The following is a 72,089-nucleotide window of genomic DNA, read 5'->3' as shown; positions in this document are numbered from 1 at the left end:
AATGCATAGTTTTCAGATCAAATACTTACCTCTCTCGTATTATTCATGACTTCACCTCATTCAAAGAAGTGACTAAAAAAATTTATATGAATTTTCTTTTACTGTTTTCCTAATCACTTTTTTTTTTCATTTTTCTTTTTTCTCTTTCCCCTTTTATTCTCTACTGAAAGATGTTGTAACTAGGGGTGTTCGTCGGTCGGTACGGTACGGTATTTAGACATTTCGATTCGGTATTTTCGGTATTCGGTTTCGTAAAATGTTATACCAATACCGAACCTAATTAAATTCGGCATGGTTCGGTTTTTCTCCTTTCGATTTCGGTTTATTCGGCTCGGTAACTTCGGTTTGAATACGAACTAGTGCATAAAGTCATAGACGGTAATATTCTTAATTAAAGTACTCAAAAGTACAAAACAAAAAATGTTTGTTGACAAAAGTTTTGTCCAAAACAAGCATATACCAACCTAGAGAGAGAAAATTTAGAGAAATGTCTTGTTACTTGCTTAGAGTTAATTGATGAACTTAGAGAATAAAAGAAAGTAAAATTTTAGATTTCTTATACTTATGTTATAATTAATAAAATGTATATTGTATAATATAATATATATTTCGGTACGGTATCGATATTTTGATATTTCATTTTAAAATTTCAAATACCATACCTAATACCAATTTTTTTAAAAAACTTAAACCAAATACCATATCAAATACCAAAATATCGAATGCCGAATATCAAAATTTTCGGTTTCGGTACGGTAATTCGATATTTACCGAATTATCCACGGCCCTAGTTGTAACTTGTACGTGATTTTCATTTTCTCAACTTATAGATCTCCTTTGCCATGCATGGAGTATTTTCACTCTTTTTCCTCGACGAACCAGACAATATTAACTATTTAAAAAATACTATCCCGTCTTCTTAGAGAAAAAATGGAATTACCATTTACAAAAGGATTTCAGATGCGATTATTATGCACTTTCTTTATGGGGGTTTATAGCTACGAAAAATAAAGCCATTTAATAGTATTTGAGGTACCGATGGCAATAAACAGAGGTCAAATTACTTCATTGACCTTGATGATCTCAAGTTCTCAATTCTCATCTTCAAAATTATTTAATATACAAAATAATTCCGTTTTCTTTAATTAGGAAATCACTTTTTCAGCATGTTGGATTATTTTGCTACTCAAGCTGCTACCTATTGATATATAGGTAAAATGCAAGAGGTTTCGGAGGAGGGGCAGCAGGAGTGGAGCTAAAATGTTAGCTTCGGGTTTGGACTAATCTAATAGCATCACTACAAAAAATTACGGAATTTGCAACAATATTTTTTGTTGCTATATGTTGTCATTAGAAAAAATACTTTTCGCAACAAAAAATAAGTTGTCAAACTCCGATGCAAGAAATCTATGCAGCAAGAACCGATGGTGTTGCCAACAAGCTAAATTGACTCAACAAATCTTGGTATTGCAATAAATTTTATTTTGTTATTACAATAAATTAGCTTAGACCCTGCAATTGTATTAAATCTTTTATTAAATATGTATAAAATTTTAAAATGAGATATAAATTAGAGGGCAAGTCCAGAATCCATAAACTGATATTGGCTATGTCTCAGGGGAGCGCTGCTCATGCCGTAGCCTGTAGGGACTCTCAACTAAGATGAAAATGTCCGGAGAGAATTAATGGGTAGGGTTGGTTTTACTATGAATACCCACAATCATGGAGGAACTTTAAACCATAATTTAGGGAAATATTGTATTGGTTCACTTATGATAGGCTATATGTACCTTGTTATGTTTTGATGATTTAACAAACTTAATGACAAGAACCAGATAAGGAACCTGATACACACCCTCAAGTACGTGGAAATAACAAGTCTCAAGCTGGAGATGTAAATCAACTCATCAGACGACAAAGAAACAACAAGGGGAACAGATGGACATCAGTTCCCCTGGTGACCGTACCCAGTCAACTCTCCAACAACTGTAAAGTTGCTGTCTGCACACGCAATAGTGCAACAGTCAACTTCATTGGGAATGCTCCTGTACCAAACATGCTTGCATCATTCAAGTGATATTACCAATGTTATATTAACATTAAACTAAAGGCAAAACATGACTTGAACATTGAAGAATCCATCAAGCACTCTCTCAAGTGACCAATCAATCTGGCAAGCGATTCTCAAGAGCATCAAGAACAAAGAACAACATAACAATGGATCAGTTCCCTGTATTGAGTTATTACATGTCCTTAGTTGTGTTGCACATTTGTTAAAGTTCTTTACTTGTAATTTCTACTTAGCTTAGTTAGAAGCATTGTATAGGAAATCTTTGTAAATCATAAACTCTTGTGTTTGTGTCTTGGCTAGAGTTAGTCGAGTTGTAAATCTTTGTAATAGAGTTATTACAAAGTGGCTTGTAATAGAGTTGTTACAAATTAGTGAGGGATTAAGAGGTTAATTCCTAGGTTACAATAGGTTATAATCTAAAGTTTGCTCAGTAGTGAAGTTGAAATCCTACAAGGGTAGGTCGTGATTTTTAATCCCGTGAGCTGGGAGTTTTCCACGTAAAACTTCTTTGTGTCATTTACCTACTGCAGTGTGTGTGTGTTATGCGGGAACTAATAGAGAATTTGGTTCTCTATACAGTTTGGTGGACCCTTAAATTCTATCAATTGATATCATAGCGGGTTCTTTCTATCAGGTAACACCTAGAAAGGATCCTTATGGCCGCTCCACCAAAATTTGAAGAAGGTAAATCTACCTACAAGCCACCAAGATTCAATGGCCAATACTATGGATGGTGGAAGACAAGGATGCACGACTTCATTATGGCTGAAGACTCAGAGATCTGGGACTTCATCTGCGATGGACCCTTCGTCCCTACAAAAACCAGTGGTGACCTGGCAGTAACAGTTCCCAAAACAAGAAAAGAATTCAATGATGTTGATCGCAAGGCCATAGAGAAGAACTTTTGAGCAAGGAAAATTCTTGTCTGTGGTATTAGTCCTGATGTATACAACAGGATTTCAGCATGCCAATCTGCTAAGGAGATCTAGGAAGCTCTCCAAACAGCTCATGAAGGGACAACCCAAGTTAAGCAATCAAAGATTGACATGCTTACCATAGAATACGAGCTTTTCAGGATGAAAGACGATGAGTCCATCCAGTACATGCATACTCGGTTCACTTCCATCATTAATGAGCTTCATTCTCTAGGAGAAATCATTCCAAGGAACAAATTTGTCATGAAAATACTCAGTGTTTTACCCAGTTCCTGGGAAAGCAAAGTGAATGCTATCACAGAGGCAAAGGATTTACAGAAGCTAACCATTGATGAACTTGTTGGTAATCTGAAAATTTATGAAATGAAGAAAAAAAGGATAATGAGAGAAGAGAAACCAAAAGGGAGAAGAACTTGGTCCTCAAGACGGACAACAATGATTCAGGTGGTGAGGATGCTGATATGGCTTACATGATAAAAAGATTCCAGAAAATGGTTCGCAGAAATGGAGGCATTCCAAAAAGGGGCAGCTCCAGCAAGCCAAAAGGTTACGACCTATGTCATAAGTATGGTAAGCCAGGATATTTCATCAAGGATTGTCCTCTTCTCAAGCAAGATCAATACAAACACAACACAGACAAAGTAGCTGAGAGGAACCCGGTTCTTGACAAATATTTCAAGAGGAAAAATATCGCTGACAATATTGTGAAGCAAGCTCTTGCTGCATGGGGAGACTCTTCCAGCGAATCTGAAGAAGATGATGATCAAGGTGACAGCTCCATGATAGCAGTGGAAAGTGAAGCAGTTGAGTATGACTTTATCTTTGCCTTGATGGCACAGTCTGATAATGATAAAGATGACGACGATGATGATGAGGTAAACTTTCTAGATGTTCAAAGAAATCTAAAGTCTTATTCTCCTAAAAAACTCATATCCCTGGCAAATGTTTTAATTGATACTTATTACAGTCTTATAAATGATAAAAATGCATTAATTGTGGAACTAGGAGACATAGAACATGAGAGAGATGACCTATTAGTAGTAGTTGTAAATCTGAAGGATGCAATTGAGGAACTAAAAGGAGAAGGTAGGCATGAGATTCTTCAAAAGGGAAAGAAAGTTGCGGATGAAACATATCTTAGGCTTAAAGATGAGATAAAATCAGTGAAATCTAGTTTGTATGTTGAATTCGAGAAAAACAAACAACTTCAAGAAGAACTAGATAGAGTCAAAAGTGATCTTGAAAAATCACTCAAGTGGACCTGGTCCTCTGAAGCTATCACTGCCATGTACACAAACAATGGGGGAAACAAGAAAGGAATCAGGTTTCAAAGGGAAAAAACTCCCTACAACCCTCATAGCAAGTACGTTACTGTACCTGACAACTGGCTCTGCACTCACTGTGGTAACATTGGGCACTTTAAGGAAACCTGTAAGATAAAGTTTCAGTTTCAATAGAAAAATAAAGTTTTTGCTAAAAAGGTAATTACTGTTAGAGAACACGATCCCTCATATAAAAGACGCATGATGCCTGCTTGGACCAAAAGAACCATCATTCATCCCTTTTCCTCATTACAAGGGACCCAAACTTGTTTGGATTCCTAAGTCTAACCCTTAATTTCCTTGTGCAGGGAATAGTGAAGGGGAGCAGCCAACAATGGTACATAGATAGTGGTTGCTCAAAGTACATGACTGGAAGTACAAATGATTTCCTTTCACTGAAGGCCCTGCAAGGAGGGAGTGTATCCTTCGGAAATGGCAAGAAGGGATATATTCTGGGAGTTATAAGGATTGGGAAGTCTCTCTCTCACTCTATTGAAAATGTGTACTATGTGAACGGATTGAAGTACAGCTTACTGAGTATTTCCCAAATCTGTGACAAGGGAAACAAAGTGAAATTTGTGTCAAAGATATGCACAATCACTAATCTTGTGACTGGTGAAGTGGTGTTAGTGGCCAAAATATACAAAAACATCTATGTTGCTGGCTTTGAATCTCTGCAAAATAGAGATCTCAGTTGTCTGAGTGCTATGGATGATGATGCTGAACTATGGCACCGAAGATTGGGTCATGCAACAAGCTTTATGCTGCTGAACAAGTTGGTCAAGAAGGACCTGGTTCGTGGCCTGCCCAACTCAAACTTCAAGAATCACAAAGTGTGTGATGCATGTGTAAAAGGAAAGCAAGTCAGATCTTCGTTCAAGCCCAAAAAGGAAGTCAACACCTCAAGGCCACTTGATCTCCTTCATATGGATCTATGTGGACCTATGAGAGTGCCAAGTAGAGGAGGAAAGAAGTACATCTTTGTTATTGTGGATGACTATTCCAGATTCATCTGGACTCTATTTCTCAGATCCAAGGATGAAACATTTGAAGTATTTGTTGCATTTGTAAAAAATATCCAAGTGAAGATGAGCCATAATGTTGTGAGTATAAGATGTGATCATGGTACAAAATTTTACAATGCAATGTTCGACGAGTTCTATGGTGAAAATAATATAAGTCACAACTTTTCAGCTCCAAGAACACCTCAACAAAACGGTGTCGTGGAGAGGAAAAATAGGACTCTTGAGGACATGGCTAGGACAATGCTGATTGATAATGGTGTTGCAAAAGGTTTCTGGCTAGAGGCAGTCAACACTGCATGCTACTTGGTAAACAGGTGCATGATCAGGTCCCTCCTGAATAAAACCCTGTATGAACTGTTGAATGGGAGAAAACCTAAGCTAACACACTTGAGGACATTTGGTTGCAAATGCTTTATTCTCAACAATGGTAAGGAAGCTTTGGGAAAGTTTGATGCCAAGAGTGATGAAGGAATATTTCTTGGATAATCATCACAAAGCAGAGCCTACAAGGTATACAACAAAAGAACTCAATGTGTTGAGGAAAACATACATGTGATCTTTGACGAAGCACAATAACCTATTAGAAAAGCTGCACATGATAAGGCTGATCAAGATGGAGAGTTATCAAATGTCCCTGATGAAGTTATTGACAAGGAAAATGGAAAGGCCGATATGATGAGTCAGGTCAAGGATTTAAATGACAATGGCACATCTGAATCTCCAGTTGACATAGAGGAACTCAGTTCCACAATCACAACAACTGAAGCTAAAAATAGAGTTGCTGATGCAGTTCAAGGGACCCCACATGCAGAGAGAGAATCACATTCAGAAATACCTGGACCATCCCACAACAAGGTTCAGGTGTCTAACTGGAAACACAAAAGTTCACATCCTCTGGATAATGTGATCACTCTCTTGATTCAGGAATTCAAACCGAATCAAAGGCAAGAAACGTGCTTGCCTTCTCAGTTTTTCTCTCTCAAATTAAGCCCAAGAATATCAAGGAAGCATTAAAAGATGTTGATTGGATTACAACTATGCAAGAAGAACTCCATCAACTTGAGAGAAACAGTGTATGGAACCTGGTTCCATGACTTGCTGACAGAACAGTTATAGGAACCAAGTGGGTATTCAGAAACAAACTTTATGAGTTTAGAACACAACCAGAAACAAGGCAAGGTTGGTAGTTCAAGGTTACAATCAGGAAGAAGGGGTTGACTATGATGAAACATTTGCTCCAGTTGCTCGAATGGAGGCAATCGGAATCCTCATTGCTTTTGCGTCTCATATGGAATTCAAATTGTTCCAAATAGATGTCAAAAGTGCATTTCTGAATGGCTTTCTAAAAGAAGAAGTCTTTTCCAAGCAACCTCATGGATTTGAGAATCGTGAACATCCTGAGCATGTTTTCAAACTTGACAAGGCACTATATGGGCTAAAGCAGGCTCCTCGTTCTTGGTATGAAAGGTTGTCCAGATTTCTTCTAGAAAATGGCTTTACAAGAGGTAAAATTGACAACACATTATTTCTGAAGAAACGAGGGAGGAACCTGCTCATTGTGCAAGTCTATGTTAATGACATCATCTTCAGAGCAACAAACGATTCATTATGTGAGGAATTTGCAAAACTCATGGGAAGTGAGTTCAAGATGAGCATGATGGGAGAACTAAATTTCTTCTTGGGTCTTAAAGTCAAGTAAACTCCTCAGGGAACAATGATAAGTCAGCAAAAGTACATCAATGAGCTTCTGAAGAGATTTGAGATGGAGAGTTCAAAAATCATAGATACACCTATTGTCACTCGCCTTGATATGGATGAACCTGGTTCTCCTGCAAACGAGACTATGTATAGAGGCATTACTGAGTCACTTCTGTATCTCACAGCAAGTAGACCAGACATTGTTTTCAGTGTGGCACTTTATGCCAGGTTTCAATCCAATCCAAAGGAGTCTCATCTGAAGGCTGCAAAGAGAATTCTGAGGTATCTCAAAGGAACGCAAGACCTGCTTCTCTGCTATCCCTCAAGAGATAATTTTGACTTGATAGGTTATGCTGATGCTGACTATGCTGGTTATCTGGTGGATAGGAAAAGCACTTATGGTATGGCACATTTTCTGGGTTCGTGTCTAATCTCATGGGGCACAAGAAAACAAAACTCAGTGGCCCTTTCAACTGCTGAAGCTGAGTATGTGACAGTTGCCTCTTGTTGTGCCCAACTGTTGTGGATCAAGCAGCAGCTAGAAGATTTCGGTGTATTTTCTGATTGTGTGCCCTTACTGTGTGACAATACCAGTGCACTCAACATGGCCAAGAATCCATTTCAACATAAAAGAACAAAGCACATCGATGTGCAGTACCATTTTCTCAGAGACAATGTTGAAAAAGGGCTCATCTGTATGAAATTTTGCAACACAGAAAATCAAATTGTAGACATATTCACCAAAGCACTGAGCAAAGAATACTTTGAAAGGAATCGCTTGGCGCTGGGGTTGATAAAACCAAGTTAAGGACCTGGTCCCTCGATGATTGGCTATGAAAGAAATGTACAGGTAAATTAGCTAAAAAGTGTTTTCTGGCAAAGTCTAACTCATTTCTATACAGTTACAAGTAGACACGCATGATGATTATAGAGCAAACAAGCAGTTAATGCATTGCACGTTGGTCAAAGGATGAGGCTTACATTTGCAAAATCTGTCAGGGAACCTGGTTCCTCCGACACAGGTCAGTAGTTTCTCTGTACTCTCATGCACAACTTTTTAAATGGTTGAAACGGTGCCACGTCATTACACTGTCAGTTTCTTTTCTTTCCCGATTTGTGAATCCAAACGTCTCGCCCGTTATGAAGCGACCCGACTACCCAAATTGCCACCTATTCCTAACCGGTCCCTCACCCCTCTTAAATACATCCATTCACACTCACTTTCACTACTGTTCACATCAAAAAATCCAAAATTCCTCTTTTTCTTTCTTAAAAGCAAACTTTCTATTCTTCAACTCACTGCACTCTACCATGTCTGAACACCAGGAAATACAAGATGTTCCAAGTATCGTCCCCACTGTGTCCTTACCTGTTGAAACGTCAGTGATAGAACCCACACTTTCCACTCCGACCAGTCCAAACCCTAAGAGAGAGTCACAACCACCCTCTGCTTCCTGTCACACCTCCTTTTTCCCGCGGGGGTAGGGGATAAGGGAGTTTTTTTAATTTAAGTGACATAATTTAAAATGGGATTATTTATTTATTCAGAGTCGCCACTTGGAATAATTTATGGTATACCAAGTCACCGGTTTGTTTTAAAATCCTAGATCGAGGAAATTGACTCTATTTTTATGGTCTGCGAACACAGAAGACCGGGTAAGGAATTCTGTTAAAACGGGAGAAGGTGTGAGGCACTCCCGAGTTTCGTGGTTTTAGCACAGTCGCTTAATAATTACACTTAGCTCGATTATCTGATTATTACATATTTTGAACCTATGTGCATTTTATTCCTTTTGCCACTTTTAATGTTTATGGAATTTATTTGAACAAGTCGCAATGTCGCGCACTCGTTTGTTTTTTTGTACACATTGAGAATCGTGCCACGTGAAACGCACCCGCGATTTATAACATGTTTGTTTTTATTATTATTTGAAGTTCTGGTCGAGTCACATGAAACGCACACTCGAATTGGGATTTACGTATCGCGACCATGCCACGAGAACCGTACCCATAATCACGATGATTTATTATTAATCGCGCCTAAAGCAAACTACGATATTCATGAGTTATTCATTTGCTAAAATTTAAGACTATTTGGGAATGTCCAAGAATTATAGAATCCTTTATGCACATGATTACTGGCGAAATGACTTATCTAACGAACTCTCTTTTATTTTTTTATTATTGATTAATAATTAATAGAAGAGCAGAGATGTTATTAATTGAATAAAAATCAAGCAACTAAATATAAAAAACAGAAGGCTGTCCATTCGAGACCCAAAGCAAGTTCACAGAAAAGTCATATGGCCATTAGCAATTAATTCTAAACTTAATCAAACCGAACATAACACTTATTAGTTGCATAATTTAATTCCAACTCTCCAAACATCAAAATATGCAAATCAAAAGACCATGGACACAAATAAAGCATTTAACAAAGAATACACGATATCACTAGTAATGTTGAAGCAATAAGGAAAAAGAAAACAAACCTTTTATTAGCTTTCAAAGTATACAAAGAAAGGCACGTTGAAGAAGCTAACAACGAACAGACCCGCTAACGATAGACCACGTCGGAACCTCGAAACTCGCGGGGAAAAGATCGTCGGAAAATTCAACTCGAACCCGACCAAAACGTTGTTGTTTTGTGAGGAAAGAGGGTTGTTTTCTAGCTGTTTTTCAGCTGAATTTGGAGCTTCATTGGACTGGTTTTACTAGTGGTCTGAGGCTGGTTTCTATGGTTAAAACAGTGAGGGTTAGGACGAGAGGGAAACAGTGGAGTGACGAAGGAAAATGCTCATCGGCAAACTGGTGGTCAGCTCCAGCAGCGGCGATGGCAGCTAAAAGCGAGAAGTGTGCGAGAAAAAAAAAACAAAAGGAAAGAGCAGTGGGAGGAGGGGTGAGCAGCGGGGCTGGCCATAGTTGCCGGTATTTTTCGGCTACTCGTCGGCGATGGAGATCAAGAAGGGTGGTCGGCTTTTCCTTTTTCTCTGTTTCCTAAAATCGACCCTCCTATATCTCTCGTGCTCTCTCTATCTTCTCCTTTTCTTAGCCCCCAACTCTTTTTATTTCTCTATCTATCCACACTCTATTTTTGTTTGTTTCCCCACCCCTGCTTTCCCCGTTCTTTTTTTTCTATGCGGTCAATGTCTATTTTTTATAATGTGGGGTGAATATATGGGGATAAAATAAAGGAATGTGGATAGAATATTCTTTCAAAAAATTGAAATGGCCAAAACGCGAGTCTGCCCATGTGATGTCATGAGAATTTTGGATAAAAAGGAATCAAACTTTGTTATAAAACTTTGTCATTTTGTGCTGAGATGGCATAATCTCATTTGCTCACTTTTTGTTTTTTTGGCTGATTTTCTTTTCTTGATAATAACTAAAAGAAAAACAAAACATGCTCCTACTAAACTAAAAATAGCAAGGTAAAATTACTACATACTCAATATCTTATTTATTAAAGCATCTAACTTAGAAATTAAATGAATATAGACGTAAAACATAATAATTTTTTTTAAAACCTTTTTTTTTCTTTGCAAATGAAGATAAAACCTATACTAAAAATGTGACTCTCTTTTTTTTTATTTTATTATTGTTTTCAATTTTCTTAAGTAATATATATAAAAGGAGAAATAAGAGTTAAAATATGTAGATTAAACTTAAAATATATTTACGTACTAAAAAGTGATGAAAAACTCAAATATAGTCAAAAATTAGGTACTCACAGCTGTCCCTCTTTTGCTTGAAAACATGAAGAGTTTTCAGGAAAAGACAAAGTGAGCCGTGTGACTAATTTTTGACCATAACGTTATTCAAAAGAGGAAGAAAATAAAAGAAAAAGGTGCAACCGAGTCCTGGTTTTGGACAGCTTACATATTCCGGGTTATAAGGGAATCAGGTCGCGTGTAGTTCAAGAGGTGAATGAAGTGATGGAGTGTGTGGAGAGGATGAGAGAGTCGAGTTAGTTATCGTTCCGTCGAGGTTCCGGTCCGCAGTCCTGTTATTACATCAAAATCAAAAATGAAAAAGACTAACTAAGCCTGTCAGCTATGAGTTACAAGATTCCCATCTATAAGTCTTCTGAAGCTTGATCTTGAGTCTTGAATTGTTCTTCATGTAGACTTTTGATTTGAACCTTGATGCTTGCTAGCTGCAGGTGCAGATTCATCTTCTTCAGCTTCTTCGGATTAAGACCGGACATGCAGTGCTCGTGACTTCAGCCATATCTTGAGCAGTTCACATCTTTCATCAGCTTCTGCATTTTGGATTCACTTATCTTCTTTTCTTTTCTTTTATTCTGGATTGAGACTTCTTCCTTTGGTCATCTCGGACTGTTGACTCGCATTCTTGAGGCGAGCTTCTGCTACTTCTAACTTGAATTGAATTCTGAAATGACTTCCCTCGTTCTTCAGGTGGGCGCCTGCAACTGACTTAAAACTGAAATAAATTCCCTCGTTCTCCAGGTGGGCGCCTGATACTGACTTGAACTTGAAATGAATTCCCTCGTTCTCCAGGTGGGCGCCTGCGACTGACTTGAACTTAAAATAAATTCCCCCATTCTCCAGGTGGGCGCCTGCGACTGACTTTAACTTGAAATGAATTCCCTCGTTCTCCAGGTGGGTGCCCGCTGCCTTAAACCTTGAAATAAATTCCCTCCTTCTCCAGGTGGGCACCTGATGACTTAAAACTTGAAATAAATTCCCTCGTTCTCCAGGTGGGCGCCTGATGACTTAAAACTTGATATAAATTCCCTTGTTCTCCAGGTGGGCGCCTGATGACTTAAAACTTGAAATGAATTCTCTCGTTCTCCAGGTGGGCGTCTGGTGACTTAAAACTTGCCTGGTGACTTAAAACTTGAAATGAATTCCCTCGTTCTCCAGGTGGGTGCCTGATGACTTAAAACTTGAAATGAATTCCCTCGTTCTCCAGGTGGGCGCCTGATGACTTAAAACTTGAAATAAATTCCCTCATTCTCCAAGTGGGCGCCTGCGACTGACTTTAACTTGAAATGAATTTCCTCGTTCTCCAGGTGGGTGCCTGCTGCCTTAAAACTTGAAATAAATTCCCTCGTTCTCCAGGTGGGCGCCTGATAACTTAAAACTTAAAATAAATTCCCTCGTTCTCCAGGTGGGCGCCTGATGACTTAAAACATGAAATGAATTCCCTCGTTCTTTAGGTGGGCGCCTTATAACTTAAAACTTGAAATGAATTCCCTCGTTCTCCAGGTGGGCGCCTGATGACTTAAAACTTGAAATGAATTCCCTCGTTCTCCAGGTGAGCGCCTGATGACTTAAAATGTGAAATAAATTCCCTCGTTCTCCAGGTGGGCGCCTGCTGACTTAAAAACTTAAAATAAATTCCCTCATTTTCCAGGTGGGTGCCTGATGTTGACTTAACACTTGAAATGAATTTTCTCATTCTCCAGGTGGGCGCCTGCCTCTACAGCAAAATGGAAACAATAAAAGAAACTTTTTTCTGCCCCAGTTTACATTAGGAAGATTTGTGAGTTATTAGCAGAACTATAAATCACCTATGCTATTAATGAAGGTTGCAATGATGAGAGTAAAATTAAAGACTCGACTAGGATGTGCATCTCCTGTGAGTAAAACCAAGAAAATTTCGACTAGCAAATACGTCTGCTAACAAAAAAACCTGGATGACCCAGACTAGGAAGTGCATTTCCTAGGGGTGAAACTTGAATGAACCAAATTAGGAAGTGCGTCTCCTAAAAGTATATCCTGAAAGACCTAGACTAGGAAGTACGTCTCCTAGGGGTGAAACCTTTAATCTAAAATTAGGAAGTGCGTCTCCTAAAGAAATAAAAATCTGAAAAACCCAAACTAGGAAGTGTCTCCTAGATTTGAGATTGAGCTTGCTGAAAACTATAAACTAAGCTCAACTAAACTAAAAACTGACCCTATTCTCCAGGTGGGACCCCTGATTTTAAGAAAACTAAAGATCGATAACTTAAGAAAACTGAAAATTGACCTCTTTTTTTTTTTTTTATAAATCCATACTTCCCTTTTTTTTAAAAAACTTATTATCCTAGGAGAAAATTCATCAGACTAGGTTTTAATCTTAGGAGAAAGATTCATCAGACTAAGATTTGTATCTTAGGAGAAAGTTCATCAGACTAGGTTTTCTATCTTAGGAGAAAGATTCATCAGACTAAGACGTTTATCCTAGGAAAAAATTTATCAAACTAGGTTTTCTATCTTAGGAGAAAGATTCATCAGACTAAGATTTTGATCCTATGAGAAAGTTCATCAGACTAGGTCCTTTTTTGTTATCTTAGGAGAAAGATTCATCAGACTAAGACGTTTATCCTAGGAGAAAATTCATTGGACTAGGTTTTCTATCTTAGGAGAAAGATTCATCAGACTAAGGCATTTATCCTAGGAGAAAAATTCATCAGACCAGGTTTTCTTATCTTAGGAGAAAAAATTCATCAGACTAAGATTTTTTTTGGGAGAAAATCCATCAGACTAGGACCTTTTATCCTAGGAGGAAAAAGTGAAGAGAAATGGCTACATTTTATGCACACTAGCAAGACAGATAAAGGCAAAGATTTGAGAAATTTACCTTTGTCGGCTCTTCTCTTCTTTTTTCTTTTTCTTTCTTTTCTTCTCTTTTTTTTTGAAACCCAAATTCCTTGCACTGCTTTGTTCCTGTTTCAAACAAAGAAAATTTTGTCAGTTTTAAAAGTGGTGGTCGATTTGCGGCCTTGAGTCTTGGGCAGCTTAGCTTTTGCTCAATCAGCTTGAGTCAGTTTCAAGAGACTTTTTGCTTTACATCAACCCTGATCGTTTCACACCCAATACCATTTGTATTTGTGGCTCAATCAGCCTTATCCCAACTGGAGATCTTTGCTTAGGTGACATTTTCTATGTCTTGAATGTCTTTCTGCTTTTTGAGCAATTTGTCTGTCAGAGAGAATCACCAGTTATCTTTGCTTGCGCCCAGTAGGTTGACAAGAGTCTTTGGGGGGGGGGGAAGCCTTTGCATGAATCCTCAATGCATGTTGACTGTAAAAACTGAGTGTGCTGGCCAAATTTACTTTGTGCAACTGAAAAGCTGGTAGCAGATTTTGAAATCATTTCTTGCTTGTTTTGACAAGGACTGACTCAGAGTGAATGACACAATTATGCAAAGAAACAAGTTTTAACAAGAAATGCCCATGTAGGAAGGACAGAAGGAAGAGTTTTTTTCTTCTTCTTTTTCTTTTTATTTTGCGGTAACTAGCCTTAATGATCATGACATGCATTTTGGACTTGACGGTCTGATCTATCAAACTGACGAAATCTTCCCTTTTACCACTCTTATGACTTTGAAGTCGGGCTTGTTCGTGCCAATCCTTTGCATTAGCTTCACGACTCACTTTCGACTAGTGGTTCCCCGAGGGATTTTCACCAACAAGCCTCTCTCATTTATTTATCTCTTCTTACCGTCGCCTTACAGTGCCCGTGAGGGTTTTCACTAGTAAGACTCTCTCATTTTTCTTCTCTTTTTCTTTTTCTTTTGCTTTCTTGTGTGAGCAACTTGACAGTGTTCTATGTCGCGTGACAACCGTTGCTCATTGCATGCTTCTCTTGCTATCCTTGAAGGCATATCGGGAGGTCTTTATTTGGAAGGATTTTGGATAGGGTTGGAAATGAGGGACGTCATGAAGGCTCAAAGTAGACTCAAAATAAGGGGTTGTAGACTTACAACTCTTGAAATCGACTCTTTCAAAAGTGAAATAAAATCTTTGCCCCAGTTTCAGATATTGGGAATTTTTGGATTTTTTTTTTCTAAATTCTTATTTGGTTGGACTGAACCGTGTAAGGCAACCTACGTATCTTTTTTTTTTTTAAAGGAATCAGGTCTAACGTAGTTCAAACCTCTAACCTAACTTTTTTTTATCTCTATCTTTTTTTTCATTTCTTTTTTTTTCTTTTTTTCTTTTTTTTTTCAAAACAAGTTGCCCCAACTTTTATTTTCTGGGGAATGAGCTTTTGACTGTTCTTTCTTCTTTTTTTTTATTTTTTATTATTTGAACTTTATAAGAGTTGTCCCAGTTTGTACTTTTAGGACATGGACTTTTCTTTTCATTCATTTTTTCATTTTATTTTCTTTATTTTTTGGACTTTTAACTCTAAACTTGATTTCAAAAGAGGGTGGTCAAAGAAAATAACACAGGCTCCAAAGGGATAGAGAGGGGTATAAAGTGTTTAGGTAGCAGAAAAAGGGCCTCCCAGCCTCGAGAACACCAAACATAGCATCCTTTCGTGATCACCGCATTGATGAACATGTTGCTTTTTGGGTCTTTTTCAGTGTAAAGCTGTATGAGCAATACTTTCCTCGCAGTTAATGACCCTTGTCAATTTGGGTGACTTTTTTCGATTTTGTCTTGATGTAGAAGATGCATTTTGCCAATAAACTGATCCATTTCAAGTTGACTGGGATACACCTTCTTTTGAAAAATACTTTCTATCTCTTAGTGCTAAACAAACTTCAACCCGTCCGATTATCCTTAAGCCTGATCTTCTCAATGATTCAAAAGGTAGAGATTCTTAACTATTATGAGCATGACTGCTTTTGTTCCATGTAAACTTGGCTCATGCTTATTTTTCAAATATTTCATGTCTCTATTCATCTTCAAAAGTGTCTCTTTCTCAGTTATCCAATTCAAGACTAAATCAATTTTCTAAGATCTGACCAAAAATTCCGCATGCATGTCATGTCACTAGAACTAGCGTGAAAAGAACTATGCACAAAAATGGACACAAAATGACTGACTGCTTTTTATTTAATAAAGAATATCAGAGTCTGATAACACAAAAAGAAGAAGAAAAGAAGACAAAATAAGCTACCATGGCTAAAAAAAAGAAGGGACTTTCCAGTTGCTAAGCGACATCTTATCCACACATTCACATATCAGCATTACTACGGCATTTAACCGTTTTGATTGCTTTGGATTCAACACTCAAATTTTGACAATCATCCCGAGCAGGCCATGTCCTATTGCTCAAATCTGGTAAAGTCAACCTCACATTTATCGCCATTTATTTTATTTTTCACCGCCAACTTGCCTATTTGCCTTTCCGTGACCTTGGATCAACAACAGTTGTGTTTGTTCCATTGGTTGAGAAGATGCTTTTATTTCCGAAGGATCCTGGACTCGCCATTGCAAACTAACAAACCGACCACCTTTAACTAGCTTTTTATTTCAAAACAACAAGCATGTTAGAATAAACACTCTTTATTTTTTCCTTTTCTCCCTTTTCTCTTTTTTTTTTGTTTCTTTCCTTTCTCTTTTTTTTTTCATTCGATCGAACCTGATGTGGGTTGCCTACGTATCATGTGGGAACATGAATCAGATCTTGCGTAGTACGGAAAGATCAAGAATAAAGGAAATAAACTAACTCTCTTTTTTGTTTCTATTTTCCGAAAGAAAGACTTATAAAGAAGAAACAAAACATTTTTGGATTTCGATTTGTTTGTGTTTTTTTTAAAAGAATTTTTGAAAAGAAAGACTTCTAAAGAAGAAAGAAAATATTATTATTATTTTTTGAATTTTGACTTTTTTTTTCTGGAATTTCGAAAGAAAAAATTTCTAAAGAAGAAAGGAAATATTTTTCGATTTTTGGACTTTTATTTTGAATTTATGAAAGAAATACTTCTAAAGAAAAAAGAAAATATTTTTGAATCTTGAATTTTCTTTTCAATTTTCGAAAGAAGAATGAAAATATTTTTGGATTTTGAGAAGAAATTAAAAGAAAAATGTTTTTGTATTTTTTGTTTTTTTAAAAAAATCTTAGGTCTAAAAGAAAGACTTTCTAAAGAAGGAAGTAAAGGAAAATATTTTTGAATTTTTTTTTTTTTTGAAAATTGTGGGCCGGAACCGATGAGGTTTGCCTACGTATCTCAAATCCGGTGAGAATCAGATCCGCGTAGTTCTGCCAGTTTTGACGGAACAGGAAAAACATGAATTTTGATAACATTGGCTTATTTTCTATCTTTTTTTTCAATCTTTAGGCAGAGTTTCGAAATGTTTCAAATACCTACCTCACTCTTATTTTTTTTCTTGATTTTCTTTCCCTATTCTAGAAGTCGGTCAACATATAACCCGAAGCAAATGAATACACAAGTAGCACGTAATGCATCAGGATGGTCTTTTAATTTGGGTACACCTGTGCTGGACGGACCCAACCCATGTGTTGAGTCCCAAAGTTAAATGTACGTGATGCAAACAAACGTTCCTACTAGGGATCCGGCATGAGGCTATGTTATTCTAAGTTTAAATCCTGGGTGTATTGTTCTAGACCTGGCTTACCCGAGCGGACAACTCGAGCCGGAAGGGGGGCAGCGTACCGGGAATACAGAAGCTTCACCGGCTTTGCAACTTGTCCGAACCTCGTTCTAAAATTAGGATAGGACTCTAACAGAAAAGAAGCCATGCGAAGCGCACGCTTCCCAGAAGATTTAGAAGACTCAGAGAGAAGAAGGGTTTCGTAGTAGTTTATATACAATTCACACAATATCAAAGCGGTAAAAAAAAAGAGCGGCATTTAGCACATTAGGCTCAAACACGTAAAAATTAGACAATCATGAAAGCCAATCATAACAGCTATTCTAAGCTCGAATTCTGAACCCTGAACCAGAGATTCTGGGTTTTTATCCCCAGCAGAGTCGCCAGAGCTGTCACACCTCCTTTTTCTCGTGGGGGGTAGGGGATAAGGGAGTTTTTCCAATTTAAGTGACATAATTCGAAATGGGATTATATATTTATTCAGAGTCGCCACTTGGAATAATTTATGGTATCCCAAGCCACCGGTTTGTTTTAAAATCCCAAATCGAGGAAATTGACTCTATTTTTATGGTCTGCGAACACAGAAGACCGGGGTAAGGAATTCTGTTAACACGGGAGAAGGTGTGAGGAACTCCCGAGTTCCGTGGTTTTAGCACGGTCGCTTAACAATTACACTTAGCTCAATTATCTGATTATTACATATTTTGAACCTATGTGCATTTTATTCCTTTTGCCACATTTAGTGTTTATGGAATTTATTTGAACAAGTCGCAATGTCGCGCACTCGTTTATTTTTTTGTACACATTGTGAATCGCGCCACGTGAAACGCACCCGCGATTTACAACATATTTGTTTTTATTATTATTTGAAGTTTTAGTCGAGTCACGTGAAAAACAGAAGGTTGTCCATTCGAGACCCAAAGCAAATTCACAGACAAGTCATATGGCCATTAGCAATTAATTCTAAACTTAATCAAACTGAACATAATACTTATTAGTTGCATAATTTAATTCCAACCCTCCAAACATCAAAATATGCAAATCAAAAGATCATGGACACAAATAAAGCATTTAACAAAGAATACATGATATCACTAGTAATGTTGAAGTAATAAGGAAAAAGAAAACAAACCTTTTATTAGCTTTCAAAGTATACAAAGAAAGGCACGTTGAAGAAGCTAACAACGAACAGACCCGCTAACGATAGACCACGTCGAAACCTCGAAACTCGCCGGGAAAAGCTCGTCGGAAAATTCAACTCGAACCCGACCAAAACGTTGTTGTTTTGTGAGGAAAGAGGGTTGTTTTCTAGCTATTTTTCAGCTGAATTTGGAGCTTCATTGGACTGGTTTTACTAGTGGTCTGAGGCTGGTTTCTATGGCTAAAACAATGAGGGTTAGGACGAGAGGGAAACGGTGGAGTGACGAAGGGAAATGCTCGTCGGCAAACTGGTGGTCAGCTCCAGCAGCGGCGATGGCAGCTAAAAGCGAGAAGTGTGCGAGAAAAAAAAACAAAAGGAAAGAGCAGTGGGAGGAGGGGTGAGCAGCGGGGCTGGCCATAGTTGCCGGTATTTTTCGGCTACTCGTCAGCGATGGAGATCAAGAAGGGTGGTCGGCTTTTCCTTTTTCTCTGTTTCCTAAAATCGATCCCCCCTATATCTCTCGTGCTCTCTCTATCTTCTCCTTTTTTTTAGCCCCCAGCTCTTTTTGTTTCTCTATCTATCCACACTCTATTTCTGTTTGTTTTCCCACCCCTGCTTTCCCCGCTCTTTTTTTCTATGCGGTTAATGTCTGTTTTTTATAATGTGGGGTGAATATATGGGGATAAAATGAAGGAATGTGGATAGAATATTCTTCCAAAAAACTGAAATGGCCAAAACGCGAGTCTGCCCATATGATGCCGTGAGAATTTTGGATAAAAAAGAATCAAACTTTGTTATGAAACTTTGTCATTTTGTGCTGAGATGGCATAATCTCATTTGCTCACTTTTTGTTTTTTTTGGCTGATTTTCTTTTCTTGATAATAACTAAAAGAAAAACAAAACATACTCCTACTAAACTAAAAATTGCAAGGTAAAATTACTACATACTCAATATCTTATTTATTAAAGCATCTAACTTAGAAATTAAATTAATATAGACGTAAAACATAATAATTTTTTTTAAAACCTTTTTTTTTCTTTGCAAATGAAGATAAAACCTATACTAAAAATGTGACTCTTTTTTTTTTATTTTATTATTGTTTTGAATTTTCTTAAGTAACATATATAAAAGGAGAAAGAAGAGTTAAAATATGTAGATTAAACTTAAAATATATTTACATACTAAAAAGTGATGAAAAACTTAAATATAGTCAAAAATTAGGTGCTCACACTTCCTCCCCAACCTAGCCGAGTTTTGATTCTCATCGGAGTCGCAAAACATCGATTCCAAGAAATCTGTGGCTGTGACCTCTACTTCTGCCTCGCCGGAAAAGATGGTTGACGAAGACATAGTGGATGGAGAAGAAAATCAAGAAATTTATAGTCTACTAGTGGAAGAACATTCTGCTAAAGAACAAGGTGTGGGTCATACCAGTGATGAATCGACAATGGCAGCCCCAGGCTTTGATCCTACAACTAATGATCCTCTTATTCCTTATGAAGTTACAAGAACAAGAAACTATAGAAAATATGCTTCAATCGCTGCCGAGGGAAGTTTGATTGGAGGTTATGAGGGTGTGTCTGAGTTTTAGGGGGAAGATAATAGCACAGAGGTCGAGGATAGGGAAATGGTGCCTGTCGAAACCTCGGCACCTGACAGTATTACTGGGGAACCAACTGAGGGACCTGATCCCTCTGCCCCAGAAGAGCCCTCTGTCTCTAATAGGGATAAAACCCCTAGTTCTTCACAAGAACCCCAGGTTAGTATTGATCTCACTCACTCTCCTCATTTCTACGCTGAGCCATTATCAATTGTGGTTCCTGCGATGCGATCTCTGTCTGAGGAGGAGAATGAGAACAGTGAAGGAGACGATTATGATAATGTGGTGCTGTTGAGCTTCATTAATGCTAGGAGTAGAAAGGTACCTCCCCACGGGTCCACTTCTAAGAGACCTATCACGAGGTTGCAGAAGAAGGAAGAATTTGAGTCAGTTTTAAGGAAAAACAAAGAGGGAAAGAAGAAAAGGAGATTGGTGAAGGATGGGAAGATTGTAAATGAGAAGGTAGTGCCTCCAGCACCAGTTGTCGATATTGATGATGAGGTGGATGAGGGACCTGGTTCCTTAGTTCATAAGTCCTCAAAAAAAGTTACAATTCCAACATCCAAGAAAGGTTCATCTGCAAGTGGTATGGGTTTGAAGATTGATGCAGGTGAACCATCTGGTGGAAAGGTGGTTGAGGAACCTGGAGAGAAAGAGACTGAAGAACTGGTTGAAAAAGTGTCTAAGAAAAGGGTGTGTGAAACATCTGCGGAGAAAAGAAAGAGTGCTAGAAATCAGTGAAAAGGAAGGTTGATGCCAGTGAGGAACCTGGTTCCTCCAAGAAGACCAAGGGTGGTGATGCCCAAGATGCTGGCAGGGAAAAATTGAGAAACCAAAAGGTACTGTGGGGTCATACATTTGCCCCTGATATTCTGGATATGTCAAGAATGCGCCAATTGGTGGAGATCTGTGAATTTCAACAGTGGACACATCTGTTCACAAGTGAAAATCCCAGAGTATATGAGGCAGAAATGCGTAGTTTCTATACTGATTTCTTCACAGTTGAGGATGATAATATTTGTCTGAAAGCTAACGGTGTTGATTTTGTGATGGACACTACTGTACTGGGAGCCATTTTGGGCGTACCCACTGATAGGATGTCCTCCATTGAGGGGGCTTGCTCTACAAATTTCAGAAATGCCATTGTGAAGGATAAGGTAGTGTAACAAGGGGAACATGTATACAAGAAGGCCCTCCTTCCAGTGTACCAACTGCTATTCGAAATGGTGAACAAAGTTCTACTCCCACATTATGAAAGATGCTCCATTGCATCACGAGCAGACTTAGTTCTCATGGAAGCACTGGATGGATACACCACTCTAACCTGCCTGGTCTTATGATAGAGCACATGAAGAAAGTAGCAGAGTTCAAGGAAGGTAATCATGGGTTACCTTACGGGTTTTTCCTCACTAAAGTTTTTAAATTTTTCAAGGTTCGTTTGGGAAAGGCTAAAGTAGGAACTCACAAGCAATCTTTCTCCAAAACCACCCTTGAAGAGTGTGAGTGCACTGATAGGAGTGGAGGGGTTGGCAGCACTTCGACTATTTCTCAGCTGATCAACGCTCAAAATAGTGCCACTGAAGAAATAAGGAAGCTGAAGGCTTGGAATGCCATTCTCGAAAATTAGCTCAGTCTGGCCCAGGAAGCAGCTTGATCCAGTGGTACCCAAAACACATAGGTTGCTCGCCTGACAATGGAAAATGCTGCTCTCAGGAAACATGTTAAGGACCTGAAGGAAAGGCTGCTAAAAGAGCAAGGTTCTACAAATGCTCGCATGGACATCCTTCTTAGAACCCTTGCCTCTTCTTCAGCCTTCAGTGCTCCCCCTTCCAGTGCTCCTTAATAGCCGTCATGTTCCCAGTGTCAAGTTCCTAGTGTCCGTCCTCTGTTTTTAGTCTTAATGATGTTTATGACTGGTACCTTTTGCTGTTTTTATTTTGTAGATGTGTTGGTAACAATGTAATTGCTCCCTGCTTAATATCCAAATATTAATGAAAGCCTCCTTCTTTTGTTGTGTATGCCTTGATCATTTGCTCTATTTTTAGTCATGATTGTGTGCACATAAGTGGCATGAGTTAACTAAGCCAGACTTCTTTTTGCTTATTACTTGTTGTTGTTCTTTTAATGATGCCAAAAAGAGGAAAAAATAATTGAGGGGGAACAGATTCCAGAGGAATACAGGTTATGTATATGTCATTCTGGTTCTTAGGGGGAACTTCAATTATAAGTTTGTCATCATCAAGAAGGGGGAAATTGATAGGCTATATGTACCTTGTTATGTTTTGATGATCTAGCAAACTTAATGACAAGAACCAGATAAGGAACCTGATACACCCTCAAGTACGTGGGAATAACAAGTCTCAAGCTGGAGATGTAAATCAACTCATCAGACGACAAAGAAACAACAAGGGGAACAGATGGACATCAGTTCCCCTGGTGACCGTACCCAGTCAACTCTCCAACAGCTGTAAAGTTGCTGCCTGCACACGCAACAGTGCAAAACAGTGCAACAGTCAACTTCATTGGGAATGCTCTTGTACCAAACATGCTTGCATCATTCAAGTGATGTCCCCAATGTTATATTAGCATTAAACCAAAGGCAAAACATGACTTGGATATTAAAGAATCCATCAAGCACTCTTTCAAGTGACCAATCAATCTGGCAAGCGATTCTCAAGAGCATCAAGAACAAAGAACAATATAACAATGGACCAGTTCACTGTATTGAGTTATTACATGTCCTTAGTTGTGTTGTACCTTTGTTAAAGTTCTTTACTTGTAATTCCTACTTAGCTTAGTTAGAAGTATTGTGTAGGAAACCTTTGTAAATCATAAACCCTTGTGTTTGTGTCTTGGCTAGAGTTAGTCGAGTTGTAAGTCTTTGTAATAGAGTTATTACAAAGTGACTTGTAATAGAGTTGTTACAAGTTAGTGAGGGATTAAGAGGTTAATTCCTAGGTTACAATAGGTTGTAATCTAAAGTTTGCTCAGTAGTGAAGTTGAAATCCTACAAAGGTAGGTCGTGGTTTTTAATCCCGTAAACTGGAAGTTTTCCACATAAAACTTCTTTGTGTCATTTACCTACTACGATGTGCGTGTGTTCTATGGGAACTAATAGAGAACTTGATTCTCTATATAGTTTGGTGGACGTTAAATTCTATCAACTGATATGATATATTCATCGTAATTACTTGAACGGGAACTTCCTCCTCATTGTCCCGTTTTGCTTGACCTGTAAAATGGAAAACTTTTGGTGATTCTTGCTTATAAATATTAATTATTCTGAAGAATTAAACAATGGCCTCCCCTTGTGGTGTAGAAAACTGAAAACTCTTTATGTGTGACTGTGGAGAAACGTCTCGATATCTATCTTGTGGTGAAAAGTTTGTTCCCTCTGGTAGGATTGATAATGGTAAAGTTGTCTCCGCGTGTGACCTATAGGTCACAGGTTCGAGCCGTGAAATCAACCATTGATACTTGCATTAGGGTAGGCTGCCTACATCACACCTCTTGGGTGCGGCCCTTCCGCGGACCATGTGCAAACATGGTATGCTTCGTGCATCGGGCGGCCCTTGTTTGGTGGCATGGCAATGCGATGTTGAATACTACTGGCCCGGTTATCTGTAATGGAGACCTAATGGCATCTTGTTCAAAGGGTTGTGACGTTGTTCTTTAATTTAATGGATGCATTTAGTTTTATTAGTATAGTTAATGTGCCACAAAAGATTAAGTTATATTGACTTAATCTTTGCCTTCTTGGGCAAAGGCAACTCTTAAATTTCTTTAAAAAAAGAGAGAAGAAGACACGTTTAGACTCATGCAACAACGAAAAGATTAAGAAATAATATGTGTACAGTTTTTGCTAAAGTTACAAATGATATGGTGGTGTGTAAGAACGCTTCATACCTGTTATCACTAGATTTATATTAGCCATATAAGTTCAGTGAGTTTAAAGTGATAAAAACTAGCTCAGCGATTATTGTTAGGGAAAATATTAGTAGAATGACTATTTGAGAAATACTGTAGTTCATATTTTTTTTCCTTTAAAGGTTGAGCGAAAACTCAAAAACCATAATGTCATGTCTCATTAAGTTGTCCATGCTGCTTTATTTCTTATCAATTAAAGGAAAACAAACATAGCTAAGGAAGACAATCCAATATTCCTAGTTAAGAACTACTGTATGTGATTTAGCCTTTGCATTGTGTTTTAGCCTTTCAAATGATGTTTTGCTTCATCAAAAGCTTAAGCGCTTCGATTGAATACCCCATTTACCTCTTGGTAGAGACTCTTTTATCTCCTTTAGTAGGCTTACCCGACGTGAATCAGTATTAGTCGAGCCAATGAATTTTGAATAGTACGTAGTTGCCTAAAGTTAAAGAAAAAAATAAAAGAATGGACTGCTACAAGATAAAGAAGTTTCTATGCCCATCATTCCTGGAGAGATCAAATGTTGTTGTAATGATCAATTGACTCAATTGATAACTAATACTACATGAATAGGAAGTTTAGGTGAGAGATAACAATTCCATTGTAACAATGTTACACTATGCAAATAAGCAAAAAGATATCATTTTAATTAAATATTACTGTCGAACTCTTTTGACATAGAGAAGATTCTTAGTGTAATGGTTCCTTAGGTCACAAATTCAATTTTTTTATGGACAAAACTTTTCCCAATATAACATCTTTACACACACACACACACACACACACACACACACATATATATATATATATATATATATATATATATATATATATATGAGGGGATTACAAGGTTACAAGTTCAAATCTTATTTTCTTCTGAATTTGCTTGCAAAAACTTCTGCTTTGCCACTGTAAATCTCCCACTATATATACACAGACTGTAGTAATAGCTAATAGAACTTATGATGCTGTGAGCAAGGCAGTGGAGAGAGCAGAACAGGGAACAGACTTACCCACAATCCGTGTGTTTCATATATAAACCTTTATTAACAAAAAACTATGGTTAAGTGTTATGTATCTCACTATAATGTTTGAATCCTAAAGTTAAATTGTTGGATTTGAGGTAAACACTAGAGAATGATTATGCCTAAAAACCAGACTATGAGCCAAGGTATCCTGTCCATTCCAGGTTATGGGTTTCAATTACAACCCACTCAAAACTACCAACAAACAAGGAGCACCACAATATTCATTCACACTATAAAACTAAATACCTAAAGTGTTGAGCACAATCTTTTTGTGCAGATAAAACATTGAACTCATTTTTTCAGTAAAGGTTCTATCACATTTATACTGAATCCCCAAATGAAACTACGAAAGCTAAGATTTGAAATTAGTTTTCTAGCATTTTTGAAGAATCCTTCACATGAAATACCTGCAAGATAACTTCTCACTTTTTAACCGGAACCAAACTTTCAGTATACTGATAAGCGCTAACATGATTAAAGTGTAAAGTATCACCTATTTGACCAGGCAACTCGCGGACTACTTCAGCAGTTTTAAGCACTAAGTTGTAGGCGATCACCTTCCCCGGAATAGTTAGCAGTAGGACTGAATCTTCTTCTTTCTCTCCTCGAATCACTGACAAAATGGAAAATGCATATTGTGTGCCAGATGATGTCTGCTGAATCATCTCGGGAAATGCTGAAATTAACCTAGCAAGATGAACACGATACTTCACTGACCACTTCCAGGTATTTTTGTCTAATTCGAGCACATTAAATTTCTTGGCATATAGGCTCTGAACCTGAATAAGATGCAAATGGCCGCCCCATTCCCCAACATACCTAATCTTTTGGGTACAATCTCCCTGAGGCCTTGGTGGCATATTTTTCCTTACAATTTCCTGTGATTTAGCATCAAAGTAAATGGAGTATTCACCAATCCAATGAATTGCACCATTCCAAAACACTCCACTGTCAAAGCGCATACCATAGGGTAGAGAGAAACGGCAACAAGATCTCCATGACTCACTCCCTGGCACATACACACTCACTTCGACATCCGAAGAATAGGAATCCACATGCTTAATACACACAGCTTTATAATATGGTGGTTCTAAAGGATCAACTATCAGATTATAACAGACCACTTCAGAATACTTGTTATCATAGGGTGTAGGCAATAAATGACACCCTTTATTTGCAGGATTGTAAACCATACCACGTCTGATATTACTTACACCGGTTTTGCAAGTGATCACACACATTAACAGGCCATTGCAAGATTGTGTGACCTTGACTTGCGTATCCTTGACATGCAGATCCTTGAGTGCATCTCCTAATGTTGCGGCCATGTGGTCAACTACTTCAAGAGGAGGGAGGCTAGTTACATTATCAGTGAGTGGAAGGGATTCAACTTTTTGGGGATCGGTTAGGCAATTGTAAAAGTAGATCCCAGACGGGGTTAGAGCATTAGAAAATGCAAGAGTACGACTATGACTAAACCTAAATTGTATACTGGTAATGATTGAGCACCAAAATTTGCATACAAGACTGAACCTGATGAGAGATCTTGCAGGCAAACGGAGTAGAATTTCGTATAAAAGATCAGCATTTCCAGCGATGACATCCACCGCTGAAGTAACAACAAGTCTTTTATGCATGTGGCTCTCCTCTATCGTCAGTCAAGGATTCACATAGAATAGAGCATTACCTGTATGATAGTCGATAAGCTAGTCAGGATAGGAAAGAACTTATATTAAAAACTTACTTGCAGGCAGAAGCTGTAGCTCAAACAGTCATCATCTAAAATACCAATAAGCGGGACGAAATGCAAAAATGACATTACTACTAGGCTAATGTTTAAACTTTGCAGCACTTGATTGTTGTGGGGGGGGGGGGGCAGCTTAGCTGCAGAATAAACAAGCAATAACTAAAGATTAGGTGCTGAACTGAAATAAGGCAATACAATCGTATCAAAGTTATACTCCAGCATATTACTTATTGGTAGAAATTTGATACTCCTATTTTTTTCCTCCTCACTAAATCATTTTCTTTTTACACAGGGAACTAAGCTTCTGCTATGTGCGGGGTCCGGGGAAGGACCGAACCACAAGGATCTATTATACACAGTCTTGCCCTGCATTTCTGCAAGAGGTTTTGTGATGTCTTTCTATGAATACTAAAAAAGCCCTTTAGAGGGGAATGAGAGATTGTTAGTGTTCACATGTATGATTGGGTTCCATTTCCATACAGGTCGAGTATTGATTCTTTTTATTTATAATTTAGAAGATATATTTTGGCGACTCTTGGAATTCCTTGGCATTCTTGATTGGCGCTGAGCTAACTATAGGGCAAAGCCAGATGCTAGCAATCATACATTTTGGATGACTTGTTGAAATCATTTTCTTTTCCCACCAAAAGGGAAAATATGAACTCATTCACTAATGAGTTACTTAGTGGGAAAAAGTCATTTTCTTCCACAAGTATCCCAACTTTACTCTATATCACTTGCTTTAACCTCAAGATTTCCACCACAATATAGTCAATCTTTGAAATAAAAAGTACAGAAAATGGCCAAATATACCCCCTTTACTAATGAAAATTGTTTATATTTACCCGTTGTTTCACTATCAGTGTGTTCGCACCCCTACCGTTAAACTTTGGTTCAAAAATACCCCTAATTTGGACGGAATGACACGTGTCACTTCAGGATTAAAGAGACCCACGCCAAATTTTATTTACCGGGATCCATACTAACCCACCCCATAACCTGACCCAACTACTCTTCGTAAAGATCCTATGGTAAAACATTTGAAAATGATGTAGAAACAATTTCCCAAGGAAAATTATTAATTCATTGAAAATTACACACCCTTTATAGCATATACCATATAATAATAAAAACCCTATCTTTAAATAGAGACATCCTTTTTGGTACCCTATTAGCCATCGATGAATCAAATGAAAGGAAAATTGGATAAACCCAGAAAGATTTAACAATATAATAATATAATAAAGAGAGGGAAAGGAATTGAATAAATGAACATAGTGCTCTTACCGTTTGAGAAAAAACAGGAAAGGGCAGCAACTGAAGCAAGAATTGTCAAAGAAGCTACATTCAACCCATTGATAACAACAAGAATTGGAGCTTCGTGCCTCTAGTCGTAGTTTTTATGGCTTTTTACTGAATAAAGGGAAACGAACAAGAGAAGAAATGAGAAGGTGAAAGAGGAAGGCGGGGCCGTGAAAAGAGTATATACTATGGACTCTATTTTTCCTATTTACATTTCTTGTTTTGAGTTTCATGAAAAGAAGTGTAAAAATAGTGTTAGGTATTCACTTTTCGCGGTCATGATTCAAAAAAAAAAAAGAGGGTCCGGGTTAAAATGCGAAAATAGCACGGGATAGCCACTTTTCGGATTGATAATTAAAAAATAGTCAGTATTTGTAAAGTCATTAAAAATGGTCACTATTTTGCTACAATACGGAAAGTTTAAGCATAATATACTAGAGATTGGAGCACATGTATATAAACTTCCATCATATTATATTGCAACACCAACACACGAAAAGTTCCAGCATAATATACTGGAGATTGGAGCACATCTGTATAAACTTCTACCATATTATGCTGGACCTCCAGTATATTATTGTGATGACCCAAAATATCATCTTTAAATTTAATAAGTAATTATGTGTTCTAAGACCTCGAAAAGCACTAATTATCATTCCTCGACTTGCGTGCGCAGTCCGTAAATTTTTTTTGAAAGTTTTCATGTGAAAAATGGATTAAAATGTGAAATAGAGCTTTAAAACTCAACTGAGTTGACTTTGGTCAACAGTTTTAGCAAACAGACCCGGATCAATGTTTTGACAGTTCCGATAGCTCCGTATCGTGATTTGGGACTTGGGCGTACGCCCAAAATTTGATTTGGAGGTCCCTAACTCAAGTTATGACCATTTAAAACTAGCAATTTAAATGTTAAAGACTTCCAAGTTTGACCACGGGGTTGACTTTTTGATATCGGAGCCGGAATCCGATTCTGAAAATTTGAATAGCTATGTTATGTCATTTATGAATTGTGTGCCAAATTTGAAGTCATTCCGGATTCATTTAATATGTTTTGGCACAAGATTTGCAAATTGAAAAGTTTAAAACTTAAAATCTCATTACCATTTAGGGTGTGTTTGGTATGAAGGAAAATATTTTCCGCAAAATATTTTTTAATTTTTTCATGTTTGGTTGGCTTAAATATTTTGGAAAATATTTTTCTCGTGAACTCATTTTTTTCCAATTGGAGAAAAATATTTTTCCTGTCACGAGAAGGAAAAACACTTTCCAAAACTCTTTCTCAACCTTTCCCACCCTATGACCAAATTAGCCTTTAGCCAAATAAAATCCATTAAATGATTATTTACCACAATCAATCATTTCTAGAATACTCTACATATGTGAAGAGTTGTTCGTGTTTATTTCAACCAATATGATCATTAATCATTTGGCCAATAGAAAATTAAGTTGGTTGTTACATTGGAACCCTATTAAATGATAATTAATTACTACAATGAGCTGTTAATTGGAAAGAATATTTATCGCAATCTATGACTCCTCACCTCCTAGCTTTAACAGTTTAACTAATCAATGATCACTTTTATAAATGGAAATGTATAACCCTCACCATTAAAGAAACAATAGATCCGGAAAGTTGCAGATTTACTAGGTATGTTCATTTTCTTTTGTTATTTCCTATGAGTATTCATGACACTATATATTTTTGTTTATGCTAATTTTTATTTAGTGTCACTTTGTAATGTTATTAATTATTTCGCCGGATAATAAATTGCAGAAGTATCAACTTTCGTAATCAAGTAAATTGACTAGCTGGTGAGTTTTTGAGAAATGATTTCTTATAATCAAGCTAATCGACTAGCTAATTTGAGAAATTTGGTCTTTGTAAAATAATGAGCTTTATTAGAAGTTTCATGACATTTCTTTTCTTCTTCTTTTTTTCTTCTTTTTTTCCTTTTGCTAAATAAATTTTAAATTCTTGGGAAGAGCATATTCCAAGGATGGGGTGTGCAACTTACCGTCACTATTTTTTTATCATTATCTTTCTTATTGATCTCTTTCTCGCTCATTGACCCATTTTATTGATGGATTAATTCTATATAGATGTTTATGTTTTCCCAGTACTCCTCTCTTAGCATAAACAAATAAAAAATAAGAAAGAAAAAAGAAACAAAGATTTTACTTTGTTAATGGATAATAAGGAATGAGCTAATTTATGACATTTTAAAAAATATAGCACTAAGTAGATACACATAAAAATAGAAACTGTTACATTACACTTTATGCAAGCTTATATAACACTAGCTTTACATCGTATCACTTTGTTCTTGTATTTACTCTCTTTGTCAGTACATTGTTGCTCTTTCAAGCGCGGAAATGAATATTTCTTATTTATTATGTAAATTGGGCAATTGCTTTTACTGGAGTAGGTACTTCAAGAACATTGTCTATAAGGAAGTACTAGATACGATTCGAATATATTTCATGTTTGCACCTAATAACTTGAAAATGTAACTCTTTATACATTTTACATATCTAACTAAATTTAGTTGTTTAATTTTGCAGGTTCACACAATATTTAATCATATGTCGTTCAACAAATATGTCATTCGAATAAGGTGATTGCTCATCAATTTAAGTTAGTTCTTTTTCTCTTTAACTTTTCTATTACTCATTACACTTTAGTTTTAATGTGATGCATATGTCATTTCATTCGGTACTACTTGCATAGGGCATGTGTTTAAAAACTGGTTTATTAAAAAGAATCGAGAATAACTACTATAACTACTTTAGAAATAATTTATTCGATTTTGTAGGGATATTGGCTAAGACTACTATATTTAAACGAAAAATAGATAACAATTGATTTGTACGTGGTTTTAATTATACATGATATAACTTGGTACAAATTGAGATATATTTTAAGGATACGTGATATAACTTGAAATAAATTGAGAAAATATATATATATTAGTATTGAAATTAACTGTATAACGAAATAAATTCAAACCGAATGAATCAATTAGCCTTGGCCCTTTGATCACCCTCAAACCAAGTGGAGAATAAACTGATACAAGAACAAAATGACTAAATATTGAAAAACAGAAGAAGGGGAGTAAATTGCTTTATATTGCATGACTGTATATATTCCTCCTCTACATATGATCATACCCCCTTTATATAGTAGGAAAGTCCTACCCTCAATGTAATTCTAAACATAGTAAGGAATCCCATGATAGATTAATTAATTGGCCTCTCCTTGATATGCGTCGGGATTTCCGTTGAGATTCTCGCCCAATTGCGGATATTTTATCTTTCTATTTTTTGGCTCGATAAGCTTTCCTCGATCTTGACCGATCTCGATCTTGATCGGTCTCTGTTTTGCTCGATCTCGATCTTGGCCGATCTCTATCTTGACCGATCTCTATTTTGCTCGATCTCGATCATGGCCGATCTCGATCTTGATCGGTCTCTATTTTGTTCGATCTCGATCTTGGTCGATCTCGATCTTGATCGGTCTCTAGGTCACGAGCCCGGCAATCTAACTTCGCATCATGGCTCGATATCACACGAGGTTGAACCTTGGTATATCATATTCCAGTCTCGAATAGTCATACGAAGGGCAAGCTCGGTTTTGACCGTATACAGATAGTCCCCTCGTTTCTCGGAAAGAAAATGGTGAGAAACGATATGAATTTCCGAACTCTGACTCAATGGGTAATGACGTCAGTGACGAGCCCGATTATGACGTATGTGACGAAACATCACGTCGGTCCAGTTACCAAGGCATTAAATGCGTATCAGTTGCTGGTCGGTCATTACTGGTTCCTAATAGTCGCCAGTAACCTATAAGACTCCTAGCTTTTCTCATTCGAACTTTACACTCAAAGCTCTTTCTACTCTTGCTTCTTCTTCAGAAAATCTCTTTGTTTCATAATTTTCACGCCCAAATTTCTAGAACTCTAATCAAACCGCATACCATCCTAATTCTTTTTTCCCTTGTTCATCAATGGCGAAAATTTCCAAAACCGTGCTAACAAAAGAGGTTGCTTCTTCATCACGACCCGCCGGTGGTGAGGCTGCGGCGGAGCCCCACGCTGAGGAATTCGTTCCAGTAGTGTACCCAACCGTTATTGACTTTAAGGTCGAAAAGGCCTCCTCTGTACCGGGCCGATGTGAGCCGGTCTCGAGGTACATATGCTCAATCACCAAAAAAATCCTCGACAAAGTGAAAGAGGAATGCAATTGGGGCAAAAAACATGTGGTAGTCTCATCGCCCGAGGAATCGATTACTACCCACGTAGAAGGGTTCCTAAGTGTTTACACTTACCCTTTCACGTTGGGTCCCTTAGACCCTGTCATCATCGCCTTCTGTAAGAGATACAACGTGACCCTTGGCCAGATCCATCCTTCCTTTTGGAGAATAGTGATTCTCCTCTGATTCTTCACAAGCAAAATCGAGGGGTGTCTTTTCACCCTCGACCTTATGTGCCTTTACAGTCCCCGGCTCTATCGAGGAGGGCTGATCAAGCTTGCTTGCCGAGCCAACAAAGCCCCATTCTTGAGCATAGACGAAACTCGTGATCTGGGTTGAATGGGCCGATTTGTCCGAATAAGCACTTCGGACCTGATCCTTGCTGAAGACATGTCATTTACTGAGAAATGGAACATGAATCGTGAGTAGTTTTTCCCTTTGAACGTTCAATTTTGCTGTTTTACTTCTTATCCTTATCCTCTTTCCTCATCTCTGTTTTTGGGGTTGCAGTTATGGCCCAGATGCCAGAACGTATTCCGGAACTCAAGCAATGGGTCGAGGGACTGGTGTCACAGAAAATATACTTTGAGCGTGGTTGGGTGGAGTTATCAAAGGGTCGATGAGAGGCCCACAATCATGGTGAGTTTCTCTCTTGGAACGGTTATCGTTCGAGCTTCTTCTCTTGCTTACTCTCCTTTTTTCCTTTGTAGGCCTCGGGAAGGATGTTGTGATGAGGCCCCTATCTAGTGACGAAGAAGTCCTCCCATCTGTTCCGAAGCAGGCTAAAGAAAAGAAGATAAAAGGGGCTCCGAGTTCCCTGGGCTTGGAAAAGAAAAAACTGGCGAGGAAGTCTCGCAAGCCCAAGGGGAACACTGGTGCTATGCCTTTGGAATTAATCCGCTGATTAAGGGATGAGTCTGAAGAGGAAGATAATTCCAAACTAGTGGCCCATGTGCGGGATGGTGTTTCGATAAAAAAAGTCCTCCGAATCGGCGGAGGTTGATAAGGGAGCTTTGGCCATAGTTCCTGAACCAAAAAGAGTTGAGGCCACTCCATCCCAAGCTGAGATGGTCGAGAGAGAGACCGGGGTCGAGGCTTCCCAGTTAGCAGAAGATATCCCGAGGGACGAGCTCGAACTGATTGATATTTCTGGATCGCCTCAGATTTCGGACGCTATGATCTGCAAGGCCAATACGTTAGAAGGTCGCTCTTACGAAGGTATTTAGGGGGTGACCGGTATCCATAGCTTCTTGGATGGGTTTGAGTCCGCTGCCTCGGAGGATGCCACCGGGTTTGGTGTTTTACCGGTATCGAAAAATATACCATCATCGGGCGCTACCGGTTCTTCATCGAGCATAAAACTGTCGGACCGATTCCCGGCCCCAAGTGTTAACCCCCACTGCATGCGGAATATAGTGCTTTCTATCCCGAAGGATGCCCGGATTTTCTCTCCCCTTGTGGGGATTGCTAGCTACCATAGGTTATTGGTGACCGAGGAAGATCAAGTCGTGATGAATGCGGTGGGGGCCGCTTGCCTTTTAATGAGGCCCAACATGCTTTGAATCGGGTAACTCCGAGGGTCTCTCCATTATTTCTTTTAAACTCGGAGATGTAGATAATTCTAACATCATCTTCCTTGTTTGCAGGCTTCGGTGTTCCATCATGAGTCTTTCCTCCGAATCCGAGAGGAGCACAAGGCTGAGGTTCGGGGCCTTACTGAGAAAAATGATACCTACAAGCTTCTCAGTGAGAACATTCATGCCGATTTAGTGACGGCTCGGGATGAGCATGCTGAGATAGCAGAGAAGGTATTCCGAGTTCTTCACGATAGTGAAGATGAATTTGAGATAACTACTAACGATCGGATTCTGCAGGTTCGGCAAAGGCTCGAACAAATCGGACGACTCCAAACAAAGGTAGATGCGATACAGGCCAAGGCGGAAGAATTCAAAAAGAACATGGATGTCCTAGCCTCGAAAAAAGGAAACTGTCTAAGAGCAAATGGAGTCGGCCGAGACCCATCTCCAATCTGCAAAAGAGAAGGCCTCGGTGCAGGTCGAGAAGATCAAGGAGCTTCAGTCTCGGTTGGATTTGGAAATTTCTGATAAGACAAGTTTGGCCAATGAACTTGAAGTGGCCAGATCTGAGGTGGTCGTGGCTAGATATGAGGTGACCGTGGCCAACACAGAAGCTTATGCTAAAGTGGCCCAGTTTACGGTCGACGTCGAGGCCATCCAGGCCAAGGTCATAGTAGATCATGCAAAATGTCAAGCTCGAAGGGAAGCCCTCGAGGGAGTTAAGTCTCAGGGTTTCGATATTACGGCTGAGATTGAAAATGCCAAATTAGAGGAAGCCAGGGCCTGGAGGCTGGCCTTCCCTGAGGAAGACTCCGAGAGCTCGAGTGAATCCGAAGATAGAGAAAATCCTGAGGATGGAAATGCAACCTCCGATGAAGACCAAGCCATTTAGGATTTTTTTGGTTTATCTTTTGTATTTTTTCTGAGGCCCTTTTTGGCCATTGTAAATTTTTGTATTAGGCCGATTTGGCCTTTGTAAAAAACTATTGTATATAAATATAAGGCTTTTCTTTCCCTTTCAGCTCTCATACTTTTCCTTTGCTTTGTCATTGTATTTACAAAGGTTGAAAATGCCTTAGCATGAAATAAGATTTTGTTCGAGGGTTCGAACAAACTTTGCCCTTACTGTCTTTCTAGGTTAAGGTGTTATTGGGGTTTGATGTTACCGAAGTTGTTCCCCGAAAACATCTTAAGTTTGAGACTTTTGCCGAGGGTAGACTTTAGAACCGATTGTGAAAGAATTTTCTCTTATTCGAATGCCTATTTTTGTTACGGATTTCGGACGTCCCCGAACCGTGTTAAATTAGCCATAGCCTTTTAGTTCTGGAGCTACCCATTTGGCTTGTTTTCCCGTTTTATCCGGGCTTGCCCGAGATAATAGTCCCCGAGTGGGATGGCCATGACCTTTAGAAATTGGGGATTTGCCTATTAGGTCTTTTGCTCCCGAGGCCCGATGACTTGGGTTGTTTGAGTCGGACGGCAGTCCCCGAGTGATGGAGCAAACGTTCGTATTCCGGTTGAGTATTGCCCTTGGGTTCGTTATTTTCGAAAGTACAAAGCTTTTTAAGAGATGTAAAAAGAAGATTTAAAGAAATGTTTGTAAAGCATAAGATGTTTGTAAGGAAGGTACTTCTCTTTATTCTCGATCAAAACAGGGCTCGAGCAATCTACGCAGGCACGGTTCATTTTGACCGTTTGACCCTTACAATAAATCTTATCTATCGAGACCCTCCCTTTATGAAGTAGTTTCCTTGCTAGAGTTGATATCCGAAGATAACGCATGTCCGAGGGTAGCCCCCAGTATTCGAGGTTGATTGCGAAGGAACCTCGGATATTGTTGAATGGATCTTCGATGCCGATTCGTAATCGGGCTTGATTCTAAGTTAGCACGATTCATTGTTACCTCGTCAAAAACCTCGTTGAAAAAATCCATTTGGTACAAAATCGGTCTGAGGGAAAAAAGTACAACACGCGCTTTCAGATCTAAAGACTTCGTGTCGTTTGCTGAAAATCCATCGTCATTTCTTGTCGACCACCAACAAGTATTAATCTGAAATAGAAAAGGAATGGAAAAGGGGCGTACCTTAACAGTAGTACCGTTTTAGGTGATATATGTTCTAATTGCTCGGTAGTTGTTCCCTATTTATCGTTCCAAGCTTGTAGGACCCTTTTTCCAGTGACCTCGAGAATTTGGTACGGTCCTTCCCAATTTGGACTCAATTTTCCTTCATTGGGATTTCTGGTGTTGAAGTTGACTTTTCTTAGCACTAAGTCCCCGATGTTAAAATATCGAAGATTGGCTCTTCGATTGTAGTATCTCTCGATCCGCTACTTTTGGGCGGCCAATCGGACAAGGGTTGTTTCACGCCTTTCATCCAATAGTTCTAGGCTCGTATTCATGGCCTTGTTATTTGATTCCTTTGTTGAATATCGGAACCAAATACTCGGTTCTCCGAATACGACTGGTATTAGAGATTCGGCTCCATAAACTAATGAGAATGGGGTAGCCTCGGTACTGGACTTCGAGGTTTTGCGGTATGCCCAAAGAACTTCGGGCAAAATTTCTGTCCACTTTTCTTTGGTGTCGGTTAGCCTCTTCTTAAGATTTTGGATGATGGTTTTGTTGGTCAATTCAGATTGTCCGTTCCTGCTAGGATGATAAGGTGTTGATAGGATTCTTTTGCTCTTATGATCTTTGAGGAATTTGTTCACTTTGTTGCAGATGAATTGTTTCCCGTTATCACACACAATTTCGGATGTCATCCCGAATCGACATATGATGTTATCCAAAATGAAGTCGATGACTTTCTTCTCCCTAACTTTCTCGAAAGCTTGCGCTTCAACCCACTTAGAAAAATAGTCAGTCATAAATCAAATAAACTGAGCTTTACCTGGTGCCCATGGAAGAGGGCCAACGATGTCCATTCCCCACTTCATGAATGGCCATGGTGACAAGACCGAATGGAGCAATTCCCTGGGTTGGTGAATCATTGGTGCATGTCTTTGGCATTTATCACATTTTCGAACAAACTCTTTCGCATCTTTTTCCATGTCGATCCAGTAATAGTCGGCTCTAATTATCTTTTGAACCAATGATTCAGCACCGGTGTGATTTTCGCAAGTGCCCTCGTGAACTTCCCTTAGAACATACTCGGTGTCTCCCGGTCCCAGACATATCACTAATGGACCATCGAACATTCTTCTGAACAAGGTTCCATATTTGGACAAAGTGAATCGTGCTGCCTTTGTGCGCAAGGCCCTCGATTCTTTCGGATCTGAGGGAAGCTTTCCGGTTTTCAAATACTCTATGTACTTATTTCTCCAATCCCAGGTCAAGCTTATGGAATTTATCTCGGCGTGGCCTTCTTCGACTACTGAACTTATGAGTTGCACGACGGCCCCCGAATTGAGCTCGTTGTCCTTGACCGATGACCCTAAGTTTGCGAGGGCATCGACCTCACTATTCTGATCTCGAGGCACATGTAGCAAAGTCCATTCTTTAAATCAATGCAAAGTTACTTGTAACTTATCTAGGTATCTTTGCATTCTTCCCTAACCTCTAATGTTCGTTACCACGAAGAGGAGTCGCATTTGTCTTCGATCACCTCCGCTCCCAAGCCATTGGCTAGTTCGAGACCTGCAATCATGGCCTCATATTCGGCCTCATTGTTAGTCAATTTCACAGTTCTAATAGATTGTCTAACCACATTACCTGTGGGTGATTTTAGTACGATCCCGAGTTCAGACCTTCTTGCGTTCGAAGCACCGTCCGTGAAGAGGGTCCTGATTCCTGAGGAGTACCCGAGTTTATCAATAGTTCTCTTTCGACCTCGGGTACTAGGGCCGGCGTGAAGTCAACTATGAAGTCTGCCAAAATTTGAGACTTAATTATTATGCGGGGTCGATATTCAATATCATACCCACTGATTTCTACGGCCCATTTGGCCAACCGTCTCGAAAGCTCTGGTTTATTCAAAATATTTCGAAGTGGATAAGTTGTTACAACACATATGGGGTGACTTTGAAAATACGATTTTAGTTTCCTAGAGGCACATATCAAAGCGAGCGCCAATTTTTCTAGGTGGGGATATCTTGTTTCGGCCTCACCTAAGGTCCGGCTGACATAATAAATAGGAAATTGCATACCTTATTATTCTTGGACTAGGACTCCATTTACGGCTACCTTTGATACTTCCAAATACAAGTAAAGTTGTTCGTCTACCCTCGGCTTGTGAAATAGTGGCGGGCTCGATAAGTACCGTTTAAGCTCTTCCATGGCCTATTGGCATTCCGGGGTCTATGTGAAGTTATTTTTCTTCTTTAGCAACGAGAAAAATCGATGACCCTTACCGGAGGACCTCGAGATGAATCGCTCCAGGGCGGCCATGCACCCGGTTAACCTCTGAACGGCCTTTACACTGTCTACTCTTGTGATGCCATCGATAACTTTGATTTTGTCGGGATTAATCTCGATTCTCAGTTGGATACTATGAATCCGAGAAATTTTCCCGACCCGACCCCGAATGCGCATTTTTCCCGGTTCAACTTCATGTTGTATCTCTTTAATATACTGAGAGTTTCCTGCAAGTGCTTCAAATGGTCCTCTGCTCGCAGGGACTTAACTAACATGTCATCAATGTCAACTTCCATAGATTTTCCTATTTGTTCTTCGAACATCTGATTTACTAGGGGTTGATAAGTGGCACCAGCATTTTTTAATCCAAATGGCATTACATTATAGCAGTAGGTACCATATTTAGTGATGAACAAGGTCCTTTCCCGATCACCGGGTTCATCTGTATTTGGTTGTACCAGGAATAGGCATCGAGAAAACTGAGGATCTCATGGCCGGCCCTGGCATAGATCATGCGATCGATATTAGGCAAAGGAAAAGAATCCCTGGGCATGCTTTATTTAGATCTTTGTAATCTACACACATTCTAAGTTTTTTCCTTTCTTAGGGACTACTACTACGTTTGCTAACCATTCAGAGTATTTTACTTCATGGATGGACCCTATTTTAAGATGCTTGGTTACCTCGTCTTTGACGAAAGCATATTTGACCTCAGACTAGGGTCTTCTTTTTTGCTTCACCGGATAGAACTTCGGGTCCAAGCTTAGTTTATGGGTGGTGATTTCCGGTGGGATCCCTGTCATGTCGAGATGGGACCAAGCGAATCAATTCATGTTAGCTATAAGAAACTGAATAAGCTTTTTTCTGAGCTCGGGATTTAGCCCCGTGCCCAGGTATACCTTTCGTTCGGGGAGATGTTTGATTAGTATGATTTGCTCTAGCTCTTCGACCGTTGACTTGGTAGCGTCGGAGTCATCGGGGACTATGAAGGATTGAGGGAGCCCATAATCATCATCTTCGTCAGTCCCATGTTTCTCTAGTTGGGTCGAGGCCGGCATATGTGATTGCTATTTGGTCTCATGTTTTCCCTTCGAATTTGACCCCTCTGTCGATGAGAGTGACGATATCGGAATCACTTCTTCAACGAAAAACATTTTCTTTGCAGCGGGTTGCTCCCCGTAGATTGTTTTGATTCCCTCTGGTGTTGGGAATATTAGAACTTGGTGAAGGGTCGAGGGCACTGCTCTCATATTGTGGATCCATGGTCTCCCGAATAGGGCATTATACCTCATGTAGCCCTCGATCACATGGAACTTCGTCTCTTGGATGGTCCCGGCCACGTTTACTGGCAAAGCTATCTCGCCCTTAGTAGTTTCACATGCTATGTTGAATCCATTTAGCACTAGGGCCGCGGGCACAACCCGGTCATATAGGCCGAGTTGTCCTACGACCCTCGATCGAATGATATTGGCCGAACTACCTAGATCAATTAACACACGTTTAACTTGAATCTTATTCATGAGTACAGATATTACTAGCGCACCATTATTGGGTTGCATGATTCCTTCCGCGTCTTCGTCATTGAAGGACAAGGTTCCTTTTGGTATGTAATCTTGAGCCCGAGATCGCTTCTCCCTTATGATCGACACCTTAGTGCATTTTAACACTGGCCCTTGAGGAACATCGATCCCTATGACAATCATGTGAATAATGTGTTGCGGTTCTTCTTGCTTGTTTTTTCTATTGAACTCTCTGTTTTTTAAATGATTCTTGGCCCGATCACTTAGAAACTCCCGAAGGTGCCCTTCATTGAATAACCATGCTACTTCTTCTCTCAACTGCCTGCAATCTTCCGTTCTGTAGCCATGGGTGCCATGATACTTGCATACTTGATTGGGATTTCTCTGGGCTGGATCGGTCTGCAGAGGTTGAGGCCATTTAGTTTCCTTGATGCATCCGATAGCCGATACGATGGCGGATGCATCAACATTAAAGTTATATTCCGACAATCGCGGTGCTTCCTTAGGTCTGGTATGCCTGTCGAAACCATTCTTGCTTATGAGCCCTCGAGAGCTCTGGCCTCGATCATTTCTCCTTTCACCTCGTACGGAGTTGTGCCCAGGTCAGTTGCCCCTACGATCTCTATTATACATCTGGTACCGATCCGTGTTCAACCTTGGTTCTCGATCGACGTCCCTTTTGGTAATAAATCCGGAAGGAGCCCCCAGCTGGTCGTCTTCGATTCTAATCTTCGACTGATATCGATTATGTATATCAGCCCGGATAACAATCGGGTACTCAATCAAGTTCTGCTTCAACTGTTGTAAAGATACTGAGCTTCGTTCATTTAGTCCTTGGGTGAAAGCTTGAACGGCCCAATCATCGGTGACAAGTGGTAGATCCATTCGTTCCATTTGAAAACGAGACACAAACTCTCTCAGCATCTCGTTATCTTTCTGATTTACCTTGAAAAGATCTGACTTCTTAGTTTCGACCTTTATGGCTCCGGTGTGTGCTTTTACGAAAGAATCTACAAGCATGGCAAAATAATCGATAGAGTTAGTAAATTATGGTACCATATCATTGCTCCCTTTGACAGGGTTTCCCCGAATTTCTTTAGTAACACGGATTCGATCTTGTCGTCCTCTAGATCATTCCCTTTAATGGCACACGTGTAAGAGGTGACGAGCTCGTTGGGGTCGGTAGTTCCATTATACTTAGGAATCTCGGGCATGCGGAACTTCTTGGGGATCGATTTGGGAATTGCGCTCGGGGGGAAGGGCTTTTGTACGAACTTTTTGGAATCCAAACCCTTGAATATTGTTGGTGCTTCTGGGATCTGATCAACCCTGGAGTTATAAGTTTCCACCTTCTTGTCGTTTGCTTCGATCTTCTTTTCCCCTGACTCTATCCGCTTTATCAGTTCCTCGAGCATTTTTATAATTTCGGGGTTAGTTCCCGATTCTTGTTCATTTAACCTCACCACGGCTGGCCCCGTTTTGTGGATGACTTCTTGAGGTGGATCGGGCTCAGCCTTGCTCGGTGCTAGGTTTGGCTCTACAACTAAGCTATTGCCACATGTTGAGCTTGCGGCATTTCGAAGATCATACGTAGGCTGATCCCGTCTTCTCCGATATTTTATGTATTTCGAGTTGCAGATCGGGTTCCACCATGGACGTTGTTTTCGGGACCAGTATGCTGGTCCGCGTCGATGGCCATATGTGAATTAACGTCAATCGGATCCGCGACCCGTGTCCCAACGGGGTCAGCGGGTGGCCTTACATCACCGGGAGTCACGTTGTTATTCTTACCTTGATGGTGAGATCCGTTGTCGATATGCAGGGACATTAATTGAGAGTTCGTCATTTTTAGTATGAAATCAAAGATACTTCAAATAGCAAGTGTAAAATTGTGTGTTTTATAGATATTTGTACCAACCAATCACTATTATCCTTAGCCCCACGGTGGGCGCCAAACTGTTTACCCGAAAAATGGATAACAATTGAATTTGTACGTGATTTTAAGGATACGTGATATAACTTGGTACAAATAAAGAAAATATAAATATTAGTATCGAAATTAGCTGTAAACAAAATGAATGCAAACTGAATCGAAATAAATGCAAACCGAATGAATCAATTAGCCTTGGCCCTCGAGTTTGATCACCATCAAACCAAGTGGAGAATAAACTGACACAAGAACAAAATGACAAAATATTGAAAACCAGAAGGCAGTAAATTGCTTTATATTGCATGAATGTATATATTCCTCCTCTACAAATGATCAGACCCCCATTATATAGTAGGGAAGTCCTATCTCAATGTAATTCTAAATATAGTAAGGAATCCCATGATAGATTAATTAATTGCCCTCTCCTTGATATGCGCGGGATTTCCGCCGAGATTCTCGCCCAATTGCGGATATTCCGGCTTTCTGTTTTTTGGCTCGATAAGCTTTCCTTGATCTTGGCCGATCTTGATCTTGATCGGTCTCTGTTTTGCTCGATCTCGATCTTGATCGATCTCTATTTTGCTCGATCTCGATCTTGGCCGATCTCAATCTTGATCGGTCTCTGGGTCACGAGCCCCGCAATCTAACTTCGCATCATCGCTCGATATCACACGAGGTTGAACCTTGGTCTATCATGTTCCAGTCTCGATTAGTCATACAAAGAGCAAGTTCGATTTTGACCGTATACATCTACCGTGAGTAGATCTAAAACAGAAGAGAAAAGATGAAAAAAGAACGAGCACGAAGTTGGTTTAGAAGTTGATACTTTTCCATTTAAAGGTTGAGTAAAAAAATTCAAAAGCTAAAGGGTTTTTGCTGCAGACTACAAGAATAATTTGTTGTCGAATTATATTTTGCTTCATCAAAAGCGTAAGAGCTTCGATTGATTCCTAATTATGCTTGCATAAAAATTACAAAAGCTAAAACCTAGATTAAATATATTGATTGAAGAATGCACTCGACAAGCTAAGGAATGGAGAATCTCTTGGTAGGAAGAGTTTTATCTCCTTTATTCAGCTTACCTAATATGAATTCGGATACTAGATGCCTAAAGTACAATCAGGGTTGCACTAGTTTGCTCTGAAACTATAGAGGTTTTTAGTATCCTTTTGTTTTTTTTCCAGCAGATTTGGAGTTTGAAATTTTGGTGACCAATAACATATCATGAATAACAAAGTTCAATGTATCTGAAAACCTAATACTTCTTGTCATATTATTAAAAATAGAACTGCCTAATTAATTCTTGGATTATTTAAGCATATAGACGCAACATAGGCACATAACTAGCGGGCAGAGATAATTATTTAAGTTTAACTTTACCTTTTAGAGCTACAGACACATATTTGACAAAAATAAAGGAAAATAACCATTTTGCCTCTTCAAACAACAAATGGAAACGAGGGAAGACATTATAAGGTCACAAGTTCAAATCCTATTTTTTCGAATTCCGTTGTATAAACTTCTAACTTCGCCCTGTATATATATGTCACCAAAACTATGGTAAAGTGATATATATGTCACTGTACAACAACAAAATCAGTATAATCCCACGAGTGAGGTCTAGGGAGGATAGTGTGTATGGAAACCTTAGCCCTACGTTGAGACTTGAGAGTAGAGAGGTTGATATATCTCACTGTAATGAATCCTAAAGTTAAATAGTTGGTTTGACGTAAACACGAGAGAGTGATTCCAACAACTAATACCTACTATTCATCAACCACATAAATGAAATTACTGAATGATAAAGTGAAAGTGTAAATTATTAAGGTTTTTGTTATTTAAGATGAAATAGTCTTAATATGAGGGTGAATGGGAAATGGAGGGAAAAATAAAATTTTTGAGTAAAATTTTAAGTTTCCCTCTCTTGACAATGAGACATTGTCCCATATTGGAAGAGGAAAAGATTCTTGGTGGGTATATATATAATTGCTCTTCTTGTAGCTCTTAAAGAGTTAAGAAGAAAGCAAGCCTCGCGCCGTCGTCGTCGCTCGCTCGGCTTCGGCTTCGGATTTGATTGATTAATTTTTTGGACGACTAGCAGCCGCCTAATGCTCTTCCCACTATGGCCAAGTGCTTGCTCCACAAACAAGCTAGTGCATGCTCCACCATGGAGGGTGGAGGGTCGTTCATCTTCAAAGCTGACTGCTATAAATATGTGCAGCAGCTATTGAAGAAAGACACAAAAACTGAAAACGCTCAACTTTGGCTATACATTGCACTCCTTCCTCCCAGCATTTCCATACGATTTTCTGAATTTCTACTCCTTTGCTACCGAACTTTGTGTTTGCTGAAACACTGGGGTTTGAAGTACTGCTACACCAGTGTGTGATTCGTTCTATCCTGGGAGGAAATAATCCATAACCTTGGGTACTAGGAGAGGATTAAATTCCTTAAGGAAACACTATGAATTCAGTGGGCTCGAATTAATTACTGTTTCATTACGATAACTTATATTTCCCAGAATTATTATTTATAAATACAGCAATATTGGCGCGACTAACATAAATAAAACTAAATAACTAAAGAGTTGAGCACAATCATTTTGTGCAGATAAAACATTGAACGCATTTTTCAGTAAAGGTCCTATAACATTTATACTGAATTCCCAAAAGCAACTACGAAAGCTAAGATTTGACATTTAGTTTTCTAGCATTTCTGAAGAAGTTTTCACATGAAATACCTGCAAGATAACTTCTTTACAGAAGAAATTCAAAAGAGCTAAGACAAATCTTTGAGAGCTGGAACAGGAGCCAAACTTTCAGTATACTGATAAGCACAAACATGATTAAAGCGTAAAGCATCACCTATTTCACCAGGCAACTCGCGGACTACTTCAGCAGTTTTAAGCACTAAGTTGTAGGCGATCACCTTCCCCGGAATAGTAAGCAGTAGGACTGAATCTTCTTCTTTCTCTCCTCGAATCACTGACAAAATGGAAAAAGCATACTGTGTGCCAGATGATGTCTGCTGAACCATCTCAGGAAATGCTGAAATTAACCGAGCAAGATGAACACGATACTTCACTGACCACTTCCAGGTATTTTTGTCTAATTCGAGTACATTGAATTTCTTGGCATATAGGCTCTGAACCTGAATAAGATGCAAATGGCCACCCCATTCCCCAAAATACCTAATCTTTTCTCTACATTGTCCCTGAGGCCTTGGTGGCATATCTTTCCTTACAACTTCCTCTGAATTAGCATCAAAGTAAATGGAGGAGTTTTCACCAATCCAATGAATTGCACCATTCCAAAACACTCCACTGTCAAAGCGCATATCATAGGGTGGAGAGAAACGACAACACAATCTCCATGACTCGCTCCCTGGCACATACACACTCACTTCGACATCCGACCAATAGGAACCCAAACGCTTAATACACAAAGCTTTGTAATAAGGTGGTTCTGAAGGATCAAATATCAGGTTATAATAGACATTACCATAATACTTGTCATAGGGGCTCGGCAATGGACACCACTCTTTATTTGCAGGATTGTAAACAATACCAAGTTTGATATTCCTTGCTTTAGTTTTCATCACGCACATTAACAGGCCATTGCAAGATTGCATAACCTTGACTTGCATAACCTCAATTGCATCTCCTTTTTTTAAAGCCATTGGGTCAAGGAGCGGAAGAGGAGGGAGGCTAGTTACATTATCAGAAAGAGGAAGGGATTCGACTTTCTGGAGATTGGTTAGGCAATCGTAAAAGTAGATCCCAGACGGGGTTAGAGCATTAGAAAATGCAAGAGTACGACAATGACTGAGCCTAAATTGCAAACTGGTAATGATTGAGCACCAAAGTTTGCATACTAGACTGAACCTGATGAGAGATAGTGCAGGCAAACGGAGTAGAATTTCAGATAAAAGATCAGCATTTCTAGCAATGACATCCACCGCTACAATAACAGCAAGTCTTTTATCTATGTGGCTCTCCGCCATTGTCAGTCTAGGAATAAAACAATGAATCAGTTTTCAAACTCGAACAGACCTGATAGATATAAGCATGACAAATAATTAGCAAATAAGATAAGCTATTCTAGACTGAATAAGACTTGAATTTAAAATTTACTTGCAGCCTAAAGTTGTAGCTCAAACGATCGTCACCTATAATATCAATAAGTAGGACAAACCTGAACAAGCCAAATGCTAAAAATGACATTACTACTAGGCTAATATGAAACTTTGCAACACTTGATTGTGAGAGTTTGTGTGTGTGTGTGTGTGTGTATTGGGGGGGGGGGGGGGGTCCACTTCAAGCAAAGACAATACCAACAAACCCAGTAAAATCCTACAAGTGAGGTTAGTGCGTACGTAAACCTTACCCCTATACCAGGAAGGTAGAGAGGTTGTTCATGATAGACTTTCGGCTCAAGAAAAGATGAAAAGAAGCAGTGGCAATAACCAGTAAGAACAACAAGATAAAAACCGAAGCGAAAGATAATAAGAAAACAACAAGTAGTAATAGCAATCTAAGAATTCACTTCAAGCAAAGAATCAACAAGCAATGACTAAAGATTAGAGCTGGACTGAAATATTGCAATACAATTTTATCAAAATAATAGTAGCATATTTGTCAGATGCTAGCATTCACACATTCTGGATAGATGTGTCTGATATTGTTTGTTTACCTTGAATTCTTGAAATCATTTTCTTCTTCCACAAAAAGGAGAAATATGGCCTAACTCATTTATGAGTTACTTATAGGCAAAAGTCATTTTTATTTACAACTATCCCAACATCTCTTGCTTTAACCAACATTTCCACAACATTCTTAATCTTTAAAATTAATTAAAAAGTCATAAAGACCCTATTATCAGTAGTCTATCATGCCTTATACAATTATCACATGTCACCTGTTTTAGTACTTAAACAACAACAACAACTAGGCTTCTGTTCCAAACAATTTCGGCTGGCCTTGTACATCTTCATTGACTACATTACTCCATTTAAATAAGCAAATCAAGGAATATATTAATTCATGGAAAATCATATCAACTACACCCTTTATTTCAAATACTATAAAAGACCATTTTTTATATCAAAAGACATCCTTGTTGGTGCCTTTGATGAAACAAATAAGGGAAAATTGGATAAACCCAGAAAGATTTAGCACTACTCCTACCCTTTGAATACACACATAAAAGGTATTTAGCACACACCCTTTCTAGCAAATAATAAAAAGACTATTTTTTCTTTTAAAAAAAAGACATCTTTTTTCATTACACATTTATCCATTGATGAATAAAATGAAGAGGAAAGTTAGATAAACCCAGTTATAATAAACGGAAAAGGAAAGGAATTGAATAAATAGACAAACTAGGCTTACCGTTGGAGAAAAGCAGAAAAAAGGCCAGCAAAATGCAGCAAGGATTCTCCAAAAAGAAAATAACAAATTCAATCCATTGATAACAACAAGAATTGGGGCTTCTTTTACCGAATAAAAGGGAAACCAACGGCGAAGTGGGAAAATGGGGTCGTGAAAATAATCTAGGGATTTATGTTTACTCTCAATTAAAATTTCTTGATTTGAGTTTTATGAAAAAGGCGCGAAAATTTTCACTCTTCGCGGTCATGATAAATACATATTTTTATTATTGATGGCCACTTCTTTTTATATAGAATAAATAAATAATGCATAACTTGTACACTTTTCTTTTCAAAAATTCTTGTCCTACACTTGATAAATGAACAATAAGTTGCATTTTTCGTGTAAGTCATACCAATTTTTATATATATTTTTTTAAAAACACTGTTATATAGTGATATGTTATTTTAATTATTGCAAATCATTATTTTATAAACTTCATTAACTATTATATATGTGTGTTTACTTGAAATTGAATTACTTTATAGAGCTTAAGTTTAATGTTATGATAGTGTAAAAAAATATGCACAATTATATCACTTTAAAGATACTTACTAATTGCATGTAATAGCAGTAATAAATAACCTAAAAATATTAAATAGCCTGATATTCCTTACATCTCAAATTATGTGATGGTGTTTGACTGAGTATGAAATTTAAGAAAAAATTTTTAAAAAAAATTATAGCTTGTGGTGAAAGTAAGACAGAGATATGTATGGCTACATAAAATCTCATTATGGACAGAATGAACATTTTAAAATTAAATTGTTAGTTTTAAAAGTAAAAAAGTGTCATTTTTTGTGTTTACGAATGTTATGACTTGTATTGCAATATTGCCGTAATCTGGAGTCATTTTGCCTGATTCGTTGCTTAAGTAGAACCCCGCTCAGCAGGAGTGTTCATAAAAATTCGAATCAAACCGGAAACCAAATCAAATCGATCGAAAAAAAATTGAAACTTTTATTGTTTGACTTAGTTTTGGTTTTGAATTTTTAAAACCCAATCAAATTTTGTTTGTTTTGGTTTTAATAAAAAAATAACCGAAAAAATTAAACGAAACTGACTATAAAAGTAGCTATTTAAAATTTATTATTACTCCTATATATGTGTATTTTTATATAGAAAGTTTCTAAAATTGTATGGTACATGTTAATCGTTTGTACTTTTAGTCTAATTTTTTGCTATTATAATAATCCAATTATTTGCCTTTACAAGTACAAGAATCTATTTCATGTTAAAAGTAATTTATTTTTAATTGAGTTCTTAAATTATTATTCATCACTATTTGATTCGATTACTATCAATATATCATGGTAAATGATAAATTTTTCAAAGAACAGTTGATTTGATAGTTTACGTTGAAAATGTAGTCACTGAAATATGTATTTGATAGTGTATGTCTCATATTTTAGAAAAAACTGATAAATAACCGAAAAACCGATAAATAAGCGACATAAACCGAATTGCTAAAAAACCAACTTAATTGGTTTGGTTTGATTTGATTTCAATATTTAAAAAGACCGACTTACTTGATTTGATTTTTTTAGGAAAAAATCGACCCAAACCGAACCACCAGCACCCTACCGCCCACAATCAAGTGCTGCAAAGTTTCCCATTAACCTAGTAGTAACGTCATTCTTGCATTTGGCTTGTTCAGGTTCGTCCAGTTTATTGGGATTATAGGTGATGACCGTTTGAGCTACAGATTTTTCAGTGTAGAATAGCTTATCATATCTGCTAATTTTTTGTCAAGTTTGTACTAGTGGCGTCAAAATAGATAAAATAATAATAATTATTTATCTATATTATTCATTAAAAAATAGATTGAATAATGAACGTTTTCAAAATTGATCAAATACAGATAAGATTCATATTATTCATTTACAATGGATACTTAATGGATAACCTAGAGGTGTACAAAGAAAACCGAAAAATCACACCAAACCGATTATCCGAGTCAAACCGAGAAAAAAAATCCGATTATAGTTTGGTGTTGGAAAAAAAAAACCCGACCATAATTGGTTTGGTTTGGTTTTAACTAAAAAAAGTCAAACCGAAACCAAACCAACCCAACATTACATTTATGGAAGTTTTAAATATATTTAATGCATAAAAATAATTATTCTAGTGTAGTTTGTCAATATTTCTTAAAGTTTTTCATAATTTTATCTTTTAACGTATTATTTCAAACTTGAATTTATAATTTTTGAATGCTCCAATAAATTTTATAGTCTATAAATGTTAGTAACTCAAACAAATTCCAAACCAAAATCAAATCAATATTAATGTTAAACATTCAATTCAATTGCTAGGAATGACATATCTATTTATTTAGTTTTTCCATGGTTTAGATAAAATACAAAACTTATTTATTTTAGTGTTTAGTCATGTAAATAATAGTACTTATTAGTCGTACTTATTTTAGCAACTTAGTAATTTAAGATTATGTTTATTTTCATTATGGCTTATTAATAATATTTGTTTTGTGCGATTTTATTGTCTTTATTGTTGAATTTTTAGTACCATGCCATGATTTATCTCATATTTTATATTAGTTTCTTGAAAACACCTCATATAATTATGTCTTACTAGGATTAAAGAAATAGTTAGAGCACAAATTCTATGTTTTGTGCTATGAAAACTATATGAAAAAAAAATCGAAAAAATCGAGATTAAAAAATCCGATTTTTATTGGTTTGATTTGGTCTTTAAATTTAATAACCTGACACAATTGGTTTGGTTTGGTAATTAGAAAATCCGAACCAACCCGACCTATGTACACCCCTAGGATAACCAATGAATTTAACTTTTATATCTGCAAAGATTTAAATTGGGGATTTTTTAAATTTGAAAGACTAGAAATTCTCCCAAAAGTGATCACATTCAAGAAGTCATGGATAATATGAGTATCCACATTATCATCCAATTAATCAATTTTCTATCCATATTAAATAAGGACGGATCATATGTTTTATTCATTTTTGAATTACCCATATTTGATCCGCCCGTTTATCACCCCTACTTGTATCTATCCGGTTTGTTCGAGTTTAAAACTACTTCCTTATTCTGTTGTATGTGAATCCTAGACTGACGATGGAGGAGAGTACTTGTATTAAAATTTTGTATAAAGCTCTCTCATCTTAAGCAACTTCTTTGAACATCAAGGACAAGCAGATGTAAAGTATATCTTTAACTAGAACAATTCCCTCCAATTCATCTATTTATTTTCCCAAATGAGATGCATCATATATCTGGGAAGTGGCACGAATAGCCTGTTCGCCAAACTTTTCCAAATTTAGAAGCACTTTTTTTTTCAAAAAAAGTATTATTTTTTTAAAGTTTAAGTGTTTGGCCAAGTTTTTGGAAGAAAAAAAAGTGTTTTGAGGAAAAGCAAAGCAGTTTTGAAGAAGCAAGAAAATATAGCGTTTTCACAAAAGTATTTTTGAGAAAAATACATTTAGAAATACTTTTTAAAAGGTTGGACAAATATTAATTGTTGCTCAGAAGTATTTTTTAAATTAATTAGTCAAACACAAACTACTTCTCACTAAAAATACTTTTGAGAAAAAATATTTCTCAAAATAAGCTGATTTTAGAAGATCGGCCGAACATGCTAGAAAAAGCAATAAATTCAAAATTACTAGGCAAGGCCAGTCAGCAGAACTGCAGAAGAAGTGGAAAATTCTGATTAAAAGCTCCTTTCTACAAACTCTATTTCATGATAATAATGACTCTCTCAGTCCCAAAGGAAAAAAGACAACTTATATGCACAAACTCCTTATTTAGGTGATTTTGTGTAAAAGTTCCCTACCCTTTCCTTTTCTTTCTATTAACTGCCCACATAACCTTTGGTGGAGCTAAGGTGGAAGAAAGGGTTGAAAAATTACATAGGAGTAATGCATCTGAGGACATGATCCCGGATAAAAGGGGGTGGAGGTTGAAGATTAGGGTAGAAGGTTAGTAGGTAATTGTGTGTTTCCCTTTGTCTTCCCTGATTCGTTAGTATTAGTGTTAGTACGGTACCCTTTTATCCTTAGTTTGCTATTATCCCATTTCATGTTCTGTTGGTGTTTCCGTAGTTTGCTAGCAGTACTTCGTTCATATTCTCGTTTGGTACCTTGGATTTAGTTTTCTAAATATATTGTCTTGCTATTACTTGCGATCGATACCTCTTTCATATTCTCTGTTGCTATCTTCGATTTAGTTTTCTAATTATATTATCTTGCTATTACTTGCTATCAGGGCTTTTTTCACCTTCTTTAGCCGAGAGTCTATTGAAAACAGTCTCTCTACCCTTCCAGGGTGGAGGTAAGGCTACGCACATCCTATCTTCCCCAAACCCCACTTGTGAGATTATACTAGGTTGTTGTATATTGTTGAATCCTCGTAACATAAGAGAAAATTCTAGTGAAGTCGCAAAGGGAGTTTAAAATTTACTTTAGGTTACAGGTTCAAATTTAAGTGTAAAAATCTAGTATTTTTCATTAATTTCCTTGTATAAATTTCTTGCTCCTCCACTGTTAACATAACTTGGGAGCCAATCAGCAGAAGTAGCTAGCTTTTTATGGATCTTGTTGATTTTTTGGATTCTATGAGACTAAACATTGTAGATACACTATTGTACTTTTTCCAGTACCTTCTTGTTACTAAAAAAATAAAGACAGCCATGTACACAAGGCATTCCGTACTCACACAGAGTCCAGGGAGCGACCGCATCCTAAAGGTTGTGATGTAAACAGCCTAACTTAGTGCAACTAAATAACCAAACAGTTGAACACGAAACCTTTTTGTGCAGACAAAAACATTGAACTCATATTTCAAGCATCTTTGAAGAAGTCTTCGCATGAAGTACCTAAGAGATAACCTTTTCCCAGAAGAAACACAAAAAGAGGAAAGAGAAGTACTCGGAAGCTGCTGATAAGAGCATTATTTTGGACGAGTAGTCCAATCTTTAACCGGAATCAAACTTTCAGCATACTGATAAGCACAAACATGATTAAAACGTAAAGTATCACCTATTTCACCAGGCAACTCGCGGACCACTTTAGCAGTTTTAAGTAGTAAGTTGTAGGTGACCACCTTTCCGGGAATAGTTAGCAGAAGGAATGAATCTTCTTCACTCTCTCCTCGAATCACAGACAAAATGGAAAATGCATATTGTGCCAGATGATGTCTGTTGAACTATCTCAGGAAATGAAGATGAACACGATACTTTACTGACCACTTCCAGGTATCTTTGTCTAACTCAAGCACATTAAATTTCTTAGCATATAGGCTTTGAACCTGAATAAGATGCAAATGACCACCCCATTCCCCAAAATACCTAATTTTTTTGGATTCGTTTAATACTTAGTAGTCAATAATTTTTTTGTATTCGTTTTCAAGCCTCTCCCTTAAAATAAAAAAGGCCCAAAGAGGTAGCTCCTCTCTCCACAAGTAGAAAAATATGAACTCTTCTCCCTCTCTTCAACAATGACTTTAGACAAAGCAGCAACATTTGTCGACTTCAACAACTGAGAGTTTGTATTTTGATGATAAGTTATCATTATCGTTAAGTTTGCAAAACGTTGCACGTTAAACTTTGTCACTACAAATTGGCATATATAAAGATATTAGTGCTCACGTCCCACTCAAATCATGGATCCGCATATGCTCTATCATGCCTTGTACAATTACCATGTCACCTATTTTTGTACTTAAATAACAACGGCGACTAGGCTTCGCTTCCAAACAAGTTGGATCAGCCTTATAGATCTTCATTGACCACATTTATAATATTTTCAGGGAATATATTAATTCATGAAAAAATATATATCAACTACACCTATTTCAAATAGTGAAAGGACCATTTTTTATATCAAACTTCAAAAGACATCGTTTTTGGTGCCTTTGATGAAACAAATAAGGAAATATTGGATTAACCCCAGATAGATTTTGTTATGAACATGCCTTTTACCGATTATATTATTGGGCTGGTATTTGGGCCAGTTGTTAAAATGAGAAAATACCAATATGTGATGTGGGATCCGGATTGAGAAAATCCATTAAAATATTACAGTGCTGAAGGAAATAGAGTAAATATAAATAGCAGGAGTGTGTAGTTGTTAGGCTAAGCTAGAACTTGTCATTCTCTTTTCATTAGCTATTTTGTAATAGGAATCTGGAACCTCTCTTTTCTTATTTTCCATTTTTTTGTTCTAATTCCTCAGTTTGGTTTAATATTGCATTATCCTTACATTTAGTAAATATGGATCCATTACATTGGTGCTCTCGTTGTCCCTCTACCAACTGGGTGACTTTTCCACCTCCAGCTCCAGATCAATCACTACTGCAGAACATGAGTTGCGACTCTATTATATTTGCTGAAATGATCGATGAGGAGACTAATATGGTTGTTCCAATTTCAGTACATATCTATTCAGACATGACCGCAACCCTGGTGTTCGACGAAATGCCTCATTGCCTCTCCAAGATGTTTGTTGATCCACAAACCAAACAAAATCCCAGCCTATTAGAGTTTGAGCACTCTAGTGCTGCTGTCATTTTGTCTGTTGAATCTGCAAATATTTCTGATGCAGTCGTCATTTCCTCTGAGTTGAACTCTGGTTTGGACGATAGCACCACAAAGGAAGAAGATTTCGTGACAACAAATCTTAATTCGCAGCTACTTGTGATTGTTACTGGGGACACAAAGTGAGAAATTAAGCGGCATGAATCTCTGTCCATTGCCCCTAATTTCACAAACCTTGAGAAATCTGGTGTTGCTTCCTCACTGTTCGATGAAACGCCTGACTATAGTGGAGCATTTCGGTATAGTCTAATCTCTGAGAAGGTGGTTGCTCAATATATGTTACTTCATTTTCCATTTGATCCCGGTTCAGTAGCTGGACGTGTGTTTTACAGTATAGAAATTGTGTTTGATAATAGTCTTCAGTTGAATCTTCCATGTATTACACCACTATTAACAATGGCATTGGGAGAGAAATCCATGGTGTCTACTACAGGCCAGCTGTTAGACACAATGTCCCAATCGTGCGACCATTCCAGGATGTTCCTCCATGAGTTATCCGCTGCCAACATCTTTACCCCTATGGTTAAATCTGAGTGGAAAAATAGAAACTCAAGCCCTACGGACAAGTTATTTGTTGAAAGCTTCCAACGAATTGACACCAAGTCGCCCTGGGGTGGTATTGAGACTATCGCGAACAGTGCAATAAGAGCTTGTGCTAGCCATACTGCTATTTGCATGAGCAAAGTTGAAGGAAAATTATGGGTCAGCGAATTTATACAGGAGCTTGACATGGAATTTGACTGTATCGTTTTCTATACACTATCGGATTGGGTAACATCTGTAATATTTTATGGTTGTAATAGAGCCACTGCTTCATTTCCACCTGATTTTGGACTACCCAATTGCAAGTGGGTAGATACTGGTCAAAGGGCTTCCCAGATTGCTAGTTGAAGACAAAGCAAGATTCACTTCTCAAATCCTCAGTTTATTTTTTCTTCAATCTGAATCTGAGATCCATCTGTTGATAACTCATACAGACCACATTTCACGAGGCCTAGAGGCACCAAAAGCTGTGCTCCAACATCTGCGAGATGCACAGCCCTTAATACATGTTTTATGTCATAGGAAGCGCAGAGAAGTTTCAAGTCACGCTTGGTCTGATATAGAATCTGGCCTGCTAGGAAACCTTTATTTTGTTAAATGAGGCATAGCCATTGAAGGAACAGAGATAGAACAGAGGAAGGAAGAAGAAAGTAATAGAGCAGAGTTTGGAAATATCGAAACTGACTTTACATGCACTGTACATGTGATGTGTATATATATATACATACATCACTTAACCACTCTCTGCCTGACAATATATTAGCTGTTGACAGCTGTACATTTATCCCACTAACTAACTTCTAACCTCCTAACTAACCTTTACACTATGCATACTTCTCAACACTCCCCCTCAAGCTGAGGGATGAAAGAGGTTCTTCATTTCCAGCTTGCTATTCAAATACTCATGTTGTGGTTTGCATAGACTCTTGGTAAGCAAATCAGCAGGCTGTTCCTTAGTCCCGATATGTTGAGTCTGAATTTGATCACCCTCAATTTTCTCCCTTACAAAAAGACAATCAATGTCAAAGTATTTTGTCCTTTCATGAAATATGGGGTGTGCTGCAATCTGTATAGCTGCTTTGCTATCACAGAACAACTGCACAGGAGTGTTCACTCCAATTCCTAGCTCTCCAAACAAACCAACTAGCCAAGTGACTTCAACAACAGTAGCTGCCATGCTCCTGAATTCTGATTCAGCAGAGCTCCTAGAAACTGTGCTTTGCTTCTTGGACTTCCAAGAAATTAGAGCTTCACCAAACTTAACTATATAACTAGTAATAGACTTCCTTGTTTCCACACATGAACCCCAATCTGAATCACAGTAGGCAACCAGTTCCTTGTTACCTTTTGCTGGCATAAGCAGTCCCAATCCTGCAGTTCCCTTGATATACTTGACCACTCGTACAGTTGATTCCATATGTGACTGCTTAGGAGCATGCATGTGTTGGCTCAGTACTTGAACAACAAAGGCAATGTCTCGCCTTGTCATTGTCAGGTACAACAGTCTGCCTACTAATCTTTGATAGCTTCCTGGGTCCTCAAGTTGTGCATCTGTAGAGGCTTCCCCTTTGTTCATGAATTCATCAAATGCTACTGAGGTGAGTTTATGATTGAACTCAAGAGGTGTAGCAACAGGCTTTCCACCAGCCAATCCCAACTCAGATACTAACTCAAGAGCATATTTCCTTTGATTCATAAGAATTCCTTCTTTAGATCTGGAGAACTCAATTCCCAGAAAGAATTTTAATTCTCCCAAGTCCTTCATTTTGAACTTAGCTTGCAAGTCTGTCCTCACTTGATGAATAAGCTCCACATTGTTCCCAGTAACCAGCAGATCATCAACATATACTAGGATTACTATCAGATCACTACCTGCCCTTTGTGTGAAAAGAGAGTAATCATTATGATGTAAACAGCCTAACTTAGTGCAACTAAATAACCAAACAGTTGAACACGAAACCTTTTTGTGCAGACAAAACATTGAGCTCATATTTCAGTAAAGGTTCTACAACATTCAAAAAGAAAAATACCTAATCTTTTCGCTACAATACCCCCGAGATCTTGGTGGCATATTTTTCACAACGACTTCTCTGATTTAGCATCAACGTAAACGGAGTATTCACCAATCCAGTGAATTCCACTATTCCAAAACACTCCACTATCAAAGCGCATACCATAAGGTGGAGAGAAACGACAACAAGATCTCAATGACTCATTACCTGGCACATACACACTCACTTCGAAATCTGAAGTGCCAAAAAAGTGACCCTTAAAAGTAGTACCCAAACGCTTAATACACAAAGCTTTGTAATAGGGTGGTTCTGAAGGATCAAATATCAAATTATATCCATAAACCACTTCATAATACATGACATAGGGGTTCGGCAATTTATGATACTCATTCTTTGCAGAATTGTAAACGATACCAAGTTTGAGTTCAAATACTTCAGTTTTGGAGGAGATCACACACATCATCAAGCCATTGCAAGACTGCGTAACCTTGATTGCATCTCCTATATATATTTGCAGCCACTTCAAGGAATTGAAGAGGAGGGAGGCTAGTTACATTATCTGTGAGTGGAAGGGATTCAACTTTTTGGAGATTGGTTAGGCAATTGTAAAAATAGATCCCAGACGGGGTTGGAGCACTAGAAACTGCAAGAGTACGACAATGACTAACCCTAAATTGCATACTGTTAATGATGGAGAACCAAAGTTTGCATACTAGAGTGAACTTGATGAGAGATCTTGCAGGCAAACGGAGTAGAATTTCAGATAAAAGGTCAGCATTTCCAGCGATAACATCCACCGCTGCAGTAACAGCAAGTCTTTTATCAATGTGGTTCTTCGCCATTGTCAGTCTAGGAACAAAACAACGAATCACTTTTCAAACTCGAACAGACCTGATAGATACAGGCATGGCAAACAATTAGCAAATATGATACGCTATTCTAGACTGAATAAGACTTGAATTTAAAATTTACTTGCAGCCTAATGTTGTAGCTCAAACGATCATCACCTATAATACCAACAAGTAGGACGAACCCGAACAAGCCGAATGCATAAAATGATGTCACTACTAGGCTAAATATGAAACTTTTCAGCCCTTGATGTTGAGGGTTTGGAGGGGGGAGGATTCAAATTCAAGCAAAGAATTAACAAGAAATGACTAAAGATTAGGGCATATTTTTCAGATGGTAGCAATCACGCATTTTGGATGTGTCTGGTATCACAAACAATAGCATTTGCTTACCTTGGATTGTTGAAATCATTTTCTTCTTCCACCAAAAGGGGAAATATGACCTCATTCACTTCTGAGTTACTTATAGGCAAAAGTCATTTACAAGTATCTCAACTTCTCTTGCTTTAACCAACATTTCCACAACATTGTTAATCTTTAAGATAAATAAAAAAATCATAAAGACCCTATGATCAGTACTCTATCACAAGGGCAGACCTACATATAGGGTAGAGGGGTCACCGGAACTCGCAAAATAATTTACTGGTGCCCCAAAAGACAAAAGAGGCTGGATGGTAGTTTTGGTTGAGTGTATGGCTAAACTCTCTCTATGAGTTTGGAGACCTCGGATCGAAACTCGACAGCTGCATCTTTAATGTTTTTGTTTCACTTTATTGATTCCAACCATAATTTATACTTAGTAATCAATTGGTTTACTTTTTTTTCCTTTTGGAATTCAATTTTAGTTTAATACTTAGTAGTCAATAATTTTTTTGAATTCGTTTTCAAGCCTCTCCCTTAAAATAAAAAGGCCCAAAGAGGTAGCACCTCTCTCCACAAGTAGAAAAATATGAACACTTCTCCCTCTCTTCAACAACGACTTTGGATCAGCCTTATAGATCTTCATTGACCACATTTATAACATTTTTCAGGGAATATACTAATTCATGGAAAAATATATCAACTATACCTATTTTCAAATAGTGAAGGACCGTTTTTTTTATATCAAAAGACATCCTTTTTGGTGCCTTTGATGAAACAAATAAGGGAAAATTGGATAAACCCAGATAGATTTAGCACTATAATGTCACACAGCACAAGTAAAAGAACTGGATAAATGAACACCCTACTCCTACCCTTTGAATAAAAACAGAAAAGATAATATTCAGCACACACCCTTTATTGCAAATAACAAAAGGACTGTTTATTTCTTACAAAAGACATCTTTTTCATAGCAATTAATGAATCAAATAAAGAGGGAATTGGATAAATCCAGAAAGATTTAACACTATAATGTTACACAGACAAGGAAAATAAATAAACAAACTATTCTTACCGTTTGAGAAGAAACAGAAAAAGGCCAGCAAATGCAACAAGAACTCTCCAAAATTCAATCCATTGATAACAATGGGGAATTGGGGATTCTATGCTTCTAGCGGTAGTCTTAATGCTTTTTTACCGAAAAAAAGAGAAACCAACGGCGAAGTGGGAATATGGGGCCGTGAAAGAGTAAATATGTGGAAAATAAATTAGGGGTTTATGTTTCTTGATTTGAGTTTTATGAAAAAGGCGCGAACATTTTCACTCTTCACGGTCATGATAAATACACATTTTTATTACGGATGGCCACTTTTTTAACACGTGTAGAAAATACACTACAACAAAAAGAATAAATAATGCATAACTTGTATTTTTCTTTTCTGAAGTTCCTGTCCCCCTCTTGATAAATGAAGAATAAGTTACATTATTTCGTGTAAGTTATACCAATTTTTATAGTTTAAAAATAAAAAATCAATGTCATATACTGATATGTTATTTTTATTATTGTAAATCATTATTTATAAAGTTCATTAACTTTTATATATGTGTGTTAAGTTGAATTTGAATTACTTTATAGAGCTCGTAAGTTAATGTAAAAAGCATGCATAATCATATCACTGCAAGATACTTACTAATTGCTTGTAATAACTTTAATTAAATATACTAAAAAATTAAATAACTTGTTATTCCCTCCCTTCCAAATTATATGACGGTGTTTGATTGGGCACAAAATTTAAAAAAAAATAAAAAAATTATAACTTATGATATAAAATAAGATATAAATATTTGTATGGTTACACATCACCTCATAAAGGTTTTTTTCTCTCTCATAAGGGTAGTATAAGCATTTTAAAGTTAAATTGTTAGTATTAAATATAAAAAAGTATTACAGTAGTTTTTTGTATTTACAAATGCTATGACTTGTTTTCGATCATAAATTTTAAAATTTCTTACTCTCCATCCAAATTTATGTGACACTCTTCTATTTTTAGTAGTACCAATTAAATTAAAATATTTATTTTACCCTTAATGAGGTGTTGAATATTGTGACCGTTTTGATAAATATTTCGAAGAACAAAGAATTCGTCACCGAAAAACTCCACTCTAAACACCTCAATTGAATGATTTGGAAGAGAGAATGAACAGAACTCGAGTAGAGAGAGTTAGATACTTACTTTTAGAGGTTAAATTTTCAAATAATGTTTGAGGGGAAGCACTTAATGTTGTTGCTTATGCTATTAATTTATCTCCTATTATTGCCTTGGTTAGTGATGTTCCAAATAAGGTTTGGTTTGCCAAATATGTTTTTTATGATCGCTTGAGAGTTTTTGGGGAATTGGGTGTAAACGTTGTGTGCACATGTTCCTAAAGATGTAATCAAATAAAGACGAAAAAATACTAAAGATTATAATGGAGTGATAAGTGCTTATCTATTTTGATTAAAGGTCGTAAGTTCAATCGCCATTTATGTTTATGAAATTGCTTTTAGAAAGAAACATTTTTTTCTCATAAAGTAGGACTTTCCTAGGTGAATTCACCTTAGTTGTGCCCCGAAGTGGGGTGCGGGAGACCCAAAAAATGATGGCAAAAGATTGGTAAATCCTCTTTTTTTACTTTCTATCTTTTATGAGATGATAAAAGACTTGTTCGTGGAAAGGCGAATGTAGACAACTTTTTCTTGTTAGAGAGGCTGCATTTTTCCAGAATTCCTTGTACAAAATAAAAAAAGGAAAAAAAAAAACTTATAAGCACACATTCCTGGTCATAATTAACACGAGATGCACGAATTTCATCAAAAAAGAAGAACAGATACAAAAATGCAAGAAAAATAATATTAAATGTCTATTTTTCAAGAGTATTAACAATAGAACCCCACAACAGCATGCTAGTTGTCTTTAATCCACATGCAGCATTTCTTTCATTAACTCAACAAAATTTTAGAAATTATTCAAAAAAATTTCCCTCTTTGGTTTGATTTAACAATGAATTCCAATCTCCAATCTTGTCGGAAACATAGGATTCTTATCCTAAATTTATCCAATGTTCGCATGTCAACAGTATACAATACAAATCTACATGTATTACTTTGTTGAAGTGGTAGGCCATAAAAAAAGCAACAATTAGCAAAATATTTCTAAAATTGTAGACATATTAATTACTTATTTGTTTAACTTACTAGTTGCTACTATCTCTTCTATTATTTACTTTATAACTACGAAATCAGTGAAGTATACCTGAAGATCATTTTTATTTAACTATGTGATCAACTCGTCTAATTGTTACGAGATTACACCACTTTTATTTATCTTATTGTTTATCCGAAAAACGATACAGTTGAATTTGTTCGTGGTTTCTAGACAAGTGAATTAATTTGATCCAAAAAGTAATGAAATAACTAATGAGATATAAAATACTTAGCCTTAGAATGTAGAAAGAACGGCAGAGCTGATGAGTCCGGAACAGGATTTTCGGGCATAACAATGATAAGATCAAAAGCAAGAAAGTAAAATTGTATTAAAATGCTGTATAGAATATAGTGTCAGTTAGCTAGAAAATTCATGTCCATATTTATAGCTACGTCTAAGGAAGGAAGTCCTAGGATCACGCCCTTCTTTAATGTAAATTATGAGGGTCATTGATGAAGATGTAACGTTGGACATAAATGCTACATCCCTTGTAACGGGCCATCATCTTTAATGTTGCAAAATAGTTTGTATTAAATGTTACCATGCGCAAAGCATTTAATACTCCTTTTATATCGTTATTCCTTCTGGTGACAAGCGGAATAGCTATGTTCAGTGGCTATCCCCATCTTGTGTTCCACGTATCCTTTCTTTAAACGATCACATGTCATGTCATATTTTTCCCTATGCAGATAGTCCTCCTGCTTTCCGATGACACAATCTTGAGTTACCGGAAAGTTGGTAGAAAGCACCTTTTTGGTGGGAATTACTATAACTCCCTTTGAAGTTTTCTGACAATTGATTAGACGCACGTATCTCCGCATTTAATGCCCCGAACACGCATCATCCCACGATTCAGCACAACTTTTACCAATTATCGAGGTAATCAAGTCCATGAATTTAGCTGCCAAAATTTTACTTATACGCATCATCATCCTCTTATGTACTTTATAATTTCTCAAATTTCTAATTTGCATCTTTATTTCCCAATTTTTCTCTGATCTTCTTCGAACCAGAATTTTCCTTCCTTCTATTACAATTTCTTCTTCTTCAAAACTTGCTAGTTCTTCAAAGGGAAAGAACAAAAATCGAGGATTCCGTTCCTCCAACAGCGGGTTCCATCATCCCAAGAAGGCTTAGTAGTTCGAAGAATTTTGAAGAAAAATTTCCTACTGCTAACCCTCACACGTGGGTTGTTAGCAGGTACCCTTCTTCTATTCGTCTTTCCAGTATTTCTGCTGTGAAGGAGGACTACCGCTGTCATGAGTTGGACATCATTGCCCCTGACCTATCGGAGCGAGTAACCCTTCCCAGGGAAGGATTTACATATTTTTATACGTATTCCTTTACTTTGGGTGCGTTTTCTTTGAGCGGAGAGCTTAATCCCATTTGCAGCAAAGCGAGCAAGAAGTGTTAACCCTTAGCCAAAAAATTGGGCCGCTGAGGGTTAGATTTGATGAAGCTAAGGCTAAATGGGCAGAAGTCCAGAACGTTGTACTTGCTGCAATCGATCGTGAGGCTGCCTTTGCTGAAAGAGTGATTAACTTGGAGGCAACCTTAAACTCCAAAAGTGAAGAGCTTGCTGTTGTGGTGGCAAAACATGCCCAACTAGAAGAGAAGTATAAGAAAACTATCGAGCATAATAGGCTCTTTAGTTCAACTGTCCGTGAGCTCGATGTTAGTCTCAAATCTGCTAGGACCGCCCAAGAAAACCTTTCCGCTGAGGTTACTCAACTCAAAGAAGAACTCAAGCGTCGAGCGGCTTCCCTCATTATTGAAAAAAATTATTCCATAAATATCATGAGGAGAAAAACCTTGGAAGAGGCCAAAACTGGTATCACTGACATTCATGCCGAAATTGCTAAGGCCCAAGAGCTTGAGTTGGCTGCAAAAAATGGACTCCCGGTGCAGTTTGACGCTCCAGGTTCCTCTGATTCCGGTTCCGAGTTTTCAAAAAATGAAGAGGGATCGGAAGGTGATGATGCCAAAGACCAAGTTGGGAAAAACATTGAGCCATCGGTTGAACTATCTACTACTCCCGGGGATGCAGATACTTCTCTTCCTCCTGATTCCGGAGACGCTGCAGTTTAGCTTTACTTGTCTTTTCCTGTTTTGTATTTCTTTTGGCATGTTCTTGTAAATGAAGACATACTTTTTCTCAAATGTTTGTTTGAGTCTTACTTTTTCTTGAATATCCGTGCAAATTTTTTAACCCTTATATTCTTTTAAGGATTTTGTGCATGTTTTTCTGTATGCGGTCTCGGATGCATTTTCTTCGATGCACTTTGTTTCCGAGAATTATCCCTTTTGTATGAGGGTTTCAATAAGTATTTGCGCAAGTTTTCTTTTTGCTTATTTTTCATACACGACTTCAGGTGTATTTTCCCCCGATGGTGTTCTAGATTTCGAGTATTGATTTTTCTATAACCAACCCTTTAACGTGGGGGTTTTATAAGTATTTGTGCAAGTTTGCTTTTTGCGTCTTTTTCGTATGCAGCTTCAAGTGTATTTTTTCCCGACGGCATTCTAGATTCCGGGCATTGATTCTTGTCACGACCCTAAATTTCCTCCATAGGATGTCGTGATGGAACCTAATCTCTAAGACTAGGTAAGCCTATCATTGCGGAATAATTGAATATAAACTGAAATTTAATCCTTAACAGTTGAACAAATAAGAACTGCAAATTTACAAATTTAACTCCCAAAACTTGGTATGAATAAGTCACAAGCTTCTAAGAATTTATCCTCAATGTCTCTATATATGAGAGTCTAACGAAAATAAGGAAGCAACATAATAAGAATAGAAGGGGACTCCGGAGTCTGCGGACGCTGGCAGATATACCTCGAAGTCTCCGTACACAGGTAGCTCATTGATATCTGGGTTGGTAGGAGGTATCTGGATTTGCACAAAAAGATGTGCAGAAGTATAGTATGAGTACACCACAACGGCACCCAGTAAGTGCCAAGCCTAACCTCGGTAGAGTAATGACGAGGTTAGGTCAGGCCCTACTGAAATAATAAAAGACAAGGAGAAAAGTTTAACAATATAATAATAATAATAATAATAATAATAATAATAATAATAATAATAATAATAATAATAATAATAATAATAATAATAATAATAATAATAATAATAATAATAATAATGATGTAGTAAGTAGTATGTCACAATATAACTACACATAATAAGGGCAAATAACACCTCGCGGAAGGAAAACAGAAATTTACAACTTTAAGGAAAACACCAAAATAACCAAAGGCAATGCAACCATAAATAAATATCAACAAAGGCACTCCCGAGGTACCGCCTCGTAGTCCCAAATCATAAATAAATTCACAATATCTCATTTACTTATATCACCGCGGGAGCCTTCACATTAAATTTTAAAGAAATTATTTTTTCCGAAATAGCATCCCGTGTTTTAGCCACCCTTATCACACCGCATGACTTCTAGTAGTTTTCCTACTAGCCACGCATATCAAGCCACCATTATCTCATCGTATGCGTTTCAACACCCCGACCTTATACCACCACATGCATATCAATATCACAATATATCACAATTTGCACCTCAAGTGCCCAAATATTTCAACTTGCCAAAATAAATCAACAACAACAATATTTCCACAATAAGGAGCTCACGACACAATCACAATGAGTACAAAAATCTCAAATATTCGGGAATGAACAATTCAGCAAAAATAATATTTTATAATTTTTAACATGTTGCCTCAATACTAGATTTTTAAAATGTCAAATATTTCATATTAATAATTTTTAAATTTAAGAAAACTAACCTTCAAATAATTCACAGAACAAAGAAAAATAGAGTTTCAACTAAACAGGTAAAACAATTAGTAAAAAAAGGTTAGATAATTTAAAATATAAAAAAGTAAATCAATGATGATAAATATAACATAATAAAATAATTTAATTAATATGCAATAGTGATCCACACAATTTAAAGATAAAATCCTCCACATTTAACCCGTGTACACACTTGTCACCTCGTGTATACGACTTTCATCACATCAACATTTTTATATCAATACTAATTCTAAGGAAAATTTCCCCCACATAAGGCTAGACAAGTCACTTACCTCAAACCACGCTCAATCCGTCAAGTAGTATGTCTTTTCCTCAATTTTCTGATTCCCATCGGCTCGAATCTAATCATAATTAATTCTATTCAATCAATACAAATTATAGGAATAAATTCTATAAGAAAATATAAATTTTCTAATAAAATCCAAAATTTAACCCCAAAATTGTCCGTAGGGCCCACATCTCGGAACCCGACAAAAATTATAAAATACGAATGCGCATTCGACCACGAGTCCAACCATACCACATTTACCAAATTCTGACATCAACTTGACCTCCAAATCTCAATTTCTTATTTTGAAATCCCTAGGCCCAAATCCTCTAATTTCACCTCAAAAATATATAATCTAGTCGTAATACTCGATGACAATCCAATATTATTGACTAACAATGATCACAAGCGACTTACCTCAAGTTTTCCCGTGAAATCCCTCTGAAAAATAGCCCCAAACCGTGTTGAAAATGTCCAAAATGTCGGAAGCCCTCTATTTTGTAATCTGGTTAGTGTTTTCGCACATGCGGACACTTAACCGTATATGCGGTTCCGCTTTTGTAGAGATTATGGTCGCTTCTGCTGGATGGCTCGCTTCTGTGGACAAGAGTCCGCTTTTGCGACGAGGCTGCCCCTTCCCCTTTTCCGCTTCTGCGATGCGTGTGCCGCTTCTGCGGTCGCGCTTCTGCGATGCCCCGTCCGCTTCTGCTAGCTCGCACCTGCGGTCTAAAATCCGTAGGTGCGATTACACCAGAAGGCCAAAATTTTAGATTTTTCTTAAGTCCAAATTTTGATCCTTTTACCATCCGGAATCCACCCGAGGCCCCCCGAGACCTCAATCAAATACACCAACAAGTCCTAAAACATCATACGAACTTAGTCGAAACCTCAAATCACATCAAACAATGCTATAACCACGAATCATACCCCAATTCAAGCTAAATGAAACTTAAGAATTTCCAACTTCTACATTCGATACCGAAACCTATTAAATCAATTCCGATTGACCTCAAATTTTGCACACAAGTCATAAATGATATAACGGAGCTATGAAAATTTTTAGAACTGGATTCCGACCCCGATACCAAAAAGTCAACTCCCTGGACAAACTTTCCAAAATTTAAGTTTCGCCATTTCAAGCCAAATTCTACTACTACGGACTTTCAAATAATTTTTCGGACACGTTCTTAAGTCCAAAATCACCATACGGAGCTACTGGATTCATCAAAACTCTATTTCGATGTCGTTTTCACATAATTCAAGATCCGGTCAACCTTTTCAACTTAAACTTTCAACCTTGAGACTAAGTGTCTTAATTCATTCCGAAATCTCTCCGGATACAAACCGACTACCCCGGCAAGTCACATAACAGTTATAAAGTACAAAATGAGCAGTAAATGAGGGAACAAGGCTATAATTTTAAAACGACTGGTCGGGTCGTTACATCCTCCCCCTCTTAAACAAACGTTCATCCTCGAACGAGTTTAGAATTATACCTAGAGTGGTGAAAAAATGAGGATAATAATTGCGCATATCATGCTTGGTCTCCCAAGTCGCCTCCTCGACCGGTTGACCCCTCCATTGTACTTTTACTGAAGCAATGCTCTTCGATATCAACTTTCTTACTTGTCTGTCCAAAATAGCCACTGGTTCCTCAACATAAGATAGATCCTTATCTAGCTGGACTGAGCTGAAGTCTAACACATGAGATGGATCGCTGTGATTCTTCCGGAGCATGGAAACATGGAACACTGGATGAACTGCAGTGAGATTAGGTGGTAATGCAAGTCTATAAGCCATCTCCCCAACTCTCTCAAGGATCTCAAAAGGCACGATATACCTAGGGCTCAACATGCCCTTCTTCCCAAATCTCATAACACCCTTCATGGGCGAAACCCAGAGCAAGACCCGCTCACCAACCATGAATGCCATATGACGAACCTTCCGATCTGCATAACTCTTTTGTCTAGATTGGACAGTACGAAGTCGATCCTGAATCAATTTAACTTTTTCCAAAGCATCCTGAACCAATTCCGTACCCAATAGCCTAGCTTCACCGGCTCGAACCAACCCACTGGAGACCAGCACCGCCTACCATATAAGGCCTCATACGACACCATCTGAATGCTCGACTGATAATTGTTGTTGTAAGAAAACTCTGAAAGTGGCAAGAACTGATCCCAAACACCCCCAAAATCCATCACACACGCACGAAGCATATCCTCCAATATCTGGATAGTGCGCTTGAATTGTCCGTCCGTCTGAGGGTGAAATGTTGTACTCAATTCCACATGAGTACACAAATCTCGTTGTACGGCTCTCCAGAATTATGATGTAAACTACTTACCCCGGTCAGATATGATGGATACCGTTACGCCATGAAGCCTGACAATCTCGCGAATGTAAACCTGAGCCAGCTGCTCTGAAGAGTAAGTAGTAACCACAAGAATGAAATGAGCTGACTTGGTCAATAAATCCACAATCACCCAAACTGCATCGAACTTCCTATGAGTCTGTGGGAGGCCAACAATGAAATCCATAGTGATCCGCTCCTATTTTTATTCTGGAATCTCTAACTTCTGAAGCAATCCACCCGGTCGCTGATGCTCATACTTCACCTCCTGGCAATTTAGGCACCGAGTTACATATTCCACTATGTCTTTCTTCATCCACCTCCACCAATAGTGTTGTTTCAAGCCCGATACATCTTTGCAACACCCGGATGAATGGAGTACTGTGAACTGTGAGCCTCCTGGAGAATCAACTCACACAAACCATCTACATTGGGTACACATAGCCTACCTTGCATCCTTAATACACCATCATCTCTAATAGTGACTTCCTTGGCATCACCGTGCTGAACTTTGTCCTTAAGGACAAGCAGATGGGGGTCATCATACTGACGCTCTCTGATACAATCATAAAGAGAAGATTGGGAAACCACACAAGCCAAAACTCATCTCGACTCGGCTCGGAAATATCCAATCTAACAAACTGGTTGGCCAAGGCCTGAACATCCAAGGATAAAGGCCTCTCTACTACCGGTAGATATGCTAAGCTACCCAAACTCTCCGCCTTACGACTCAAGGCATCAACCACTATATTGGACTTTCCAGGATGATAGAGAATGGTGATGTCATAATCATTAAGAAACTCCAACCACCTTCGCTACCGCAAATTAAGATCCTTATATTTAAACAGATGTTGTAGACTTCGGTAATCGGTATAAACCTCACAATGGACACCGTTCAAATAATGCCGCCAAATCTTTAAGGCATGAACAACAGATGCTAACTCAAGGTCGTGGACATGGTAATTCTTCTCATGTACCTTTAATTGTCTAGACGCACGTGCAATTACCCTACCGTCTTGTATTAACACTGCACCGAGACCAATACGTGATGCATCACAATACACAATATAAGACGATGAACCTATCGGCAACACCAATACTGGGGCTGTAGTCAAAGCTGTATTGAGATTTTGGAAGCTCTCCTCACATTTCTCGGTCCACCTGAACGGAGCACCCTTCTGGGTCAATTTGGTCATAGGTGCATCAATATAAGATAAACCCTCTACAAATCGGCGATAATACCATGCCAAACTAAGGAAACTCTAGATCTCCGTAGCTGAGGACGGTCTGGACCAACTCTGCACTGCTTCAATCTTCTTCGGATCTACCTTGATCGCCTCGCACGAAACTATATGACCCAAAAATCCCACTGAGTCAAGCCAGAATTCACACTTTGAAAATTTTGCATATAACTTAATTTTTATGCAGAAAAGAAATTGCTATGACTTGTGACTATTTTGTATAACTTATTTCTACGGGGCTGGTACCGATGATGTATTCTATTTCGGATTTTCATCCTGGTTGATGTGGCATTCAGTGTTGCCTAGCATGCAATGTTGCCGTAACCTCATATCATTCCCAGTGTTCAAATGCGAATTGGAACACTAGAAGTCTTTTATCTTCGAAGGTCCCACCAGTGAATTGCTAGGTAATCCTTCACTCGGAAACATATCTTGTTTCCCCTTAGGAACCCATGCTATCGAGCAAAAGAATACCTAACAGTCCTTTAGTGGTTTGTTGTCACGACCCAAAATCCGAACCTGTCATAATGGCGCCTATCTCAGTACTAGACAAGCCGACAACGTCAATAACCCAATTTTTTCTTTAAGTTTGAAAACATAATGTTTAATACAATACCAAAAATCTCGCAAATTCCGATACAAACACTCCCAAAACCCGGTGTCACTGAGTACATGAGCAACTATACATTATAAGTCTGGAAAACATGGTCTATTATAGTTTGAGACCAAATATAGTAAACAGAGAGGTAGGGAAAGAGAGACAAGGTCTGCAAAACACAACAGCTACCTCTGAATCTCCGGAAAATCAATCAACACCCATTATGTCTGAGATCACATGGATCTGCACATGAAGTGCAGGGTGTAGTATGAGTACAACCAACTCAGTAAGTAACAATAATAAATAAAGAACTGAAAGTAGTGATGATCTTCACGGCTAAGTCCAAATACAGTAATTTCCAACATAAAAGGGTAGGCATACTCTCAAGTTCAACATTTAAAATTCCACAGTAATTTCACATCCACTTCGACTGAAACAGAAGATAATGTCTTTTAGAAATTTTCCAAAATAATGATATATGATAGCTGAAATGCAGAAATAATGAAATCAATGCATCCTCTCAGAGTAACAGTCACTCAGTTCTCCCATTCACTCCAACCTCACAGTCACTCCTTCCTCACAGTCACCCAGCACTCGTACTCGCACTCAGTAGGTACATGCGCTCACTGAGGGTGTGTACAGACTCCGGAGGGGCTCCTTAAGTCCAAGCGCTATATCAAGACAATCATGGCATATAATAATGAAACATGCTGCGGCACGCAACTCGATCCCATAAATATCTTCACAATTAGGCCCTCGACCTCACTCAGTCATCAACCTCTCCAGTCTCTTGGGCTCAAGATGTCATGAAAATCAGCCCAAAAATGATAATATAATGTATCAATAAATAGCAACAAGAACTGAGACATGATATGAAATGAATGAACATGACTGAGTGTGAAATTACAGCTTGAACATATAATTCAACCACATAAATGACCCTAGTGGGTACCAACAATAACATCATATGTCTAAGCATGATTTTTAATATGACCCCGCGCTCAATTTTCTCTAACACAGAGAATGTACAGATATGAACAGATCATTCAACTATATAGTTTCATGGAATTGACCAAGTCACAATTCCTATGGTACACGCCCACACGCTCGTCACCTAGCATGTGTGTCACCTCAAAACTAATCACATAACACATAATCCGGGGTTTCATACCCTCAGGACCAATTTAGAACTGTTACTTACCTCAAACCGTGTAATTCTTTATTCCGCTATGCCCTTGCCACGAGAATTGTTCTTCGAAGTCCTCTTATCTAGCCATAATTAATTCGATTCAGTCAATACTAATTATTGTAATTAATTCCATACGGAAAATATTTATTTTCCAATAAAATCTGAAATTTAACTCAAACATCGCATGTGGCCCCCACATATCTAAACCCTACAAAAGTTATAAAATATGAACGCCCATCCAACCACGAGTCCAACCATATAAATTTCACAAAATTCTGACATCAACTCGACCCTTAAATCTTCAATTAAAATCTTTGAAGATTTCTACCATTTTCAACCCAATCTTTACCCATTTGAACTCAACAATCTTTCCACTAACCTTATTGGTATGTGTATGTATAAATAATGCTCTCACACCTAAGAATCATACTCCCAATCACTCATCTTTACCCAAACTCAAAATTGAAGACTAGTGTTAGAAATTCTTACCTCTTTGAAGCCCTAGCAAGATCCTTGTGAAATCTTCAAACCTTGAACAAGAATTGATGGACAAATGACTAGGTCTTCACTTTCTCTCTCTAAGATACTCTTACCTCTCTCTAAAATATCAGATGAAACCCTACAAAATGACCCTCAATAATGTTTTATAAGAATGGGGTCGGGTTTATAAAATCTGAAAAATGAAGCTCTGAAACACACTCTGCGGTCGCATATGCGATCGCAGAATTGATATGCGGTCCGCATATCAGCCGCAAAAATTTGTGCCCAAAATTGGAGGTCGCTTGCCTAGGTTTGCGGTAGTTATACGACCCGCAAACCTATTCTGCGGTCGCATAATGCACATCAGAACTGGTCTGTGGTCACATAATGCACCGCAGATCTTCCTCCAAGCTGCCCCACCTCTGATTCACTCTGCGACCATTATGCGGTCCGCAGAGTGATTCTGCAGCCGCATAGTGGGCCGCAGAAATGACTTTTTTGGCAAAACTTTTTCCTTTACTTCCCAGTGCATTGTTCACCCCAAAAGTACTAATTAATCTAACTCAGCACCACAAAACCTTTTCAACTTAAGTTATAAACCTTGGAACTAAGTGTTTCACATCATTCCAAAACCTCACCGGGCCCGAACCAGTTACCCGACAAGTCGAATAACAACCGTAAGACATAATTTGAGCAGTAAATGGGGAAACAGGGTTGTAATACTCAAAATGATCGGGTCGTTACATTTGTGCTCATGAATGATGGTCTTATCACTGTCGTCTTCGTAGTATGCTTTCTGTCGCTGCCTCGTTAAAAATCTTGCCAGAAAAATCCAATTGGGACAAAAACTGAGCGAAGGGAAAAATGGTGCAGCACATACTTTCTGTTTGACCGTTGTTTGTCAGCAGTAATATCTTTTGAGGTGAGCCACGTTCCAGTTGTTGGGCAACTTGTCTCCGTTGTGGTTCTCCAACTCGTATGATCCTTTCCCAGTGATAGCTGAAACCTGGTAAGGGCTTTGCCATGTTGGGCCTAACTTGCTAGCGTTGAGTAGCCTTCCTCAAGACCAAGTCTCCTACTTTGAAATATCACAGGTTGGCTCTTCGATTATAATATCTCTACATTCTCTGCTTTTGAGCCGCCATTCTGACATGCGCCAAGTCCCTGCGTTCCTCAAGCAGTTCCAAGTTAATTAGCATTGCTTCGTTGTTCGATTCTTCGTCCGCCTAGAAATAGCTTATGGTTGGTTCCCCTATTTCCAAAGGTATCAAAGCTTCTGCTCCATACACAAGGGAAAAAGTTGTTTCTCCCGTGCTTGACTTGGTCGTTGTTCGCTAGGCCCACAGAACCCCAGGTAATTCTTCGGTCCAGTTGCCTTTTGCTGCTTTCAACCTTT

General features: G+C 38.0%; 3 protein-coding genes across 5 annotated transcripts; all 3 read right to left on the bottom strand.

The window, feature by feature from the left end:
• Nucleotides 1-25,239: 25,239 nt before the first annotated feature.
• On the bottom strand, nt 25,240-28,309 carry LOC107764012 (F-box protein At5g07610-like). Of its 2 annotated transcripts, XM_016582536.2 has the most exons (3): nt 28,081-28,309; nt 25,866-26,733; nt 25,240-25,733 (listed from the first exon to the last, which is right to left on the bottom strand). In XM_016582536.2, exons 2-3 carry the CDS (start codon nt 26,681-26,683, stop codon nt 25,469-25,471), a joined length of 1,083 nt encoding a protein of 360 aa, XP_016438022.1. In that variant the 5' UTR covers nt 26,684-26,733; nt 28,081-28,309; the 3' UTR covers nt 25,240-25,468. The 2 variants fall into 2 exon arrangements, with proteins under 2 accessions (XP_016438022.1, XP_016438021.1); XM_016582535.2 differs by having other exon boundaries at nt 25,240-26,733.
• Nucleotides 28,310-44,284: 15,975 nt separating this feature from the next.
• Nucleotides 44,285-47,332, bottom strand: LOC107764020 (F-box protein At5g07610-like). Of its 2 annotated transcripts, none has more exons than XM_075229077.1 (2): nt 47,118-47,332; nt 44,285-45,737 (listed from the first exon to the last, which is right to left on the bottom strand). In XM_075229077.1, exon 2 carries the CDS (start codon nt 45,728-45,730, stop codon nt 44,507-44,509), a length of 1,224 nt encoding a protein of 407 aa, XP_075085178.1. In that variant the 5' UTR covers nt 45,731-45,737; nt 47,118-47,332; the 3' UTR covers nt 44,285-44,506. The 2 variants fall into 2 exon arrangements, with proteins under 2 accessions (XP_075085178.1, XP_016438031.1); XM_016582545.2 differs by having other exon boundaries at nt 44,286-45,779.
• A 9,014-nt stretch (nt 47,333-56,346) lies between these two features.
• On the bottom strand, nt 56,347-57,124 carry LOC142168026 (F-box protein At5g07610-like). The gene is made up of 2 exons (XM_075228678.1): nt 56,951-57,124; nt 56,347-56,802 (listed from the first exon to the last, which is right to left on the bottom strand). The coding sequence occupies exons 1-2, from the start codon at nt 57,122-57,124 to the stop codon at nt 56,347-56,349; spliced, it is 630 nt and encodes a 209-aa protein (XP_075084779.1).
• Nucleotides 57,125-72,089: the final 14,965 nt, after the last annotated feature.

The sequence above is a fragment of the Nicotiana tabacum genome, chromosome 13 (assembly GCF_000715075.1).
Source record: "Nicotiana tabacum cultivar K326 chromosome 13, ASM71507v2, whole genome shotgun sequence".
Taxonomy (NCBI): domain Eukaryota; kingdom Viridiplantae; phylum Streptophyta; class Magnoliopsida; order Solanales; family Solanaceae; genus Nicotiana; species Nicotiana tabacum.
This window is presented reverse-complemented; position numbering and strand designations above follow the sequence as displayed.

What these genes read in the sequence shown, in the direction of transcription:
- LOC142168026 (XM_075228678.1), bottom strand. Translation starts at nt 57,124, where the DNA reads ATGGCGAAGAACCACATTGATAAAAGACTTGCTGTTACTGCAGCGGTG. An exon ending in TTAACAGTATGCAATTTAGG is followed by an intron (nt 56,803 to 56,950) that starts GTTAGTCATTGT and finishes AATTCCTTGAAG; the next exon opens with TGGCTGCAAATATATATAGG.
- LOC107764012 (XM_016582535.2), bottom strand. Translation starts at nt 26,683, where the DNA reads ATGCATAAAAGACTTGTTGTTACTTCAGCGGTGGATGTCATCGCTGGA.
- LOC107764020 (XM_075229077.1), bottom strand. Translation starts at nt 45,730, where the DNA reads ATGGCGGAGAGCCACATAGATAAAAGACTTGCTGTTATTGTAGCGGTG.